The sequence below is a fragment of the Colossoma macropomum genome, unplaced genomic scaffold (genome assembly GCF_904425465.1).
Source record: "Colossoma macropomum unplaced genomic scaffold, Colossoma_macropomum, whole genome shotgun sequence".
NCBI lineage: Eukaryota > Metazoa > Chordata > Actinopteri > Characiformes > Serrasalmidae > Colossoma > Colossoma macropomum.
In genome coordinates, this window is record NW_023494801.1 from 4,917,335 (window position 1) to 4,989,055 (window position 71,721).

At 40.3% G+C, this 71,721-nt stretch overlaps 5 protein-coding genes across 5 annotated transcripts in view; 1 reads left to right on the top strand and 4 right to left on the bottom strand.

Moving 5' to 3' along the window:
- Positions 1–10,343, bottom strand: part of kcnc3a (potassium voltage-gated channel, Shaw-related subfamily, member 3a) — a 98,114-nt gene extending 87,771 nt beyond the window's left edge. The window contains exon 1 of the mRNA XM_036590039.1: positions 10,248–10,343. The gene's annotated coding sequence lies outside the window, so the exon portion shown is untranslated. The remainder of the gene's footprint in view (positions 1–10,247) is intronic.
- Positions 10,344–22,991: 12,648 nt separating this feature from the next.
- Positions 22,992–33,969, bottom strand: zgc:193811 (uncharacterized protein LOC559801 homolog). Its single transcript, XM_036589977.1, has 7 exons — positions 33,959–33,969; positions 33,595–33,674; positions 33,321–33,496; positions 31,578–31,757; positions 30,775–30,891; positions 27,447–27,538; positions 22,992–23,825 (listed from the first exon to the last, which is right to left on the bottom strand). The coding sequence occupies exons 3-7, from the start codon at positions 33,420–33,422 to the stop codon at positions 23,471–23,473; spliced, it is 846 nt and encodes a 281-aa protein (XP_036445870.1). The 5' UTR covers positions 33,423–33,496; positions 33,595–33,674; positions 33,959–33,969; the 3' UTR covers positions 22,992–23,470.
- A 1,822-nt stretch (positions 33,970–35,791) lies between these two features.
- On the bottom strand, positions 35,792–44,898 carry lin7b (lin-7 homolog B (C. elegans)). Its single transcript, XM_036590538.1, has 6 exons — positions 44,657–44,898; positions 42,928–43,046; positions 40,435–40,506; positions 39,193–39,402; positions 38,584–38,747; positions 35,792–37,708 (listed from the first exon to the last, which is right to left on the bottom strand). The coding sequence occupies exons 1-6, from the start codon at positions 44,733–44,735 to the stop codon at positions 37,687–37,689; spliced, it is 666 nt and encodes a 221-aa protein (XP_036446431.1). The 5' UTR covers positions 44,736–44,898; the 3' UTR covers positions 35,792–37,686.
- A 2,196-nt stretch (positions 44,899–47,094) lies between these two features.
- On the bottom strand, positions 47,095–59,618 carry snrnp70 (small nuclear ribonucleoprotein 70 (U1)). Its single transcript, XM_036590433.1, has 10 exons — positions 59,416–59,618; positions 57,436–57,589; positions 56,791–56,853; positions 56,603–56,657; positions 56,444–56,508; positions 55,132–55,194; positions 54,960–55,041; positions 49,493–49,594; positions 48,747–48,846; positions 47,095–48,396 (listed from the first exon to the last, which is right to left on the bottom strand). The coding sequence occupies exons 2-10, from the start codon at positions 57,580–57,582 to the stop codon at positions 47,586–47,588; spliced, it is 1,488 nt and encodes a 495-aa protein (XP_036446326.1). The 5' UTR covers positions 57,583–57,589; positions 59,416–59,618; the 3' UTR covers positions 47,095–47,585.
- Positions 59,619–62,072: 2,454 nt separating this feature from the next.
- Positions 62,073–68,460, top strand: rnf113a (ring finger protein 113A). The gene is made up of 10 exons (XM_036590519.1): positions 62,073–62,216; positions 62,852–62,931; positions 63,563–63,661; positions 63,780–63,887; positions 64,869–64,978; positions 65,068–65,174; positions 65,278–65,367; positions 65,475–65,568; positions 67,271–67,377; positions 68,295–68,460. The coding sequence occupies exons 1-10, from the start codon at positions 62,114–62,116 to the stop codon at positions 68,363–68,365; spliced, it is 969 nt and encodes a 322-aa protein (XP_036446412.1). The 5' UTR covers positions 62,073–62,113; the 3' UTR covers positions 68,366–68,460.
- The last annotated feature ends 3,261 nt before the right edge of the window (positions 68,461–71,721 follow it).

Sequence of the window (71,721 nt, forward strand, 5' to 3'; positions counted from 1 at the left end):
ATTTAAAAAAAAATAATAATAAAAAAATAAGACGGACCAAAGGACCAAAACAGGTTGGCTCGGTGTGGATCAAACTGAACCATCGGTTCATCTCCAGTGTGAAAACACTTATCTGGATGGTTTGGATTTTCGGACCAACAGAAAGTTGAGGCAGGCTATCGTCAGCCATTAAACAACAGAAGAAAAAAAAACTGGGAGATAAGTAAAAATGAGCCACAGTAGCACACGGGGAGAGGAGAAGACGAAATATTTATATAAGTATTTATTTTGCAATTTGGTCCAGCAAAAAAGTCAACAGCCAACTTGAAAAAGGAATAAAAATTCCAAAACATACACCTTATTTTATATTCATTATTCTCCATTTAAACAGAAAAGACTACCCACCAAACTGATAACACACCGACATGAGACACACGCTTCTCTACCACCAATCAAAGCGTGGGGAGGCGCAGCCCATGTAGGATATGTCGACAGGACGTGCTTTGCCATTAAATGAAACAAAAAAATATGTATTTGTGCTTGTGTGCCTAAATAACAAATCAAATATAGATTTTTTGGTTTTGTAGCCTTTATGGAAAAAGCCGTTGAGGTAATACTAAATGTTTCTCAGCCCTTCAGTGCACAAAAATGTGCAGTTCTGATGTGAGTAGATTTCAATATTTCATTTCTTTCATTTTGCAGAATAGTAGATGGAGCTTTTGTAATTTTGTATTTTTCTATTTGTTTAAAGAGCGGTTTTAAAAGAGGTTAGTTAGTCTATTTATACTTTCTAAAAATAATGTCTGCACTTTCATTACATCTAGCCAGAGACACAGTACTTTAATAGTAATTTATCGCTTCTCATTTCATCATTGTGACATCCGATAGCTTTATCGGACATACTTGAAGCTGAAGCCAACTACAGATTAGCAAATCCTTTACTCATCCAGGTGAATATAAAGTCACCAAACATTACAACATAACCGACATGTACACCAGAATGTATACTAGAACAGTTCTTCAGAATAATCACTTCATTACTATTATTATCACCGGTCTATCATCAAAATGGTGAAGAAGTCCGTGCCTCTACAATGCACCATTCCACATTAAACCACTCCGAATTACTTCTCTAACACGGAATTTTTTTGGAAATTTTGAAAAACTGGTGGAATTCCCCTTTGACGCTAGTTTCTAATTCCGTCGTGTTGGTTCTGCTCCTGTGCTGCTCTGCTGTTGCCGGCTTACTTAGCAGCACTTTAAGACCAAAACAATCCCAAAGGAAAGGAACAATATTTGGCAAAGTATAACCGCTTTGCTGGTGTCTTCCATATTAGATGTACTGAGAAGTAAAAACACCAGAAACGGATCTTATTTCTTTAACTCAAACTTGTAGCTAGCTAGCTAACTAACTAGCTTATCTGGCTGATACTTTTACATTTTATGTTACTTCTGTGATAATATCACTGAAATTACAAGATCCCTTGTTACTCTACCCACCTTTAAAGCTTCACGGTGTTGTTACACGATAGCCAAGGTAATAAAAGAGAAGTTTTATCAAAAAATATCGAGTTTAGCATCGCTTTAACGACTTTTTTCACCTCGGTGACGTTACTTTCCCACCCGTATTCCGGCAACCCACGCCTCCCGTGTTGGGATTGGCTAGTAGTTCAAACTCACAAGGGGTCCACCAATCTCAGAACAGGATTTAGATTACTGTTAGCCAATCCTGGCGCAAGAGGAGGCGGGGCTTGTCGGAATACAGGCGGGAAAATAAAATGCATCTGGTTTAGTAAGATTTGACACTTGCGACCGTTACTAGAACGAGACGCTAGGATTTCACAGGCTAGCACTGCTAGCTAAACTGACCAACTATCAGTGATTTGGTCACAACTAACCACACATTTAAGATGCTACTGTGGAGTAAAAGCTATTAAGCGTTTGTGGTTGTGTTTTTGTGCTTTACAATGGCAAAAATATCAATATTTCGATCAGGAAAATGCAGTTTCAAAATTTGAGCATTGGTCACTGATGCCTGTATTATACTCACTGTTACTGTGAGATATTTAGTATGAGGAATAAAATGATCCATAGCTAACGCTAAATTGCTCTTCTTTTTCTAGATGAACATAGATCCCAAACTCAGCCCCTCCCGTAAATTAACCAAACCGTTTCCCACTGTAGAGCCAAATGGTTCTCAGGGCCGCACTGCGCCGCTCGACGCTGGCGCGGACTCCTGAGACCGGTTACGCTTACTTTTTCCATCCGTTCTACTGCTAAATGAGTGTTTGAATCTCATTAGCTAATGAGATGTCATTATCAGAGAACTTGTAGAGAGGAGAATTACCACTCTGCAATGTCTTCCGGTTTTCTCAAACACTAGAGGGCGCTCCCGAGTGAGTCCAAAATGAATGGGTTGATAGGGAGCATTTGAGCAAAATCATAGTTTATAAATGCTGAAACATTTTAATGTAAAATACTATCATTTCCTGAACACGGAACAGCATAAAACATTTAAACACTGCTGTTATATTTTTAAGAGCTTTTAAACTCGAGTTATAGGAGTTTAAAACAGCGCCTCATGTATGTTCATGACGTCAAAGAGTGCCAACGGCCAATGAGCTGCTCCGCTCGCCAATCAATCATCACGCTCTAGCAGTATTGGCCGCCTTCTGCTGCCCAAAACCTGTTCGCTGTAGAAAAAAGGAAATATGTAGGTAAGATTTTTGTTTTTTTAGTCAAATACATACAAATACATTCTTCTATTTTCTAACATTAAAGAAACGTTCTGGGCGAGTGGTTAGAAACTATTTAAACTTTTCATTTTTAGCCGTTGAGCGCCTTTTACTTCCATTCATTGAGGACTCGTGGGCGCCCTCTGCTGTTTAGCAGTCCTGTTTTTGATATAACGGGGGAATAGGAAGTGGTCAGGCTCCTCATAAACCGGCTCTGTCATGATCTAATTTCATTAGCTAAGCTAAGTTAGCTAGAAGAGAGGGGCTGGGTAGCAGCTCCAAACACCATAGAACAGGTTTACCTTTGGCTTTCTGTCCATCTAACACCAGCTGTTTGACTTTTCTTCCTCAGATTTGAGCTATTATTGTGTAAACTTGCATGTGTAAAACTTTTGTTAGTCAGAATCAAACCTGTTCTGTAGGAGGCAGAGCTGGCAGCATGCAAGCTAAGCTACTGCTAACAGCTACTCTCTCATGGTTAGCAGCACTGTGCAGCATTTAAGAATTAGTGTTAGATTGAAGCTTTGACGTTTATTAACTGGTGGATTTAAAATCGTGCACTGTTTTCATTTATTTGGCGTCCGTGTGAGGGAACCGAACTTATTTGTTTGCTTTTGGGTTTGAAATAAGGCAGCAGTCCTGACAGCAAGAGGACAGTGGGCCATTGTTCTCCCACTGCTGGCAAAACTAGTGGTCCACTGGCATTTTGCTCAGCGTTTTCCGGGTGGCCTGGAAAAGTATTAGACAAACTTCAACTTATCATTTGTCTTAGCCTTTTACTTTAGAAAACGAACAATGTGGATTTAAAATCTGTTAATGAAGACTACAACCTAGTTAGATCTTACATGCAGGACAATAATCTGGGTGGGCCAGCAGTGGCAAACAGTCAGTGGGGTGCCAACCACATCAAGCCAGCGGCCCGATATATGCTCGCCCTCAAGGAGGATGTGGTGGCACAATACTGACATGAATGCAGAACCAATCAGTGAATAGCTATGTTGTTATGTCATCCCACCGAACGGTTCCATGGCCCCGAACACATGTCGAAAAAACTGCAACAGTTCAGCCCTGCAGTGGAACAGAAGCCAAAGTGATGCGCAACTTTGGGTTTTCTAGAGTCGACTCTGATTCTCGTCTCCTGCAGCTGGAATTGATGGAGTCGACTCCACTTAATTATAACCAAAACGGTGGCAGAGCTTTTGGAAAAAAAGCAGAGCTGAAACCATCCTAAACAGGTTATCCAATGTTTCGAGCAGCTACAGATTATAGTGACATAATGAAAAAAAAATACACATAGCATACCCATACTGAAAATCAGCTAGCTTAAACAATTACAGCTGACTAATGTTTGAACACATCTTCCCATCAGATAGTCTTTTTCACATAATGAGGCTGTTGAAGGGAGCTCGAGCTTAAGCAGGCTACTGGAAGAAGGAAAATGACGTAATAGGAAAAAAACATTACAGTAGTAGTAGTTCAGTTGGATGTTATGTTCTGTTCTTTTCATTAGGGCTGAAGTTGGCTTCTCATCCAAATTTCCGTTCCACCTTAAACAGCAGTTGCCAGAATGTAACTGCAGCAGCATTTAAGGTGGAACAGAAAACAATAAGAATCCAACTTCAGTGTTGTCTTTTTTCAGTGCTCTGTGAAAATTGTTATTTCCTGCATCTTTTCTAATTGTCATTTATCGCAAAATGATGAATAAAATGAAGAGTTTGGTCTCCTGTAAGCAGAGTGGTGCACTTTAGAGGTAGATGTATCAAAAACATTTTTCTGACCAAATTTTACACTTACAACAGCTGGTGAGTAGCCGCTGTATACTCACACCCAATTACACTGAAAACAGAATCGAATAGTCGACTCCAAGCATTTTGACTTTCAGTCATTGACCAAGACTCCCGACTCCCAGACGTACTGCAGGTGAAGAATAGACTCCTTTGGAGCTGACTTCCTATCACTACCGAAACAGCTCTCTCAGGTGGTCTATAGCGAATGGGCTAGGGTTTCCACTATGCAAACATTTAAAGAAAAAAATGCATTTATTACATAAAATAATAAGGAATTTTGAAGAATTAAAGGCTTTTCGGTTATTCGGTAACAACTGCACATACTGCACATTTAGACTCAAAAGTGGCTGTATGTCATACTGTTTGGCATTTATTCGAATCCAAGTCCAGGCAGTAGATCCATTCCTTCACCTCCATTTACTGGGATTCATTTACCGAGGAGGGAACTGGATGATACACTGGGAAAAGCATTGAATATTAGGATTTAAATGTGAAAAAACAGGGAAATAAACAATGGCTAATTAAGACTTAACCACAATACTCAGAACAGCATTTATGAAGCCTACAGTCTTGTGGTCATGTAAATTAGCCTAGCCTAGCCTAGCACAAAGCTAGTTTCCCTTTTGCAATGAAACACAATGTATGTGATGCTAAATCATCCTGATCAGTCAACTATGAATATGTGGAAACGGAGGGGAATGAAATGTAGGCTACTGTGCTAAAAACACAGAGAGGTACAGATTACGCTCAGAGTCCCAACAGCAAAGAGCGTCATGAGGAACACTGCTCTGAGACGGGTCAATAACAAAAGAGAAGGGAAGCCAAGAGAAGACGAAAAGGGGAGCAGGAGTCAGCAGGATGTGTAAATGTGATAGGATTATTGCAGAAAATGTGGTAAACAGAAAGGGAGGGGGGAGGGAGGAAAGCAGAAGCAGAGAGAAGATGCAAAAGCAGAGAGCGAGGGAGCAGTTGGAGGAGAGACAGTGATAGATTATTAGGTGTGCTGAGTGAGCGAAAACAGCTCCCACTGAAAAAAGGAAATCATTGTTAAGTGTGTGCGTGTAAGCGGGAGTACTCCAAGTGCGTTGGGGTGGGGGGTTGCTTGGAAAAATGAACGTGGCGGTGGAGGACTGGAACACCAGCTGAGAAACAATGCATAGAAAGACGGTGAGTATAAGTCCAAAGATTTCCAGCATTTCCTCTGAAATGAAGGATATCAATATGGGGATATATCATATCATATACTGAGTTTGTCCCCCTTTGCTGCAGTAACAGCCTCTACACTTCTGAGAAGGCTTTACACCAGATGTTGGAACATTGGTGTGAGGATTTGATTGCATTCAGCCCCAAGAGCATTGTACAGATATTGTATGACTAGTTCTTGGTCACAAACGCCACTCCAAATCATCCTAAAGCCAATGGGAGCTCCAACACTAGCCCTGGTGTTGAAATTCAATATCGACTGAAGTGCCTCAGTAGTACTACAGTACTATAGCCAATCAATACCGAATTTTAATACCTAAGCTGTCGGTCTTGGCGTCGGTGAGCCAGTAGACATGCTTACAAAATTCCAGCCTGCTGACTAGCTGTGTAAAATGCATTCCGCAAGTGAGTCATTAACATCTGCGCTTCTGAATAGCCTGTAATCTGTTCACTGATGTGGTGGTGGTGTGTTGGTGTGTGATAGCTCATCTGCTGCTGCACAGTTTGTGTTGGTCATCCTCTAGTCCTTCATCAGTGGTCACAGGATGCTGCCAACAGGACGCTGTTGGCTGGATGTTTCTGGTTGGTGGACTATTCTCAGTCCAGCAGCGACACTGAGGTGTTTAAAAACTCCAGCAGCACTGCTGTGTCTGATCCACTCAGACCAGCGCAACACACACTAACACACCACCACCACATCAGTGTTACTGCATCGCCGAGAATGATCCACCACCCAAATAGTACCTGCTCTGTGAGGGTCCATGGGGGTCCTGACCACTGAAGAACAGGGTAAAGGGGGGCTAACAAAGTATGCAGAGAAACAGATGGACTACAGTCTGTAACTGTAGAACTACAAAGTGCACCTATATAGTAAGTGGAGCTGATAAAATGGACAATGAGCGTAGAAACGAGGAGGTGATCATAATGTTATGCCTGATCGGTGTAAATATAAACTAAGCTGCAAAAATAGTCTGTTCTGAATTCATTGTTTTTGTGATGTCACAAAGACCAAGAAACACACACACACACACACACACACACACACACACACCAGCCTACAGCAGTTTAGCTCCACCTACTCAAACTCAAGTTAAAAGGACTGTTTTAGCCTGAAAATGAGGCACAATACAGAACAGCCAATTGGAACAAAGCTCATTTAAATATGCCAGTCTTAAAGGCACAGTAAAAAGCAGCCTCTTTAATTTTAAGTGATAAAGAGTGGAAAATGGACAAATAAAACTGAATTACAACTTTTCAGTATCAATATCTATTTTTAACCATAACCAGCCCTATCCATCTCACCAGAGAACGCAGTCCCACTGCTCCACAGCCCAATGCTGGGGGGTTTTATACCCCTCTAACTTATGCTTGCCATTGAACACGGTGACCTTACACATGTACTGCTGCTTCAGGGTGTCCCATTCTATTGGTCAATGCTTTTTTTCTGGAGATGATACAAGCAGCATGAGCACAACTGAACCTGTGTCAGCTCTGGGTGCACCTTAAAATATCAGAACTCACTGATAACTGATCACTGAAAATATCTGCATACTTATATGCCTGAATTACTGGGCAAAAAGCAAAGGACGGTAAGAAGATGCAGGAAAATACAGCATTTCTTCCCCTTTTCCTATCTGCTTTCACACTCTCTGGCTAGCCGGTGTGCTGAGGCATGGCTGCATCAAGCCATATCCCCCTCCTCCCTCCCCCTGTCCGTCCCTCTGTGGTGCAGTGTTGGTTCTCCTGCTTTTTTCTCCTGTGTACCCCACTGCAGTTTACGCTCAGTGGTGCTCAAGGGCCACCTAGAGGGCAAATAAGGCAACTACAACCCCCAAAATGCTGCAGTCCCCCCCCTTTCTTTCCTTTCTCCCTCAGTGTGGATGGCTTATGATGCTTCTGTTGATTTTAAGCTCTACATTTAGCTTCAGTATGTGCATATACGTAAGTTTATATTGCTCTTTCAACAGTCGTTTAAATATCCTACTAAGACGGCCTGAATGGGATCATGCTCGGCACGCTCGCTGTGCTCTCTATCCCTCTTCTTTTGCATGAACCCCAACACTCATGTAAGCTGCTCTAATTAAACCCTCCTCCAAAATAACAGAGAAGGGAACAAGCATACGAGGGAGGAAAAGTAAACAAATACCATTATAACCAATTCGTATTAAGAAAACGACATACAGCCTGAAGGTCATCTGTAGGACTTTGACCTCAAGGCCAAAAAAAATGAAGCCTGTCCACCAATCCCAAACCCTTAAGCACAAATAAGAGACATGAAAGAGAAAAGAGGGGGGGAGGTTAAAAACTAAGGGTCCTAATAAGAAGAGAAATAGACTTATTGGCTAGATTTTTTCCAAGGACGTGTGAAAGCTTTGAGACCTGTGTTGCTGCGCGTATCTAGAACTAACAATATTCTTAAGATAGTTTTAACCCCCCCCCCTCCTCACAAGCTCCATCTCTCGTTAAAACCTAATTAATAAAAGTGCCCTCTCCGGTTAATTACCATCCCTTTATAGTTTCCCATTAGGCACTCAGGGAATGAAGCCGGGGAGAGAAGGTAGAGAGATGGGATATAATTGTGTTAAGCCAAATCACATCTGAACTTGATGGAAACTATTCTTAGCAGGGGAATAGAGACAGGAAGAAGTGAAGGGGGGGGCACAGAAGAGAAGAGGGAAAGGACAAGGTGGAGGGAGACGACGTGGGGTTAAAGGTGAAAACCTAGTGCGGTGGAGGTTTTGATGAATCAAGCAAAGCGCAGTTAAGAGAAAGAGTGAACAGGTAAGTGTGGAGGGAGGGAGGAAGTCTTAGTTAGCCAGGTAATTCAAGCCCAACGTTTAGCCCAATCCTCACTTTGCGATAAGTTATGCAGCTTATTGAGAGCTTTAAGGAATGCTAAAGGAATTCTCCTGCATCGCCGTCTGCTGTATCGATGGACAGTTATTTTGACGTACTTAGAAAACCTGAAACACATTTAAAATAGAAGCCAGTGGGCACACGCTGAACTTCGCATGTTGTCCAAGTACAGGCTGCTTTATAATTCCTTTAAACTGGTCTAGAGTGGACATACATAGTAAATGGACTAGCAGGGAAGGGGTGAGTAATCTTTAAAGGATTTGACACAAATCTGGTCACTCAGAAAGCAAGGAAAGTGTAACATATCCCACCTTTACCTTGTCAAATCACAGCAAACAAAGACAGGAGGATGATTTTTAAGTTATACCATCACTAGAAGGCAAAGCTAAAGGGAGCAGAGCAGGTGCAGAAGAGGGGGGGGACGGAAAAGGGAGGGGGGACGGGGTTATAGGGTGCACAAGGGAAACAAACAGAAAGGCTAGCTATATGCTACTGCAGCTTTCAATGCATTTGTGTTTGCCAAAAGTCTAGTATCTGCTGTGTGAGCACAGTTAAGAACAGAGAGACTGCCCTGCTGTGTCTAGCTTTGCTTTATATGAGACTGAAATCAGCTTCTCAGTCGAATTTCCCGTTCCACCTTAAATGGTGCAGCAGTTACATTCCGGCACCTCAGGCTTCAGGACGTAACTGCTGCGGCATTTAAGGTGGAACGGAAAATTCGAATAAGAAGTCGATTTTAGCCTCGTTGGCTTTGCTTTTCCGTCTGTTTTTTACTTCTATTTCTTAACCCATAGGCACAGTGGAAGGGAAAGGTGAAGTCACAGGTGTGCACCTACTTGTTGAGCCTGAATGCGCACTAATATCATCATTATTATTACTATTATCATCATTATTTTTATCAGACGTGTAGAGAAGGAAGGGGGTAGGGGGAGATGTGCACAAAAAGACCACGACACCAACACAAATCCACACGGCACGGCACACCACAACACCTATGAAGTACTTACTCACTCGCTCTGGGCTCTGGCTGGCTTTCGTTGTGTATGGAGTGTGTGTGCGTGCTAACGAACACACACACACATAGACATACACACACGCACAGTAAACATACAGAAACTACGTGTGAATTTGGCTAGTTTCGCACTGGAGGGCTGGAGTCCGCGCTGTGGAGGCCTGTCTGCCTGCCTGCTGGCTCGCTCGCCGGACGCTCTTAAGTCTCTTTAATAATAAAGCACCGCACTAAAAGCTTGCAGTGCTGCGACGCTACTCAGACCTGACTTCTCCTCCTCCATGCTCGAGTAGCCTGCCCTCATGCTCGTGCTCAGGCTCGCGCTCGCCCCTGACAGCTCACACATTCTCTGGGTTTCCTCCACAACGCGCTGCTCTCCTTGTTACTAAGTCACCTTTGCAACTGCTACAGAAAACTAAGGCTGTTTGATTCCCTGCTTTCAATCAGGTCCTGCTTTTTGTCTGAGTCGCACGAGACCCATCCATCCATCCACCCTCCCTCTCTATAGCTCTAGCTCTCTCTCTCTCCCTCTCTCTCTCTCTCTCTCGCTTGCTTCCTCTATGTCTCTCACTCACGCCTGAGACTCGCGTGCTCCTGGACTTCCAGACAGACAATAAGCTTTACAATAATAACAGTTAATAATAATAATAATAATAGCAATAATAATAAATCTGCCACCTGCTTATGTGTGTCGACCACACAAAGTTAACGACACGGAGTATGTGCGGCTTAATTAGTCCCTGAAAGCTGAAGCTGAAGCTAACCAGTGTCGTCCTCTTCCCTCGTGTTTAAGTTATTTTTTTTTTCGCGCAGTGTCGCCCTGCTCATCTACTGCGCTCTCTCTCTCTCTCGCTCTCTCTCTCTCCCGCGTTATTTTTCCCCCCACCTGTATTCCGGCAAGCCCCGCCCCCTTCCCCGCACCAGGATTGGCTGGAGGAATTCACCTCTCAGATTGGCTAATTCATGTCCCTCTTCTTGCGCTGATTGGCTAGTGGGCTGTTTTCAAAAGCTTCCTGATTGGTCGAGAGGCGTTAAAGAAAATATGGATTAATAATAATTTAAAAAATGTCTCGTTAACAGAAAAAAATACACTATACACTCACTGAGCACTTTATTAGGTACTCCTACATTGTGTCTAGACTGTCCACTTCATCAGCTCCTCTTACCATATAGGTGCACTCAATGGTCAGGACACCCACAGGACCCTCACAGAGCAGGTATTATTTGGGTGGTGGGTCATTCTCAGCACTGGAGTAACACTGACGTGGTGGTGGTGTGTTAGTGTGTGTTGTGCTGGTACGAGTAGATGAGACACAGCAGTGCTGCTGGAGTTTTTAAACACTGTGTCCACTCACTGTCCACTCTATTAGACACTCCTACCTTGTCAGTCCACCTTGTAGATGTAAAGTCAGAGACGATAGCTCATCTTCTGCTGCACAGTTTGTGTTGGTCATCCTCTAGTCAGTGGTCACAGGACGCTGCCCGCAGGACGCTGTTGGCTGGATATTTTTGGTTGGTGGACTATTCTCAGTCCAGCAGCGACACTGCTGTGTCTGATCCACTCAGACCAGCACAAAAAATTAACATTGGTACAAGAAGCCGATTAAACGGCTGTTAGGCTGATTTTACATGGTAAACTTGCACACAATTTTAGTTGCTTGAAATCTACATGAAACTATATTGCACTTGAGTTGCATACTGTAAACTGTCTTGCAACTAATTTGAAACTCAGCTGCAACAGCTGCAAGCATCTCAACTTCATGGAAGAAGTTTCATGCAACAGCCTATCGAAAACGGCAGTAATGCGTCCTGTGATGAAGTCAAACAACTTTTGGCAAGGTTAATGTTTTTTGTCAATTAACCGAAGGATGACAAGAAGAAAATGAGCTTTTCTCAAAACTAGAGTTTCTGTAACTAGCTGTGTTAACTAGCCAGCTAACAATAACAGATGTTTAAACTAATTTCTCTCGTTTTTTGTAGCATGTGAGTTGCAGGATGTTTTACAGTATGCAACTCAAGTACATTTTAGTTTCATGTGGGTTTCAAGCAACTGAAATTGCACTAAAGTTTCACAGTGTAAAGCTCACAGTCTCTCTCGGGGCATCCCCCCCCCCCCCCCCCCCACCCCACCCCACACACACACACACACACACACACACACACACACCAGCTGTGCACACCAGTGGCGAAAACATGTAGGCCTACTCCCAAAGACTGCTTCATGAATCCTCTCTTATACTCATAAAGCCCACCTGTGCATAAACACTGACTGATGACTGCAGTTAGCTGGCCAGAAAAGCTTTGGCCAAACTTTAGTCTTCGATAAATCTAGACTCTCACATGTCGTTTTGATATTATTATCAAACTACATTGCTTCTACAATGTGGAGGTTTCTTTTTGACATAACAAATAAAAAAAACGTACCTTACAGTCTCTGTCGCTGTGAAATTTAAGTTAGCGTTACTGAGTGTTTTGAACAGCTGAGGCTGTATGACCTAAACTGAAAGCTAGCAGTGGAGTCCTCAGAAAAAAAGAGGGGGGTGTAGTGTAAATCTGTGCCAGCAGGTTATATATAGAGGGAAATAAAAAGAGAAGTGACTGTGTGCAGAGCTATGTTTTAGTGTTTTTAGATACTGAAATTGAAATGCTGAAACATTTATTATGCAAATGTGACTTTACATGGTGAAACAATTTCAGTTGCTTGAAACCTACATAAAACTAAATTGCAGATGCATAATGTAAACTGTCCTGCCACTAATTTAACGCTCAGATGCAACAGTCATGGAAGAAGTTTCATGCCTATCGAAAAGCCGGTAATGCATCACAAGATCAATTCGACTCACACCATTGTAAAGAACTGATTATGTATGCTGTCTGCTTGACGGATGAGAAAATGAAAGAGAAGACCTGAAAAGTAGATTCTCTTTAATGACTTTTGGCAAGATTAGTGGTTTTTCATTTTGTGGGATGACAAGAAACAACTGAGAATTTTTGAAGCTAGCGTTTCTGTAACTAGCTGCATTAACTAGCCAGGTAGCTGTTTAGGCTCTTTTCCCTCTTTTCCATAGCTGGACACATTTAGCCCTCCTTTAGCTGTTTCATGAAGTTGAGCCCCTTGCAACTGTTGCGGCTGAGTTTCAGGTGAGTTGCCTAACACCTTACATTAGGCAACTAGAGTAAAATTTTGTTTCATGTAGATTTCAAGCAACAGCCAGCTGTCTATCTATTTTTTTATACAACCTGAGCAAATCTGAGGTTAGTTAACATGTCGTGCTACTAGAAGGCTAAACTAGCACGTCATGCTAATATATGGATAATTCTAAAGAATTTGTTCAAGGTCAGAGTTAAAAACTCATTTCAGATTTTTAATTGACTTGGAATAAAATCCTTTTGCTTTGAGTGACACTGTACCATATGAAATATGTTTATTGTATTAAAATTATTGAACATTCAACTTTGTCACTGACAAAAACAATCATAACATTACTTTATAAACATACACTCTACAGGTTACAGGGTCACTCATAGGGTTCTATGTAATACAAAAAAGGGTTCTTCAGTCCCTTTTTGGTGCTATATAGAACCCTTTTTAAACAACACATTCTCCATCAATCTGAAGAACCCATTAATCATGCAGAGGGTTCTCTGAGTGTTCATGGTTCTATATGGATTTTTTTTTTTACTAAAGAACCCTGGTAGAACCATCATTTTTAAGAGTGTAAGTTCAAAAAAAATTACCAAATGTTTCAGTACTGACTGTTTCGGTAGTGACAATTTTAGCTAATTTTGAGCAGAACTCAAAAACACTAGCCAGTACATGACTCTGAACAGTTGTACACATATAATATTCATCACAATATTTCTCATTAAAACACAAAAAGCTGTGTCAGTACTGACAATTTTGGCTCATTCAAAATCGCTAGCCAGTACATGACTAACAAACACAGCTTTTAACACTTGTACACATTCAAAATCATTATACTTTTAAGTAAAACACAAAAATTCACAAAAGTTCACTGAACGGCAGTAAATATGTGTTTCGCTAGTGACAATTCATAATGATCCACACTGATCTTCAGACTTTGGGACAAATTTACTCGAGGGACAGGGATGCAGCCTCACTTTCTGGTCTAAAATGCAGGGGTGTGGCTAAAATAACAGTTAACAGTTGTGTACAGTTAAATCTGATAGTAAAATAGAACAAAAAATCACCAACATTTGTGTTATCCATCACTTTCATCTTTGATTTTTCTGTTTGATGAAACTCATGTCTGTTAGGAGGGCATGTAAATTTGAGCCTAATATTTTAACAGGCTGATAAACGCCAGATTTATGGTTAAGTAATCAAAATTATTGTCAATAACATCATATTAGCAATAACCGTAAAAACTGAATGTTTTGTTGTTTTTCTCCCCAGTATGTTAAAGTCAGTAGATAAACAGTAATCGTGCATTAAACTGTGCAGAAAGGTTCTCTGTAGAGAATGTGTTTCCACTTATTTGACTGGGGCGCCCAAACTTTTGCATACAACTGCACTTATTACATCAAATTCTTTGAAATTTCAGAAAAGCAAGGAACACTGTTATTTTTTCATGATTTGGGCCCCTAAAACAATCAGAACTATGTTAGCCTGTGTTTTACTGTTGCAGTAGTGAGACTGTGTCTGCGTGTATGAATCTGTGGGAAATTGCTGAGAGGTTTCATTGCAATATTTCTGAGCATGTGCACTGAATCAGCTCAGCTGACGCCTGCGCTGCTTGTACGAGCTACTAACCAACCAGTACCAAGAGGAGGGGCTCTCCTGAATACGGGTGGGGGAAATCACCCTCCCTCCCTCCTTCGCTCTGCACAAGAAAAGGTGGCAGCTGGTCCCCCCTCCCCAAACCCCACCCTGTGTCCTTTAACCATCTCAGCGCCGGGAGCTGGATGCTGCAGCAGCAGCGTAACCCAAATACCGAATTTAGCCTGACATGGATCTTCCTCAGAGCCATCCGGTGCACTGTGAGAGCACGCACAGCCAGACACACGTTACATTCAGTGACTATGGATATAAATCTGTATATGACGCTAATGCAGAGCCACATTGCTGAGACCGATTCTCATTCATTCATGCTGTGAATTCATTCATGTGTAAAGGGAGCATTTCCCATCTCCTCCTCCACAAGGGTGGTTTTCTTTCCGAGTATCCTGGGTGAGTTTCAGCAGACATTAGAAGACATGGCAACCTAAATTACGACAGTATATGCTACTAAATATAAATTATGATGCGCCTCATTGCAATTTACATGAAGCACCTCATTTTAAGGTTGAAGCTTCTGATAAATTAAAGGGCCTGTTTCTTGTATTTTTCTTGAATTTTATTTTTTGCTAATGAGGTCCAGTTATGCGTGGTTTTAGACAGCAAAAGGTTTCCCAACATCTCTTTATCTCTTAGAATTAAACAGTTATTGTGCCTTTAGGGCTGATATACGTAACTGGGCTATGATCTGCCCCCAATCAAAAAGCAGTCAACGCTCAAACACTCCTTATAACGTCAATGTGAATGGGTGGAGCTAAACTTCTGCAGCCTGATTAGGTAAACATATGTAAATGTGTTGTGCTTTGTGACATCACAACAAACAACAGATCCAAAATGGGCTGTTTTTGCAACTAAGATTCCATGTATAGACTAGTTCAGGAGTTCCCAGTCCCAGTCTTTGTATATAGTAAGTAAGTAAAATGTATTTATAAGGCACTTGTAAAATAACTTATGTTGAAAAAAAGTGCTGTACATAGAATCAACACAATGAATACACATGAGACAATTCAAAAGAAAAAACGACACATTAAAATAAATGATGAGTCAAAGACAGTAAAACACAGACACAGTCAATACCTGCTCACTTGATGCGTCTTAAGTATCAGTATTACCCCTCTCAGTACAACCAAAATTCCTCCCAGTACAATCAAAACCTCTCTGAGTACAACCGAAACTCCTCCCAGTACAACTGAAACTCCTCCCAGTACAACTGAAGCCCCCAGTACAACCGAAACTCTTCCCAGTGCAACTGAAACCCCTCCCAGTACAACTGACACCGCTCCAAGCACAACCGAAACCTCTCCCAGTACAACCGAAACTCCTCCCAGTACAAGCGAAATCCCTCTCAGTACAACTGAAGCTCCTCCCTATGCTCTACATCACTGGGCATGTGATCTGCGTCTGCGAGGAAGATAATCACACCAGACGAAACAAAATGCTTAACAGCAATATGGACAGACGCTACTGTGCAAAACAAGCTGCAGGCAAAGAGGTTAAATGGATAAACAGTTGGTAACTGGTTGCAGCGTAACAAACAAATGTGCATATTCCATCTTACACAGCAATTGGATCTCAGTCTGACTATCTGGAGACACATTTGACTACCAAGTGTAAATGCATGTGGTTAAAATCTTATCAGGATACAATCCAGATTCTCGTCACATGAAGTGACCAGGTGTAAACGGGGTCTATAACACCTAATATGACCAACAACTTCTGTGAGGACAACCTCAGAGATCACTGTGGTTGAGGGTGTGAACGAGTTGCCAGTATAAAAGGGGGCTAAACCATTTAGTGCTTTAAAAACAAATAAAAGCACTTTAAGCTTTATCCTGTGGTAGCCAATGAAGCAAAGAGGACTGGGGGTCTCTTTTCTTGACTTTCTAGATTAACTGTAAATTGCAATGTTGACTGGTTAATCCCAATGTTTAGAGTTGGAATAGAGTTCCAGAAGAAATAAATGCATGAATGACTTTCTCCAGGTCACAAAAAGAAAAGGATTAAGCTGGAGGAAACAACCTCTTACCGCAGAGTTGACTCGTCTGTCAAATCTGAAGTCTGAGTCAACAACAAGATTTCTCACTGAAGATTTGACATATGAGGACAAGTGACCAAGGTTGTTGGAGATGCTGTTACTGAGATGAGGAGCGCAAAAAAGAACGACCTTTGACTGAACAGCGTGCCAACAATGACGGATAGATTCAGTGTAGTAGGCTACAAAATAAAAATGTTGAATTAAAAAGAAAGTCCAAAATACTGTTATGCTTTGGTGTATTTTTTGCAATGTATGCTTCTAATGTGATCTAAGATACGGTGACAAAAATAGCCTCCAACAGACTTCAACTGGGAAAGGCAGCAATATTGCTTTAAGGAGCCTTTATGCAGCAAGATCCTGATGATTCCAGTCACACAGTCAGCACACCACAACAATGTGACGTCGTTAATTTTTTTTAAGCTTTTCATTTTGAACTCCATGCCCCATGATTTGATCTGGAAATATTCCAGAAAACGTCTATAAAAATGTGGAAAACTGTCAAAAAATGCCATATGGTCATCATGCTGACAATAATTTAAGACTTTTCATGTTCCAAAACAAAAGAATCCACAACAAACAAAGTTGATGGATCATGTTGCATTGTATTTCATGTAGTTACTGAGCGATGCAGTTTAGGACGTGGCCGTCCGTGAATGTTAAGGGGTTTTTAACCCCTTTTCAAAGCAGCCATAACATGCAATATCTCTGATGAATAATATTCTGATGTATTTTTTGAAATTTATCAGTTGTAGTCTGATTGTTTAATGTAAAAACGCTACAGTTGTGTCTCTTTTATTTCAGCACAGCCTCTTCGTAAAGTGATGTGAACTGTTTTCACAGTAGAGGGTCTCACTCCTCCCCTTTCACTCCTCATTGCTCACTAGCAGCTCAACACAGAGTCACATTTCACTCACAGAGAGTCAACAGTGTCCTACTCAATCTGTTAACATGAATGAGTTACACTGAAAATATTTTAATCGGTTATATTAATGAAAAATATCCAATTAGTTTCCATTCCGTTGGCAGAGTGGCTAATAGGGTCCTGCAAAAATAGGCGACTGTCTGATCTGGATGAAAACAGTATTTTGTGGAAATGACCTCACTGCAGAATTCAGGACTGCTGCATGAAGAGATTAGCGTGATTTATCACTTTAGTGGAAAGAAGCTCCACCCAGTTCAGCCTGCTGAGTCCCCACCCCTGTGTGTGTGTGTGTGCACGCACTTTGGTTAGTGGGTGTTTCCATCGGTCATAATTCACAGGGTGAGGACGTGACCCTGGCCTCAAAACGCAATCAGCCTGTGTCCATCTCAGTGTCTCACAAACCTGCACTCCAACATATACATAATTCACATACATACATCACAGACAAAACGCAGGTGCTCATATAATTTCTACAGTCATATGCAAAGGTTTGGGCACCCTGGTTCTAAGTGAACATATCCTCTACAGAGAACACACTTCTGTACAATTTAATGCACAATTACTTTTTATTTGATGAATATTAACATATTAGGGAAAAAACAAACATAATACATGGCCTGTGCAAAATAGGGGTGGGATAAAATATCGATATAGCGATAAATCGTATCGCTTTCTTTTGCGATATGTTATCGATACACTGACACCAAATATCAGTTTATTTATTGAAATATGCATCTGCTGTTAACTCTAAACTGACTCCCGCTCCGATTTGATTTACCAGAAATCAAGAACAGCCTCAAAGTCGGCCTTGGTTAAAATAGATTTTAGTGAGGCACAGTTGTTCTACCTTCAGACATTTTAACCCCAGAACTGTTCTGCTTTCTGGCAGTTTATGGCTATTTTACATTGGAATTATGACACACGTAGTCAGTGTGTGTGTGCGTGTGTGTGTGTGTGTGGGTGTGGGTGTGTGTGTGGGTGTGTGTGTGTGTGTGTGTGTGTGCTAAAGAGGCATGAAGCTAAGCTATGTGCTTTGTTGTACATTGTTTCACATTGGTTGCCAAATTCTGTGAAACCGACACTAATAAATACATAATTCATGCTATTTGCCTACTTAGGAGTATTTCATTACTTCGGTTACACAGATATCGTGATGTATCGTAGAGAACTGTCTTGCAAAATATCGAGTATCACAGAATCACAGTATCATGATATCATTATCATGGGCAATGTACTGTGATAATATCATATCAAGAGATGCCCTGCGACCCCCCCCACCAAATAATAAAAAAATTATGGCACATTTTATACTTTATGTTTTATTTCTTCCAATACATTAAATTAGAAATTGTGCCATAAATTTGCAGAAAATGCCATAGTTAAGTGTGTTCTCTGTAGAGTATGTGTTAACTTATCTTCACTAAGAAAATCAACAAAACATGTCATGTGATCAGGGGTACAGCTGGTGTGCATACGACTAAACGTGCATAGCACTGGTATACTGGTCTAAAGATGTCTAAGCAATCTTTAATAATAATTTACTTGAATACGAGGCTGATATACATTAGTAAGTGTTAAATATCTCTTTATACACGTTCTTCTGTTCTCATTTGTTGTTATACATCCTTCACAGCCCATTACAAGAATACTCCAGTGTTTTTCAACCTAATCTCTAATTGCTGCATCTGTAGTGTATAGTCGATTACGGTGTGTTTCCCTATACAGAAAACCTCTTGTCTCAGTCAACATATATAATAGAAGCCAATGGGTTGTGTCTGTTCTGTTTCATTAGGGAGTGTTATGATACATACACTTTCTGGTTGAATTCTGAGGGCAATTTAGTGTTATAAATTGTATAAATTAATTATAGTTTTAATTTAACCTCTGCAAGCTTTACAGCACTACACACTCATTTAATTGTTAAATTCTGGTTGGAAACAAAAGGGTTAAAACTTTGCTCAAAGGAAAATGTCCAGTGGTATCCAGATAGATACAACCAAGTAAGCTCTGCCATTGGTTAGGACTTCAGGAACTGAACTAAGATCCCAGAGGGGCGCTAGCGGAAATGACCTTATCGTTCAGGTGTTTTTCTCTCATCGTTTTGACCAAATTTTGACGTTATGGCCCAAACTGAATGCCTAGTTAGACATGTTTCAGCACTGCATGCTACACAGATTGGTTTGGCTCAAATAAATACAAATATTTCACAACAAAAGACAATGTAGCATGTCCTTGTGGAAAAAAGTCTTATAAAACAGTATAAAAACAGTGATCTTATAAAACATCCGGCTAGTGTTAGGCATTTGGTAACTTACTTTGTCAACTCTTACAGTATAAGACAAGACTGAGACTATCGTAAGGTTAAGAAAACATTTAAGAATATAAAAGTTTCAAGAATACCACTTGTTCTTAGAATTATTCTTAAGAAAAAGGTAAGAAAAGAAAATAAGATAATTCCTAAGACGTTATTTGAAGAATAACATTTTTCGCTAAGAAAAAAACAAATATTTTCTTTCCTAAGAAAAAAAGGACGGCAGACATTGAGAAAACTGAACTTGTGACGGAAGCTTGCACTGCAGTGGCAGGAGTTTTCATACCTGCTCCATTAAAAACAATGGCATATCCAGTTTACCATCGCCTATATTTGCCTGCACACGAGCAGACAAGCCATTATCACCATGGTATTGTTTACACTGCTGCATGCTGCCATATACCACTGTCAATTCTGCTATGAGAGTTTTTCAACATGTAAACACAGCATGAGGGACGATGCAATTTCAAATTTACACACATTTCGAATGTTCCTTTTTTTTATTTTACGATACTGTATTAAAATTGTAACACCCTTACTAAGTTTGTCTGGTATCTATCGTACACTACAGATGCAGCGGACTGAGAACAGGCTGAAAAAGCCGGACTATTCCTTTAAATTTCTGTATATGGCTCTAAATGTTTGCTGTGCCCTCGCTCCCCCTCCGTCTGTCTGGCAGGTTGCGGTGGGAGACGGAAGGGGAGGAGAGGCTCGGATCCAGAGAGCAGGTGGGCGGAAGAGAGTGAAGAACAGGGGCGGGAAAAACTCACATGGATTCAGAAGCTAATTTGCGAGATGCTGCCAAATCCCTGCTATTTTTCTCCCACTCTCAGCCTCCCAGCCTCGCTGCGTTGATCAGCGCTGATGTCTTGCGTATGTGAGTCGGCCCTGTTCTCTTCAGCTGTCTCTGTGTGAAGTCAACTGCCTGTTCAGCAAGATCACTCACAACACACAAGCCCACACTCCTCCCTGTTTTCCCTCGCTCCCTGTTTACACACATTACAGTTACAGAGCTAATATCTCTCTCTCACATATAAATATTTACAACCAGCACTTTAATAATTGCTCAAGTGAAAGTGTACAAAACAATAAATAAAAAGTAGCTTTAAAGGGCCCATATCATCATTTTTCTGTAATTTCTCTTTTCTCTGATGTCCACTTATGACATATGTGTGGTTTATTTAAGTCAGAATGCATGTTTACGTGACCATCTTCAACCTCTTTTTATTCCATGGAATTAAAGGCTCTGTTACTGCACCTTTAAGACCGATATATATGTAAATGAGCTCTATTTTGATTGGCTGCTCTGTATTGTGCCTCAGTCAAAAAGCAGTCCAGGCTGAAATACTCCTTATAACTTCAGTGGGAGTGGGAGTGGCTAAACTGCTGTAGACTGAATGGGCTGATATATGTAAATCAACACTTTACTTGGAGGGTGTCTACATAACACGTTCATAACATCTTACATAACCACTTCATAACATGTTAATGAATGTTTAAATCAACATTTATGTACATTTATATATCTATAAGTATAGATGTGTTACATAATATTAATATACACCGCTATGTCATTTTAATGAGATTTCTTTTTCAAAATAAAAGTCTTTAATTTAATTTCTGGACAGCCAAAATAAAAATGACCTCGCTTTATCTTTATCTTCGGTCGTTAAATGCTTTGGCACCCAGCATTTGTTGCTTTGCATGTCACTTTACTACATGGACAGTAAATTACTCTTAAACATGCTTAGAAACAATCACTTGACTGAATCTTAGCATGATGGTGTGCCTAAGTGACAAAGCATTTCATGACCAAAGGGGTAAAGCAAAGTCATTTTTATTTTGGCGGTGCAGAAATGAGGCACTTTACTGAAAATAATTTAGTTTTTTTAATTAAAAATAATGCAGAACTTTTATTTTGAAAAATGTCTCTCAGTAAAGTGGCATAGTAGTCCATATTAAAATCATATAAAAATATGTATGCTTTATGAATGCTGTTTCAAATGTAAACATAACATGTTATGAAGTGTTTATGTAAGAAGTTATGAATGTGTTACGTAGACACCCTTCAAGTAAGTGTTTTCTAAATCTGTTGGTTTATTTATGACATCACAAAAAAACAAACCAGTTTCCATATACGGATTGTATGGACTGTCGAGTGAACATTACATTTTGAAACTTTAACTGTGTTTACACTCTACATCACATTCTTTTATTAAAAAAAGCAAGAACAAATTGTTTTTCCACAATATGAGCCCTTTAATATTGAAAATATATTAATGTATGACATTTAAAATGTATACTCCAGCATTTTTCAACCTAATTTACTTATTTGCTGTATCTGCAGCATACAGTCGATTATCACAGACAATAGTGTTCCTATTAAAAAAACAGAGAAATGTCTACTCAAAACTCACTTATAGAAACCAATGGATGCACTTGCCCTTTGACTTCCATTAAAAGTGTGTTTCGAGTTAACAGGCTTTCTGTTAGTTTCTCATCACAATGAAATGTGTCAAAAGTGTTGTCCATGGTAACTGACCACATACTACAGATATGGCACATAAAGATTAGGTTTAATAACACTGCAGTATACCTTTACATCAAATCCAAGAAGTTATCTCATAGACCTCTGGAATCATGTCATCATCCAGCAGTTGGCGTCATGCACATATTAGGAACTCTGGATCTAATCGGAATTCTTTACAGGGAAAATGCAAAGTGTTTCCCAAAATCACAGCTGTAGTGCCCTGCAGTAAGCAAACATATACACACACACATATATATATGTTTACTGCATATATATATATATATATATATGTGTGTGTGTGTGTGTGTGTGTGTGTATATATTCTATATTGTTTGTTAAATGTGGGAGTGTTGACGTTTGATAGTAGTCTTACTTTCACACAGTGTCATTTCAGTGCGCAGGAGCGTTATTCATATTTCAAATACTTACAGAGGAATCCCATCTTAAACCTCTGCATTATTAAATGGTTAATATGTCAATAAAGTCATTCAAAGTGTTTTGATGTTGTTTACAGTGGTGGTGATGGGAACCAAATGTCTGAAGAGTTTGATTTACATTGTTTTACAACAGTTTTACTATAAAGTTTTGACCATATTTCTTTTTAAATCTACTCTTGGCAGAGAGGTACATGCAGGGTGTTCTAAGGCAAAATAGTGCCCAAAAACACTTTTCTTCCAGATATTTTTACTATTTTACCTCTTAGTAACTGAATTATGCAGAAATATTGAAAAATCTGTGGAATTCCTTTTTAGTGACCTTGTACACTTAAAAAAGATACAAATAACTCTGTTTGCAAGATTAAAGGGTTCTTTGCGTCATAAAAGTGTTCTTCAGGTTGACAGGGAATGTGTTGTATATGGTTTTATATAGAACCTTTTTGAAAAGGGTTCTATTTAGCACCAAAAAAGATTCTTCTACAATGTCAAGCATGTAACAATAATAGAACAATTTTTAGTGCTATATAGAACTCTTTTCAAAAAGGACCATATACAACACATTCTCCATCACTCTAAAGAACCCTTTCACGATGCAAAAAACCCTTTAATCATGCGAACGGTTCTTTGAGGATTCATGGGTCTATGTAGAACTATTTTCTTTACTAAAGGACTCTTGAAGAACCATTGTTTTTAAGACTGTAGTTCAGAGAATCTAGTGACATTCAGGGGAAAACGCACCTTTTTGCAGTTTTTCTGCGTTTTTCAAGAATGTCATTAATTTTTTCCACTTTAGACCCAGAGTTCTTATAATGTCATGCCGCATGACACCAACTACATCCTCATCTATGAACCTATTTCCTCTTCCTTCTCACACTAGCACCATCTTTCCTTTCCCATAGGTCTGGTTCTCTGTGCCATACATTTTGGGCACTTCCATGACGTGCTGCCTTAAACCCCTGCTCCCCTCATTTCTGCTTTTTGCTGTATCGTGATCAGCAGCACTAGTGGATAATTTGGGTAGATAGGCAGGTACAGTAAAACTATCTGTATACAGACTGGTTCTACCACCGTGAGGCAAGGCAACGCATGGGCGGGGCAGCTGCAGCTGAGAGGACATGTTGGGCAGAGCCTTGTGAGGGGGGAGGCGGCTGAGAGCCGCACTCTTGGTCAGGGTTCCCTGAATGGCCGGAGCATTCAGGGCAGATGGATGAGCCAACTCAGATCTGAAACAGACAGTAAATGAAAAATGTTTTCAAATAAAAGAGACAGAGTACAAATAAGAAATGAACAAAGGAGGACAGGGTTATTACAGCAATAAGCAACATGAGGCTTTGCGTTAGAGTGATTTTAGCAGGTTAAGGGGTGTTGTCAGGCACAACATAGCCGCACAAGTGACTAACGCTGCTTTCAAGAGATCTCAGTTCGATCAGAAAAACAAGTTTACCAGGAGGCACCACATGAACACCTTGTGAAGTATAATGAAATCCGGGTTTGTTTGAGGTCCAACTTCAAATCCAACCTCAGCGCCATTTTTATAACGGCCGCGGAAAGAAGAGAACAGCCCATCAATGCCATGTAATCAAATAATACTTTATAAATGGTAAATGAATGGTAGAGTAATTTTAGATCCGTACAATTAACCCACATTCTATTTCTACATAATACCAAAATTGTGATATCACTTAATGTCACATTATATTTGTTTTTTTTTAATATTTATTTGATCTAATAGTATAACACTTTCATGTTTTGACATTTTAATATGTAGCTGTTTTATGTTTTTTAACATGTTTTGTGTATTTTTTCTTATACAACATAGATTTCGTTATTAAACTAGACACCAAATGTTTTTAGATGTTGTATTAAATATTTATAGAGTATTTTGAGGTTAACACAAGTTTGAATTATTTGAATTAGTTTTTATCATCACTATTTGAAACCTGTGAAGTTGTACCAAACGAGCATATTAGAAACATTTATTATATTTATCTGCAATGAACTTGGTTGTATTTTCTTGAATTAAAAACAGTTTTATTTTACTGATTCTACACTTTTGAACAGTAGTGTACAATAGACCACCCTGCGCTAAATTAATTAAAAGCTGCAGAGAAAATGGGACTTCTTACAACCATGCAAGACCTGGTAGACACCAACACTGATCAACAGCTTTCATCTCTGAGAGAGAGGAGAAAATCAAGCTGCTTCAGATCTGAAAACATCCACAGGTGTTTCTGTCCATCCCTCCACTGTGAGAAGACAACTCAGCGCTATGGGTCTGAAAGGATGTGTAGCTGACAAGAAGCTCTTACTAAGAAAAGGAGACACACCAAACAAAGAAGCGGCTGGTGTTCAATGTTTGTGATTATTTGGATCATAAGAAACAGAAAATACAAAAACAACTTCTAAGACTGAACTTTCAAGGTGTGAAAAATGTCCCTGCAGATTTCTTTGAAAAGCTGAAATTGAGTCTCCTGAAAAGAATGAAAGCTGCAATAAAGGTAAAGAGTGGACTCACTAAATACTGATATAATAAAAATTAATATTATATGTAGTTGTTGCAGCTTCTGTGTAATCAGTTAAATATTCATTTTCTGCTTTTGCTGAAAATCAAACAACATTAATACTTAACAGCTGTTTTGACTGTAAACTAAATGAAAGATGGTCTCTGACTTTCGCACAGCACGGTCAGTAATTATTCCAATGATGGTTTTCAATAATTTACCACATTAATATAGAGCTCATTTGATGCATGTCTTCACATTTGTATATATTGAATACTTCACAATGCCTTCAAAGTGTCATGTGTTTTATAAAGTAACTCCAAGTCACATATTTGAAACTTTAAGAGCTTCTGGTTGTTGTGTTTCAAATCCATTAGCTTCCAGTTTCAGCACCTGCTGGCCGTTTGCTTAGTGCCAATGGCTCTGTGAATGCAGAAGCATTTGGGAGTTTGTGGGCCCTCTGAGACCTGAGTTCTTTCCTCTAGCATAGGTAGAGAATGCCTCCACGAATGCTGTATCACTGACTTCCAATCAGAGTGCTTCCTCTAAAACCCCTTTAAACCCAGGAAGGGGCTTTAAGTGCCCTTTAAACAAAGTGTTTCCTGATGATTCAGTGACCCTCTCAGTTCTGAGGTCAGCTAAACCAAATGTACTTTTTCAAAGGAGTGCTGGAGGGAATATGGGTCCATGGCCAACTTATCACTTACATGCTGTCATGCATCACTCAGTGACAGTGAAGGTACATTGTGTTTGTGTTGTTGATGCAGCTGCTTTTGTTAGTCAGGAATCGAAATGGAGATTCCAATTACATTAGCCAGTCTGTTGCACATAAACACAGGCATCTAAAAGCTGGTGGTGGATGGTCAGCGACTAATCCAAGAACAGTGTGTTAAAGGGGAACTCCACTGATTTTTCAAAATTTCTGCTTAATTAAGTGGTTGAGATGTTTAAAAAATGTCATTTTGAGTGAGTCAGGTCCACTTACGAGGTCTCTGAGGTCCACACATGACCGCTGGTGATGTGTGTGTGGGTCATAATTCATCGTTCCAGCCTCTCTGTATCCCTCAGAATAAAACTGTGCCTTTAATACGGTACCTGATAAATGGAAATGCTCTCTGCTCTAAATGGCTACACTACACTGATGTAGGCTTAAAGCGAAAATTATACCATTTTAAAAAGTGCTGCATAATTAAAAACTTCAGACTGTCAAAGCCAAAGTGGTTTGAAGTGAAATGGTTCATTGTTGAGAAACATACCAACTCAGATTTCTTTACAGTGGTGGTGATAGGAACCAGGGGTCTCAATATCTACAACCCAAATATAGCCATTTTATCCAAAACAAAACATTAATAAAAACAATGTCTGACACATTTTTAACTATTTCATTTAATAACTTTCTGTGATGTAGCTTTTACAGGTAATGAACTTTTCAGACTTCTGGTTCCTATCAGCACCACTGATTTACATCTCAATCATTGAATTATGTTGAGATGTGAAGAAAAGGGTGAAATTCCACTCTAATAGGAGGATATATGTCTACATATTTGGTTTTGTGACATCTATACATATTTCATATTGCACTGTCACTCTGTTTACGCGGCCAACTGTTAACATTGGTTACTGTTTACAGTACAGTCACTAGTTCAGTCCCTGGAGGGGACATGCACCACTGCACTGTCAACTGCACACACACACACACACACACACACACACACATATGTATGTATATATTTGTACTGCACATTTTGTTTTTATTGTTGTTTTAGTATATTTTATTATTTATCTTTACTGTACTTTGTACTGCTGCAATAGAAGAATTAATAAAGTGATCTATCTATCTATCTATCACAAAAACAATACATTTAAATGATTTTTCATTTTTCAGCTTCGTTTCTATATATGGACCGTACAGACTGGGAAGTGAATGGAATGTTTTGACACTTTAAGAACTTTTACATACTGCAAAAACTCTTAATTTGAATCTGCATGGGATGGGCACTTTGAATCATGGTGGAACTGTCCAGTCATGGCCCATCCTGTATATAAAAAGCCAAAAAGACAAACAGCAGGTAGCTGAGGGCAAATGTTATCTCCTTGTTTTTTATCAGTCTGATTTGCAGTAGGGCAGTTAGGGTATTTTAGGTCCAACACTTTTTAATTCTCCTCTCGGTGTAGCAAAATGATCCATGGCTGTTTTCACTCAGCTACAGATTTATGATTGAATCTCCAACCCACTTCTGCCAGTATAACCGATTACACCTCATAATACCAAGTTCCAGCGCCACAGGGCTCATTCACGGTCCATCTACGCTGCTACACTGCCCTCTGGTGGTCAGTCATTACCTGCTGAAGCGCCTGTGGACCGCCTGCGCTGTGCTGAGCAGCGGCTCTTTGGTCAGAGGGACTGGAGCCCGATCAAGCTGTCCATACAGCGCCTGATTAAAGAAAGAAGAAGCAGTGTAAGTCCCTCCATCAGCCCTACAGCTCCATTAGAGAAAACTTCCCGGCCTGCTGAGAGCTACATAATCCTCGGGCTAGGAAGAGCCTATCCATTAAGACACTTTGCATGAATTACCATTATTTACCATTAATGTATTCACTTCCCCTCTCTCTGACATGCTAATGTTGTCTTCCCTCTCCTTCCTCCTCTCCCTCTCTCACCTCATAATCTCCTCTTCCTCTCGTTCACCCATTTAGCACATAAATCCCTGCTTTGAGCTTTCTGCTGCGCACCTTTCTGTCAGTTCCCTCGCCTGCATCTGTCATGCTGCTGCCTGGCTCTAGAACTTTCTTCTGCATCCATCAGCTTTACCGCTGTACTTACCAGTTAAAAGTTAAAATCGTCACGTTCATAATGGCTATCTATTCTACCTGAACCTGTACAGAACTGCACATGTTTATATCCTACAGCTATATAAAGAGCAGCTATTACTGTTTTTTATATATACTCAAAGGCAAAAAATGCCGCATGTAATAAAAATCAATGTATATATTCACCGAATCAGGCACCTCAGTGTCGCTGCTGGACTGAGAATAGTCCACCAACTAAAAATATGCAGCCAACAGCGTCCTGTGGGCAGCGTCCTGTGACCACTGATGAAGGACTAGAGGATGACCAACACAAACTGTGCAGCAGCAGATGAGCTATCGTCTCTGACTTTACATCTACAAGGTGGACTGACAAGGTAGGAGTGTCTAATAGAGTGGACAGTGAGTGGACACAGTGTTTAAAAACTCCAGCAGCACTGCTGTGTCTGATCCACTCGTACCAGCGCAACACACACTAACACACCACCAGTGTTACTCCAGTGCTGAGAATGATCCACCACTCAAATAGTATCTGCTCTGTGGGGGTCCTGACCACTGAAGAACAGGGTAAAAGGGGGCTAACAAAGTATGCAGAGAAACAGATGGACTACAGTCTGTAATTGTAGAACTACAAAGTGCACCTATATAGTAAGTGGAGCTGATAAAGTGGACAATGAGCGTAGAAACAAGGAGGTGGTCATAATGTTATGCCCGGATCGGTGTATATATATATATATATATATAAATCTTGATTTTTATTACATGCGGCGTGTTCATTATATTTTTTGTCTTTGACTAAGCCTTATCTAGAAATTCCATGTAAAAATACATTTGACATACATAGTGATTCTGAACATTACATCTTTTCTGTGAGGTCTAAACAGCTTTTAAAGTGACAGTAACAGAGACTTTAAAGTAGCAGCTATTACTGATCTTAGTAAATTACAGTAAAAAAACTGGTAAGAATAACAAATAATATAGATAAAGTATGCCAACTTGGGTTAAACATTAAGGAAAAAAAGATTTTGAACTTTATTTCAATGGAGAGATGTGGACATACGAGTTGAAATTATGCATAAATGAACTAGAATTATCAATATTTTATCATATACTTGATGTAATTACAGTTAATGTATTAAAAGCTTTACGGTAATGCTGCTGCTATGCCAGGCTGCAGCCAAAGAGATGGAAAAAAAACAAGCCTAAGGAAAACAGCACAGTTTTTGTGGTTGCTGTTGCGTCCCTGCGTGTTTAAAATCAATACTGTCTTAACCTGTTAAATGCAATTTTACTAGATTGTTCTATGCAGTTTGGCTTTCAAGTACTTTGTGTGCGGATTGGCAGGGCACGGCACCCCCGACTTAAGTCTCTGGGGTTGCCACTGGCCCAGATCCCTAAAAAAATATAGCTTTTTTTTGACTGTAGCAACATTGTCAAAGTCAGGCTTTACCTCACCCTGCATGATGCTAAGAGGCTGACTCACACATCCGTTTTTTCTCCCATTTGGATTATTGTAATCTACTGTTCACTGGCTCACCCAGAAAGAGTGCAGACAAACTACTACTTGAACAGAATGGGCCAACAAGATTTCTAACCCGGACACGGAAGAACTAACACATTACTCCTGTACTGACAGCAGTTCACTTGATTCCTGCTCAATAAAAAGTTATTTTATTAGTTTTTAAGGCTGTTAATAGACGACCACCTTCTTATATGTCAGACTGTCTGACTGAATTTGCTCCACAAGCTTGTCTAATAAAATAACCCTCCTTTGCAGTAAAATAAAGCTCTGCTGATCGTTCAAACACAGTTTTAATAATAAATGGTCTTAAACTCTGGATTTAATGTATATCTGCTAATTCACCATTTAACCCTGAAGTTTGGTGCGAGGACTGCAGGTCACCATAGCAACGCAATCTCATCTGGCTAGTAGCTAACAAAACAGAAAAAAAGAGAGATCTAAGACGAACAACGATAATTGGGAGATGAATGGACTTTTTTGTGTTTATATTCACTTCAGCTGGTTCCCTGATACGTTTAATCTGCAACGAGAAACTGTCAAACACTAAAACATCGCAAAGCTGAAGTCAGCTTTGTGCTCGAATTTTCCTGTTTCACCTTAAATGGTGCAGGAATTACACTCTGGCGCCTCCGGCACCATTTAAGGTGGAATGGGAAAATTCAAACAACTAGCTGGGGAAAGAGAGGCTAAAAAATCGGACATTTCAACAATCGTTAAAAGACGTTTTATGAGAAATTGTTCTACTTTTGCGGAAAGGTTTCGCGCTGGAGATGCAAGAAAAGCAGCTATAGCTGAGCTAAAGCTTAAAGCAGAGCAAAGTAAGTCTGTGTTTTTGTTTATATTTTTAGCCTGTACTAGCACATCAGCACATACTGAGACATATTTACAACCAGGATGGTAAAATGGACATAAAATGTTGTGGCTCCCAAAGTGGTTTTATTTTTGTTGAAAGGACAAAATGTCTCTTCTTAACATTTGGGTTGCCGACCTCTGCACAGGACGTACAGCCAGCATCTTCAGTTAGCAGTTTTAAAACCAGCTTAAAACAAATATTTTTACTTTAGCCTTTTTATATGCTTTTTATGTGGTTGTTTTGCACATTTCTTTGTTATTTCATCTTTTGTAATTATTCTTCACGTTACCTTTTTTCAATTTTTGCCTTTTCTGTAATGTTTTTTTCATTTATGCTTTTTGCCTTTGTGTTTAAAGCACTTTGAGCTGTATTTTGACGTATGAAAAGTGCTACATAAATAAAGTTATTATTATTATAACCTAATCCCAGCACAACACCCCCCTCCAGACACAAAAGTGTTGAATCCCCCACCTCCTTGACTCTCTTACCACCAGGGTCCTGTAGTGGTCCACTAGAGGCTCATCTGGTGCTAAATGACCCCTGTAGCGGTCCTGCATCTCACTGACAGGCTTAGAAACAAGCCTGATAGATTGGCAATCTCGGAGCTGCATCAGGGCACCAGTATGGACACACACACACACACACATATAATGGCATATAAAAACACTCATACAGTATTTGCAAACAAAAAAAATATGTTTTGTTTATTTTATAAGGAAAAATGAGTTAACACATCCACTACAGGAAACATTTTAGTGTGCAATTTCTGTTCATTTGTTGTCAAGTTTAATGTATTGGAAAAAAACATAAAATATTAAATTTGCTGTAACTATTGCACCAGCTAAATTTTATGTTTTTTTTAATACTTTAAATTCAGCACATAAACAGTAACTGTGCATCATAATGTGCAGAAGTGTGTTCTCTTTGGAGGATGTGTTCACTTATTTTCACTTAGAAAATCAACAAAACATGTCCAGAGGTGCTCAAACTTTTGCACACAACTCTAAACTGCTCATCTCTCATGCTCTCCCCCTTAAACAGACCCTATCTTATACATAACTTGCTTTAATTTCATTACTACACCATTTTCACACATTAAATCTGCTGCCTCACCTCTTTAAGAGAGATGACACAACATCTCATCTCATTTGTTGTCTCTTTTTGTTGTGATTGATGTTCTCACACTTGTTAGTTCATGCTTATGTTCTCTGCCACTGTAAGCATCTTTACTGAAAAGTGCTGTACAAATATAAGTTTTTCATTATAATAAACACCCACAGACACATCCTACCCTCTGAGCCAGTTCGTTCAGGAAGTGCGTGTTCCAGTGAGGAGAGGCTTTACAGTAGATGAGGTTTTCCAGTGGCCCCTTGATGGGTTTGTGGTCATGTTCTGTGTGGGAGGTGAGATTATAATGTATGTGTCCAGGTGTCCGGCTCTGCCGCTGGAGAAGAGGGGGGAAAGGGGCATCCTATAGGAAAAACAATAGGACAATAGGAATGACTGGGAAACATTCACATCATTCCGGGCCCAGCTGATGGATTATAATCATGCAAACTGCTAAATGATTTTCAAGAAGGTAATTTTTAATCCAATTTAATCAAGTAATTCTGACAGCCCTAAAAGCTAAACCACCTAAAATACTATCACAAGGTTTAGAAAGTCAAATCACAGATCTGAGCTCTTCAGGGAATCAGATTCTTTTAAACTAGGCTCTTCTGAAAAACATCAGTAGGTACAAGACCCTAAAACAAGCTTGGTGATATGTAACTAAATGCCACTTCAATATGTGAGTAATTTTAACCCTTTTTTTACACCAGCCTTTAAAGTTCCATACATTCTGTAAGTCCCTCAGTTAAAATAGGAATTCTTTGTCTTCAATAATGTTGTTGGAATATGTTTAGATGTAACTGTGTACTAGTTACAAGACCGGATGCCAACTGACTTGTCTTTGTATCATTTAGGATAGATTTTAAGGTTCTGCTACTAGTTTTTAAAGCTCAAAATGACCTTAAAGCACCGCTTACAGCACAGAGTGTTTGCCTGTTTATGTTCCAGCACATAATCTAAGATCTGCAGAGAGTGGCCTTCTACAGATACCCTCTGTAAAATACAGAAAACATGGAGAGACTCTTTCAGTTATTCTGCTTCTAAACTGTGGAACTCAATTCCACCTTTTATTAGACAGTCAAACTCAGAGCTCACCTTTAAGAAGCACCTAAAAACGTATCTCTTTAAATTAGCATTTAACTAAAACTCTACGTCTCGTGGTGTTTATCTTCTAATTTAATCTTTTTAATTTTCTTCTGATTCTAAATAAATACTAATGATTTCTTGTATAACTATGTTTTATCACCTGTCTGTAAAACACTTTGAGCTGCCACCGGCATGAAAAGTGATATATAAATAAAAATTATTATTATTATTATTGTAAGTGCCCTGCGATGGACTGGTGACCTGTCCAGGGTGTATCCTGCCTTCTGCCCAATGACAGCTGGGATAGGCTCCAGCACCCCACCGCGACCCAGAAGGATAAGCGGTTTAGATGATGTATGTATGTATTATTGTAAGTGAGCAAGCAACTGTTCCAAGACAGTTTTCAGGTAAACCTTTGGGCACCAATGTGCTTTTTAAAATCCATTAATAGTGGACAGATACATGTTGGGTGTCATAAGGCAAAGCAGTCCCCAGTAACACTTTTTGTTTCTAGATTTACCACTATTTTACCATCTTCAACATCACACAAACACTCATGAGACACTGGGTTACTGGTGGTTTTGGATAAAAAATTAAATGGCTGTGTTGTAGATGTTGCGACCCCTGGTTCCTATCACCACCACTGTAAAGACATCAGAGTCTGTAAGTTTCTCTGCAATGAATCATTTCACACCAAACCGCTCTGAATGAGTTTGTCTACATCTCAATGATTGAATTATGCATATATAAATAAATTAATGTGAGGAAGTATAGAGCCAAAGCCTATGAACTATTAAATATAACACAAAGAATGTCATGTTAAGGAAAAATAACCCACCTTACAGCTCTCGGCGAGGAAGGGCGCCGGCTGTACATAAGCGTGACCGATGGCCGCTGAGGTCTGAGCGAGGCCCGGCCTTTCTGTACACCAACGGTCCATTCGCCTCACAGCACCGATTAAAGGCACAAATACAAACAGGAACTTCTTGATGTGGAGCTAAAGAAACACAGAGTCTGAGAAAGAGTACATTACATCGCAAATAAAATACACAGTATGTGAAAAATCAATATGTGTAGCTCGGCCGCAGCCGGCGGAGTGGAAAACTTCTCACCTTTTACCACAGAGCCTAGACGGTTTACAGTTGCCATAGCAACACACCGACGTCCAATTGGAGAGCTAGCCAGTCAGAATCTGTCCAATGAGAGCGCCGAGTTTAAAAGCGTCTCAAAATGTTTAATTTGTAGTTTTATTATATGTATGTATATATATATATATATATATATATATATATATATATATATATACATACACACGTGTGTGTGTGTGTGTGTGTGTGTGAGAGAGAGAGAGAGCAATAAATATTTAATATGTATTGAACGTAAAAAATACAAAATACATATTTTCTAAAAGATAGAACCTTAACATTTATATTTTGTTGTTGTTTTTAGAATAACATTACAAAGCGTATTGCTTACCTTACCTTTATCCAGTCTAGAAAGTTTACAGTTGCCATAGCAACACACCGACATGCAATTGGAGAGCCAGCCAGTCAGAATCTATCCAATTAGAGCGCCGAGTAGCGTCTCAAAATGTTTAGCATGTATATATATATATATGTGTGTGTGTGTGTGTGTGTGTACGTATAAAATAAAAAAAGTATATTATCTAATATTGCATATTGAGAGAGAGAGAGAGAGAGAGAGAAAGGCAGAAGTGCAGCACTTTTGAAGCAGACACACTGTCAAGGCTTATCGAGTTAGATAAAGCATATTATTTTGGATATTATGCTATTATTCTCTATTATTAGGGCCTGAAGGGTGGGACTGGCAGCTGACTATATTGTTGCAATAGGGTGATTATCTTTCCCTCAAGTGCCTTCAAGTGCACAAATGTAATCAAAGCAATTTGGGTTTTAATTGCTGTAGTTTTATGGTCAAATGCAACACAAAATCACCTCTTATTGTACTAATATTACTGGTGTTCATTCAATATCACTGTTTTTCCTAAACAAATACTCTTACAGCCCAGATAAACAGCTTTCTCGGGTGCCTAAAACTTTTGCACAGCGTCCCAAGGCAGACAAAAAGCAAACGAATGCACTGTAAGATAACGTTGTCGATTTTATTGTAGGAATGAATGAATAAATAAATAAATAAAAGCTCATGAATATCTAAACAGGCATGACCAGCAGCTCAAAGCCACATGTAACAGCTCCATAACACAGGGTTAGACAACCTGCTGACACAGGGACATTCATAATCCTAGCACTGAACACGTTTACAGTATTAACGCACCACTTTTCTCTCTCACGCTCTCACTCACCCACTCGCTCACTCAGTGACTCACACACGCACGCACACAGAGTTCCTTCTTCTGAGGATCGGTACGGTATCTTTGGGCATACAGTGCTGAGGAAAAGCTATATGTTCAACCAGCGTGAGGTCAGGACGAGTTCTTTAACTCCAGAACGGTCTTCTACCCCTACTGTAGTCTTACATGAAGTGATATGACTTCATCTACAGCAGCCTTTCCTAAACCAGTTTTCAGGAACCTGATCAGATTGTCCACGTTTGCTCCATCCCAGCTCCCAACACGCCTGAACGAGGCCTACTGCTCCTCAAAGGAATGTTTCACTGAAAAATCTAATTTAGACAGTTTCCTCCTGACCTCAAATACAGCTAATCAGCCAAAACATGTTTGGTATCTGCAGTTTCCTCAGTTTGGCACTGGAGCCACGAAGCTAATGTTGCTAACAAGCAATGGAAGTCTATGCCACCCAAAATCGTCTGCTATGTTAGCCTCACAGCTCCAGTGCAAAACCACAGAATCAAATCTTGGCTGATCTTCATGATGCTTGGGGTTAATCAGATTTTTCTGGTGAACTTTTAACCGTTTGTGCAACATCATCCTTCACTATACTGACACCGCAGAACTGATGCAATATGCAAGTTCATTTGTTTAAGGCCAAAATACATAATCATAATCAGTGCAGGCTAATTCTTAATTAATCTTATCAGAAGCTACAATTTTTTTATATATTGGCAGATATATTGCAAACACAATATACAGCAATATAACTGCAATATTGTATTCTCCCCACTTCTATGCAGAATATATCCTCTATTCTCTACAGCCTTAAACAGGAATCCCATGGATAATTCGATGATTGAGATGTAAACAAAGTCATTCAGAGTGTTTTGTGAAATGGGTTATTTTAGGGAAACTTACCAAGTCAGATTTCTTTACAGTGGTGGTGATGGGAACCAGGGGTTGCCATGTCTACGACACAAATATAGCCATTTTATTTATTTTCCAAACCTACCAGTGAACCTACACGTTTTATATGTGATGTTGATGATGGTAATATTTTCTTTGGGTACCATTTTGCAATAAAACGTCCTGCAAGTGTTTTAAAATTATGTTGTAGGCCACAATCTCTCTATAACAAAACATCTACCAAAAACTCTAAGCGGTAGACTTTGGCATGAAGCCACGCAACCTTTGGCATGGTGATCCTGGTGCTGGCAAAAATGGATGATTATCAGAGGTGAGATTTATGAGTGTAGACCATTTTTAAGATGGAAAAAGGCAGGAGAGTCCTGTACTCTTAACTTTGTTATACAGTACTGAGTTAGTCTGGAATTAAACACATCCATGGCTCCCAGGAAATCAACAGTCAACAGCAAAAGTTGGGAAAAGTGAACTCTTGATGGAGTGTTCTGTTTACCGCTGCAGTCCACGGACTGTTGTTACTGGCAGTGGCAGAACTTTCCAGTTTGCTGTCATCCATCCACTGAAAACATGTGAACGGAGCATCAGTCATCAGGCAGCGTATTTATAACCATTTCACATACTAACTTTGTGAGATGTATCTTTAAGAGACATCAGAGCGGATTCACGAAGCAGGAGTCGCCATATTAAAATATTTCCAGGAATGTGGTCACGCGAGCCAGAGGGTGGGGGGCTTACTCCCCCATTATAAAGACAACAAAGACCCAAGCTCCATTTACACCACTAACCAACTTCAGCAACTATTTTGCCACATTTTATTACATTTCATTTTTGTGACTGCTATTGTTCATGACTATTTGGAGCCTTAACACTCATTTTCCATGTAGCTGATTTTAACAGAAAGTTTAAGTCTTGCCAGGTTTTTCTGCACAATCTGCTGCCGTTGCCCCGGGAGACATGGGTGGGGTGAGGTGGAAGACGCAAGACTTAAGCAGACAGGAACTGTACCCCTTTCTGCCCATCGTTGAAGACATTAAAAGCTTCAGACGTCTGGTTCCTATCACCATCACTGTGAACAATAGTGACAGGGTAAGTTTCTCTAGAACGGAGCATTTCACACCAAACCACTCTGACCGACTATTTACATCTTAACCATTTAAATTATGCAGAGATATTGAAAATTTGGCAGATGCCCTTTTAATCCCCACCCCAAACACACTGTTTCTTATAGCTCAAGTGATAATTAGTTCCATTGTTTTTCCTTTTTCTCCAGTTTTTCCCCCAATATCATTCAGCACTAACGTGAACCAGGTAGTCACAAACACTTCAAAATACCCGGTTCGGGTCTTTTGGGAGCTGCCATACAGGAAAAATGTGCACTTTCTGGAGGTCCCTGAAAAATAGATTGGTAAATACTGACTTCAATCATTCAGAAACACAGCCACAACTGCAGAGATTGCTATAGTCTATGGATCTTGTCTGAAAACTCATGTAAATGAACTGGGAGCAGGATTTCAGCAATAACTGACAACTCCCTCAAGGCAGTCGTTCCTTTGCTAAAATCCTTTAGCCGCAGAGCAGCTTAAGTCACACACAGAGCCCTTGGAGGAGTGGAACTGCATGCTTCTGATCCGTGAATAAGCTGCATTCACATCAGCTCGTTGCTATAGTTTGTCTATGTACTTTGCTAACATTACTGAACAATAAATAACAGGGTGTTTTCACATACACAGATTTTTTTTGTTTAAAAATCACTCTGACAGACTGATACACTATGTAGTCTCTCCCTACAGATGGACGGGGGAAAGAGTATATTTGAGGTCTACTGTTTTGGGAATGTTCCACTAACATACAAATAACGTATCTAAGTCGAGTCTACGCTCTTCTCCACGTCGGCGCTAGTCTTCTGTCTTCCCATTGGAGGTTTGAGGGATGATGGTGGTCCACAGGCTAACCAGGGGGTTTGGACTGGTTAACCTCGAGACTCTAAAGACCTGTGAATGAGGAAAAAAAGACTTTAAGTATTATATTAGAATCTTATTTTTGAAAGCACATTTACAGTTGACAGGGGCAGATCCAGCAGGGCAGAAATTTCATAAACTGACTTGTGGCAGACGTGATATCCTATGACAGTACCATGTTTAACGTCACTGAGCTCCTCTGTACAACTCAGTCTACTGCCAGTGTTTGTCTATCAAGACTGCATGGCTATGTGCTTGACTATATACACCTGTTAGCAATGGGTGTGGATGAACTCAACAATTAGGATGTCCACATACTTTTGGCCACACTGAGTACTTCAGACTTGATATGCTTCTGAGATAAACAAATTCACAGTAGCTAGAAATAACTTGTTTATATGGACCTGGCCATTTAAAAGCTGTATTTGAACGAGATCTGGACAACTGTGGTGTCAACAACATACAGTGTGCGAGCAGCTGGGCTTAAGTCTAGATTCGAAAAGGTCAATCTAGAAAAATGCATATTAGTAAGTAGGGAGTGCTGAAGGTTGAACAGCATGTACATGACGAACTTTTAAAATCTTATGTTTGTAAAACAATTTTTTAAACAATATTATGGCCAAAAGCTGGCGAGGGAAGTGGTTCAACCTCACCCTACAAAACGTGCAGATGGGTCTTTTGCTCAACATTTTAAAATTCTGTTACTTTCCATTATTGTTTTTAGTCGTTGAAATTTGGGGATGCTGCAGCCCCTTCCCCTCTACCTCCCATGTCCCTGATTACAACAGTGTAAAATGAAGGTACCAGTAGTTTGCTGCAGTCACTGAGGTGTAGACAGGAGTTCAGCTCTCTGTAGGCGTTTGCTGTGTGTGCTCAGTTAACCAAACTGGACAGAAAGAAACACTCACGCGTAGCTGGTGTGTTGCTGGCGCCGCCTGGCGCTGCGCAGCTTCTCAAACCTGGCCTCCATCTCCTCCAGGACTTTGGGGGTGTAGCGGACCACCAGCTTCACCGAACCCTGCGCAGCCTTCAGCAGCTCCACTGCCTTCTCATGGTGCTCCCCCTCCACACTCTACACACAGGAGAACGTGGGAAATACTGAGTGAACAGAGAACAGTGGAACGCTCTGTGAACCGCAGACGTGAAGGCAAAAATCAAATCATCACAGCCACCACGGGTGACATTTCAGACTAAGGTTGGGGGGGGTCAAGCCATCTCAGTCAACTATATCGCACGTATAAATTTATTATATTTATTTTATTTATTTAGAAAAATTACCTAAATTGGTCAAAGTATAAACAATTAAACATTAACAAACATTGCATTGCATGAAAACTCGTCGCATCAGAATGCAGGCTGCCCCCTAGCGTCATGGAGATCAGTCTCTATATATGGTAGATAGTGTTGACAAATGTCAATATTCTATAATTAAAGTGAGTTGACGAACACTTAAGCGAGGGCAAATGCTCCACCTTGCCCCATCACAAATGTCGCCCCATGACTGCCACTCTACATACCACTCCGTTGACAGACAGCAGCTGGTCGCCCCTCTTCAGTCCGCCCTGCCTATCAGCCACGCCTCCAGGGATCACCCTAGAGATGTAGATGGGAGAGTTCTGCTCCTTTCCTCCCATAATGTTGAAGCCCAGACCCTCGTCCGTTTTGGGCAGCTCCACCACACGTGGGTGGGCGTGGCCTTCACTGGCCGCGAAAGCTGCAACTGTTGCCTGACGAGGGAGAGGCAAAAACGACGTCATAGATTAAAGAAGGGAATGAGAAATGCTAAATGGTGACTGCAGAAGACTGTTCAGCAATGTGCAGAAAGAGAGATGTAGAGTGCTGAAAATACAGTTGTACCAAAAAGTATTTGGACATCTGTGCCATACTTTAGATTAAGTTCACTGTGTTTGGAAACAAAATGTGAAAACAAGTGGCGTTTTTCTTTAACAGGTCATTCCAACACTGTCATTTTCTTTTTCTTTCAAAAGGTGGCTGTTGTGTTTTACTGGTTTCTGTTCAGTAGTTTCGTCTGCAGGTTAGCATCCAAAATGCCTTCTGAGATCAGGATCTCAACAATAAACACACATTGAATGGTTCTCTGAAACCATTGTAAGAAAAACAACCCCAGACTTTGATGTTTCCACCTCTGTACTTAATAAAAATCTTAGTGCAGTCTGGTTGGAGTTTTTCTCCAGGCTTTCTACTCACAAAGACCATCAGTTTGATGTTGTGCTGAAAGTGCTTCTCTCTATAACAAACTAGGACACTGTTGTCTCTCTGTGTGTGAAATGTTGTGACTGTGTGTTGAGCTGCCAGTGAGCAATGAGGAGCAAAAGGGGAGGAGTGAGAACCCCCTGCTGTGAAAACAATTCACACTTCTCTACAAAGATGGCCATGCTGAGATAAAACAGAGAGCTTAACCAAAGCTTTCCTCACATCAAACAGTCTTGTACAACTGAGACAATTAAAATTAGCATTTACACAATAAAAACCCTTGTATAAATTATAAAATCTAGTTCTCTGTCAATTGTGCAAATCAAAAACCTGAAAAATAGTCAGAAATTGCTTTCTATGACTACTGTGAAAGCAAATTCAATTAAAATGGCTGTCCAAATACTTTTGAAGATATAATAGCACTGACCAGTATTTATGATCACAAGTACAAATCTGCCCATGGTATAACTAACTATAAATATATAATTTGTTAATCGTTAGTGCGATACTGACCTTTGCAAAAAGAACTGTGGCAAAGTATTTACCTTAGCAGTGGCCTGAGCACGGACCTCAGGTCCACCCACAATGTCCAGGGTGTCGTACAGCTGTTCATATACCTATAAGACAGAGCATGAAAACGCATATTATACGCAGAAAGACAGATTATTCAAACAGCTGAGCTGTGGGACTGAGTGTGGGTGGGGTGGTTGGCAGTCGTCTAAACTGGTAACAAAAGTGCAAGAACAATTCGCATACTTGTGCATCAGCCAATCATCTGTAAACAGTGTGAAAACAAAACAGTTCTGTGAAACTGGAAGTAGAGGCAGGCAATATGACAAAATATTATTGTGATAAATTACATCACGTTACGATTTTAAGTATATGATAAGTATTTGTTGTAAGTATTTATTGTACTATGGAAAGTGCTGAATGTTGAGGCGATGTTGGGCTACTGTGCTGAAATACCTTTATTCATTTGATTTTACTGCATTTGTAATCCTAAAACAATAAATGTAATATTTCTGTGTAATGCTAAGCCAGGTATATGTAGCAACAATTTCTATGTTTTATAAATATTTATGTATCTGCATAAATAAAGTAACTCCCTAAAGGTAACTGTGCAGTAACAAGTTGCTGATATCATCCATTATTTTATTATTATTAGGTGAGCTCACTTATTTCTTTTGTACCGTTTTCTTGGGTCGCAGTCACAACCATCTGGGATACCATAGTGATTGCCTAGCAACACCTTATCAACCACCTGGGATCCCATTGCAATGACCTACTAACACCCTGACAACCAGCTGGGATCCCATAGCGATGGCCTAGCAACACCTTTACAACCACCTGGGACACCACAGTGATGGCCTAGCAACACCTTACCAACTACTTGGGATCCCATAGCAATGATCTACTAACACTTTAGCAACCACCTGGGATGTGATGACAATGTCTCTGTCAGGCCAAAACAATGTAAAGTAAAAAAAAATGTAAAACAAAAAAACAAAAAAAAAAAACAAAAATAGTTTTACTATTTGACTTTTTTCTCCTGTTCCTTCCTAAATCGATTATTTTTGCAAACAGTGAATTAATTAACTGTACTGCTGGTTCTGCCGTTACTGGTGCATTTTCACCACCTCAAATTGTTCTCAAACCTCAGCTAAAGTAAATCACGTGACACATATCACACATCGTGATAATGTCCTCCAAGTATCACAGTGTTATATTTTGTCATATGGCCCACGCTTAGCTGGACAGTGCCATTAGGTAGAATGTGGGAGAGTTGTGGAGAGGAGAATAACAGAGCTGGGAGGAGAAACGTGCACGTGCTCCAGTCAGAGAGGGAGGAGTGCAGAGGAGGTCTGTAGAAGCAGCAGTCACTGTGAAAGTGTGGGAGGAAGAAAGAATAGTGCAGTCAAATCAGTGACTCTATTCAAAAACCGCTCCCGCCCACACGCCGCTTACTGTCCACTGGGATCTGACGGGCAACGTCCAGCAACTTGAAGAGGAAAATGAAGCGGTAATTAATCACAGACGGACAGCAGCTTCAGTGCCTCAGGTCACATGGTAAAAAGTTATCTGATCAAATACAACCATCAAATCCAGTCATGAAAATTTTAATCATTTTCTAAAGAATCATAATCAAATCAGGGTGAAATTTGGTATGTCATGGGGAACTGATTCACTTCTAAGAGAATTATATGCTAATCTAATCATGGTTAAATTTGATATCTCATGATCCACTGAACCATTTTCTAAAGAATCCTAATCAAATCAAATCATTCAGTAATCGGATATTTCATGACTCACTGAATTGATTCCATAATCACATCGAATCAAACCAGGGTGAAATTTGAGATTTCATAAGGCACTGATTCATTTCAAAGAGAATAATAATCAAACTAATTCATGGACAAAATATGACTTTTAATGATGCATTGATTCATTTCCAGAAGAATCTTAAGCGAATTGAATCATGGTAATATTTGATACTTTAAGAGTCACTCAGTTGTTTTCAAAACATTTGTAAGCAAAGTGAAACGAATCATTGTGAAATCTGATATTTCATGACACTGATTCATTCTTAAAGAATCATGATCTAATCGAATCATTGTGAAATTCGAGACGCACTGAATCATTTCCCAACAAATCACACGATTAAATCAAAGAAGGATAAAATTTGATGAGGCATTCATTAATTTCCAATCACAACCTAATCAAAGAGAATCAAATCACAGTAAAATTTTAAAGATTTAAAGTTTTAAATTGATAAAGATTCACTGTTTCTTTTTCAAAAGAACCATAATAATAATCAAGTCATATCAAATCATGGTGATATGTGAGATTTGTAAAGGAATCAAACCATGGTGAGGTCAGAGATCCACACTACTAGTTTTTAAACACGTGACAAACATTTCCAGACCACTAATAAGAGTCTGGAGCCAAGCTCACTCAGTGTGTCGTGCTCTGTCGGAGAAAGAGGAGCAGTTCAGCAGCAGGTGTGTGTGTGTGTGTGTGTGTGTGTGGAGGAATCCCACCTCTCTGATAGCAGCGCAGAACTTGCTCTGAAGAACTCTCTGCAGCGCCTGCAGTTTAGGAGGCGGCAGCTCACCACTCCTCTGCAGCCTGTCCAACAACTCAATCACCCTGCACACATCTACAGAGAGAGAGTGAGAGTGTGAGTGAGTGAGTGAGTGAGTGAGTGAGAGAGAGAGAGAGAGAGAGAGTCAGAGAGAGAGAGTCAGAGAGAGTCAGAGGCAGAGAGTGAAAAAGGAAGGAGAGAGAACAGCGAAAGAGGAGAGACAGAAAGAGAGAGAGAGAGAGAGAGAGAGAGAGAGAGAGAGAGAGAGAAAGAGATGAGACCGAGCGAGTGTGTGTGTGTAAGAGAGAGAAAGAGAGAGAAAAAGAGATGGAGACAGAGAGAGTGTGAGAGACAGAGAGTCAGAGAGTGAGGCAGCGAGAGAGAGTCAGAGGCACAGAGTGAGAGAGAAAAAGAAAGGAGAGAGAGAACAGCAAAAGAGGAGAGACAAAAAAGAGAGAGAGAGAGAAAGAGAGAGAGAGAGAGAAAGAGATGGACAGAGCGAGTGTGTGTGTGTAAGAGAGAGAAAGAGAGAGAAAAAGAGAGATGGAGACAGGGAGAGTGTGAGAGACAGAGTCAGAGAGTGAGACACACAGAGAGAGAGAGAGAGAGAGAGAGAGAGAGAAAGAGAAAGTGAAAGAGAAGAGCGAGAGACAGAAAAAGAGACAGACAAACAGAGAAGAGAAGAGCAAGACAGAGGCAGTGAAACAGAAGACAGAGAGAAAAAAAAGACAGAAAAGAGACAAACGGAAGAGAAGAGAAAGCCACAGAGAGGAAAAGAGAGAAGTAGAGAGAAGATGAAGGATAAAAGAAAGGGGAAGAGAAAAGAAAGAGATGAAAAGAGAGAAGTAGAGAAAACGGGAAGACGAATGAGATTAAGACAAGTGGTACGGAAAAGAGATGACAGAAAAGAAAAGAGGAGCAAAAGAAAGAAAATGAGAAGAGAGGGGATTAGAGGAGATGATGGGAGAGAAAGAAAGAACAGAGAAGAGAGTGGTAGACAAAAGCAAAGATGGAGAAGAGAAGAGAAGAGAAGAGAAGAGAAGAGAAGAGAAGGCTGAATATTAACCAATAAAGCAAACGCAAAATACGGCACTGAATAAAAAGACGCGTATTAATATAATGAGTGTAATAAAACAGTCAAACCATCACAGCTGTACAACCGCATAACCGAATGTGGGCAAAGACAGACTAATATCCACCCCACATGACCAGACAGTGGCCGAACTGAATGACCAAATTCTCGACCATCTCCTGGTCCTTAATCCCACAGTTGTAATCCGAGTGGACTGAGATTATCACCCGACCAACCCACAGAAGAGAGAGCGCAACGCTACACTGGGAATGAGCACAAGGTGCTCGCGGGCGGGCGGTGTCCATTCACACACAGTGACTACTATGAACACACAGTGACCACTAGTGACCACTACTGACCGCGCCTCCACGGCCGAGACCCCCAGTTGGCTGGGAGACCCCCACACACCGAGCCAAAAGCAATGAATACGTGACGAACTCCCTCCCAGTCGCGGACGGAGCCTAAATCAGCTTCTTATTCGAATTCGCCCGTTCCACCTTAAATGGTGCAGCATGTAACTGCTGCACCATTTAAGGTGGAACGGGCAAATTCGAACGAGAAGCCGACGCAGGACTCGCACGGTTTATCTGATGCTCGCCCCCCACCTCCTCACCTCTCTCCAGGCACAGCGGCTCGCTCATCGCCGCCATGTCCGCCGCCTCCTTCCCCGGGTGGTAGTAGGATGACATCATGAGGGCACGGAGCCGCGCTGCAGCGCTTCCTCTCGGCTATCGACTCTCAGCTCTCGGCGTCTCTCCGGAGCTAGAAGTGCAGCAACTAATTCACGGAAAACCCTCTCGGCGTCTCTCACTTCTCGCGGGTTTTGCACGGCGGAGGTAGCGCCGAGCACGCAGAGTCGGTATCGGCGGATGACGCAGCACATTGCGTCAGAGGCGCGGAGCGACGTGATTGGCTCCCGGGAGGCTCGCCTTTTTCGCTCGGATCTTGGGACGCTGCACTTTAGGATGAAGTTAAAGGGGAACTCCACCGACTTTTTCCAAATTTTCTGCATGATTCAGTGGCTGAGATGTTACCAGATGCATTCAGAGTGACTTGACGTGAAACGGTGCGTTGTAGAGAAACTCACAGACGTCTTCCCAGTGGTGGTGATGGGAACTGGGGGTCACAACGTCTACAACACAACTATACACATTTTATTTACTACCCAGACCCACCAGTGAACCCACACGTGTTTTCCGAGCTTTGTAATGTTGATGATGGTAAAATAGTCACAAATCTGAAAGAAAGAAGTTTCCTTTGGGGACTATTTTGCCATGCATGTAACCCTCCGCCATAAATGAATTTGAAAAAAATATATATTTTAGGTCAAACCTTCTCAAAACTATGGAAAAGAAAATAATGAGGCACAGTGCAGTGCATCCGTTAACATTAATATGGAATAGCTTTATGTAAAGGAGCTTATAGAAGAATTAAACTCTTCAGACGTCTGGTTCCCATCACCGCCACTGTGAACAAAGCGGACCCAAGTTACTCGAGAATTAAGCGTTTATCAAAATACTCTGAATAACTTCATATGTAGGTGATTTAATTACATTGATTTTGTAAATAATCAATAGAATCTCCCTTTAAAGAAAATTTAATTCTTATGTATTTATTGATTTCTTCAGCTTTGACTATTCGCATATTGTGGTATTGTGTCGCTAAGGTTGCGATTGTACTTCTTATTCTCCAGGGTATATTTTGGTTTTTCCATCTGAATTCACATAACCAAATCATAAGGCAAATTATTCAGTAACTGCATGAAATTAATGTACATTTTTATTTTGGTAAAAGCTCCTGTCAAATTACCAGAAAATGTTTTATGATCATACATATTGCTATATGCTTACAATTTACTGCTGAAAGCCAAAAATCTTAAATGCTCTTTGTATTTTTTTTTTATAAAAATAACTTTTACAGAGCAGATCACTGAAGAGACGCCGTCTGTTTATGGTTTATAGCCCAGATTTGTGGAAAAATGGGTCGACTTTCAGTAGACAAAAACATTCAGCTTCTTTTGTTATTAGGGTTTAAAATTACATCACCCATCTATTTGACTGGAAAGAAGACAGTTACAGCTCTCATACGACCCCCACCTTTTGAATGTAGCTTATGAAATATTAAAGTTATGAAGAAAATGACGAAGCGCGTTTTGGAACCACCAGTGGTCTCAAGGAGTTGAAGAGGTTAATCATGCATTTATTTATACCATCTCTTCATATTTCTGATTAAATTACCAAAAGGGTTCTGCTGCTGTTATGAGCATAGCACCATAACAAAAGCAGAACCTTTTTTGGTGCTATATGGAACCCTTTTCAAAAAGGTGCTATATAGTACCACATAGAATGTATTCACCATCAATCTGTAGAACCACTTAAGCATGCAAATGGTTCTTTAAGAGTGTATTTGCTTTCATTTATTATTGGTAAAAAAAATCCATGCTGGTCTAAGTGCTAGTCTAGCTGGTCACCCAGTAGGACCTTGCTGGTTCATCCTCATACCAGCAACCTGAGGATAACATATGCTGGTTTTGCTGGTGACCATGCTGGTCTAAGCCACTTATTATAGCAAGGCTGGCCAAACCATTTCTTTCAGCTAATGCCCTGATGCTGGAGGTCCGCTGCCCAGAAGTAATCCCACCTGTTCCAACATACCTGATCCAACAAATCAGCAAGTTAACAAGCTCTGGCTGAGTTAAAGTCTGTTTTAGAGCATGGACAACACAGGACTAGAAACCATATCAGCTTTGGGCCATTTCTATCTCTCTTAACAAACTACCCAGCATGCATGCATGCATGCATGAATGCATGAATGAATGAATATACACCGCACACCTGTCCTAAGGCTTGTGTACATTAAACCTGTACAGCATCCCTACCAGTAAAATGAGAACTTTATGAACTCAATTTTCAGGAAGCCCACCCCCTGCAAGACTTACCAGTATGTAGTAGTGCCTTTTACTTATATTATGCATACTATATTGGAATAACAAGCCGTGAACATTTTCATTAGCGTATTTATTAAAGAGAACCAAGATGCAAAACATAACCCAAAAAAATGCCACAAGAGGGACAGGTTCACAGAGCATTCATACTCTTCTGAAACAATTAAAGCTAATTACAAAAAAAAAGGAAAGAGAGCAATTTGTGAACCTATGGCAACATATTCTTGATTAAAAACACATCTTTGTCCCTGGTTGGAGGAGGGGCCGGCGCAAAGTGATCCACATAGTAAGAAAGGCAAAACAAACTGTACACGATGAAGCAGCTGGGGGAGACATTAGTAGTGAGGTCTTCAGATCAACAGCCAACATATTCTTAAATACATCCTACCTTGAAATGACTCTTGCGATAGACTACTACAAAAAAAATATTCATAGACGCCGCACTCTCAAAGCTGATGTGTGAATTGTGACAGCAATGGTGATTCACCACTGAAAATCTTTCAGTCCAGGCGGAGCCCTGACCAGGCTCTGGGAAACTAGCTCTGCACGTTTTTAAACACATCTACTTTTAGAGTGTGGACTGCGACCCCCAACGTACTTAGTATTCATCACCCTGGGCCTCCATCCTGTAACCATTTTCATTAGATGCATAACCTTCTCCAGACTGCATGGAGTCTTGGTCCATCATCATGCCCATCCCGTCCTGAAAGCCTTCTTCGGACTGCGGCGGGTTGGATTCTTCCCCTTCTTCACCTCCGTTACCCAATCCTTCGTGATCTCCAGAAGGTGGCAGCAGAGAGGCATGTCTATCCTCCCGTCGCTCTCCTCGTTCACGGTCACCCCGGTCTCGTTTATGCTCGCGGTCTCTGTCCCGGTCCCTCCTCCTCTCTCTATCCCTGTCCCTGTCTTTATCCCTGTGACTTCTCTTCCTGTCCCTGTCCCGATCCCTCTCTCTATCCCTGTCCCTCCCTCTTTCCTCTCCCTCAATACCTCCTTCCTCACCTCGTCCCAGCTCTCCTCCGCTGGGGTCCTCCATGCCCCTCTCTCCTCCCTCTCCCATGCCGTCCGCCATGCCCACCATACCCTCCTCTCCTCCTTCGGCTCCTTTCCCCCTCTCTCTGTCCCTCCTCCTCTCCCTGCTCCTGCTCCTCCTCTTGCGGTCCCTCTCTCTGTCGCGGTCTCTGCTCCTCTCTCGGCTCTTGCCCTCTCCCTCCGGTCTCTCCCGTTCTCTCTCCCTGCGCCGGTTGCTGGCGCCCTCCTCCCCGCCTGCCCCGATCCCCCTCTCGCGCTCGCGGGACCGGGTGCGCCGGCGGCGCTCCCTGGAGCGAGATCGACGACGCTCCCCACGTTCCTTTTCTCTGTCACGGTCCCGGCTGCGCTCGCGGCGGTCACGCTCACGGTCTCGGTCACTGCAATGAGAAAAGAACCACAGCAGTGTGATTCTGAGTTCTACATTCATTCATAATGCTAATGTAGATTTTTATATTCTAAAATATTTCAGTTTTCTATTTCAATAATACAAGTATTTTGTGAAGAAGATTAAATGATTAATATGCTGTAATTATCTTTCAATAATTGTCAAGTTATCTGCCATGAGATTTGATCAATAGGTAAATACAAGACGTTCTTGATATGTAAAAGGGCCCATTTTTTTTGAAAAAGTGAATTAAACTCATTTTTTCCTATTCAGCTTACAGCACTTCAGCTCCACCCACTTATGATGAAAGATTGTCCCATCTCACCACCCTTCCATACTCACCCCCCAATAGGTCGATCATCATATCGTGAAGTGTCATCTCTGCCCGAGTGCTTGATGTTGACATCTGCACCGCCCCTTCTGGTACCACCCAGACCTCCACCTACAAATCAAAGCCACAGATTAACTACATGACCTACACACAGAAGGAATATGTAGACAAAAGCCATGTTTAAAAGGTCTTAAAGCATTTGTGAGGCTTGATTTACCACAACCATGTTTTTACATGACTAAAAGATAAAGAAAGTTAAAAATAAACACGTTACTGTGCCTTTAAAAGTGATATGTAAATGTGTTCTGTTCTGATTGGCTACCCTATATTGCCTCATTTAAAGCAAAAGCAGTCCAAGCAGAAAACTCCCACATAAACTTCAGCATGAACGGGTAGAGGTAGAATACCGCACACTGAATAGGACCGTGTGGGTAAATAGATGTTATATCACAAAAACACAAAGTAAAAACTGTTTCTGCAGCTTAGTTTCATTGTGTGGACTGCATGGACTGGAGAGCGTGTGGTACATTTGGAAACTAAACGTTTACACACAAACTGCTCAACACATGACATGGGACCTTTAAATCTGACCGCTTCAGAAATAATTACCAACATACTTCTTCAAAAACAAAAAGCTAAGGAAGTTATTTAAAACCATATTGAGGGAAAAAAAATAAAAATAAATAAAAATAAAAAAAAAAATAAAAAAAGGTTGATCAGCAAATAAACTAATCCACAGAGATCAGCAGTGCCTTACCAAGCCTACGGGGGCGCCACCCTTTCACAGTGCGACCTCTCTCCACATCCACGAGAACTCTCCGCCCGTCAATCTTTTTACCGTCTGCGTGCTTGTAGGCAGCTAACGAGCAGGAAAATGTAAAAGAAAGAGAGAGCAAAAAGGTAGAGAGGGAGAGAAAGAGGATGAAGGGGGGAAAAAAAGAAGTGAAAGTGAGAGAGAAAAAGAAGACAGTGAGGAGGAGGAATGCATGGTTCAGTATTGTTTTATTGGTCTCTTACCTGGAGGTACCTTTTGACGCACACGCAAGTTCATACAGCCATTAGAAAGCGCATGCTTACCTCAGTTAAGTGACAGTTGTGAGGTAGCAAAAATCACTTGTGCTGCAAGTCACTAACCAGGAACCTTGTCCTGTTTATGTATTTTTATTACTAAAAAGTAGTCAAACATAGATTGACAAGGCAACTAATTCAATTTACAGTGGCTATGATGTATTCAAAACACAGCCTTGTGTGTAACTAGCAAAAAATGTTTGCTAATTACAGAGTTATAACCACAGGCTTGCATCATTACTGTCCTCCAGCGCCACATCCACATGGAGCAACAACTGTTATCCTATGATCATTACATGAACTCAAGCTGTGGGCACAGTCGGAGATGAAAAAGGAACTCCGGAGCATTTTTATCCTTAACCGCTCTCACACCTGGGTACAACCAGGAGCAAACTGCATCTTCAAGCAGTAACATAAGAAATGCACTTAGCCATTATTAGATGCTGGTACTGACAAAGGCTGAGGAAGACCAGAACTGAATGGCCTATTCTAAGGTGAAAGAACTCTAGAATACGTCCACCTTCATTAAAGAAAGTGTACAGGAACCCGTTCAGTATTAAGTATACTTACACTGCTGTATAATTACAATAGACGATTAAAATGATTTAAATGACTCAGTACTATAACAAATTATTAGTATTGGTGTGTGTTGCAATCTCAGTGTATGAATTCTCCTCTTGGCCTTAAACCACAACAGATTTGTTTGGATCTCATGCCAGCTGATGACCATCGGGCCTTCAGGAAAACATGTACATTTCAACAGCTTGGCACAACCTGCACTGATGAATATTTATTGAGCCTAAAATGAAAACGTATGCATTTAAATGCCAAGCAGAAGTCTTAAAAAAGGCAAACAACCTGCATTTCGTTCAAGCCGTATGCATGAGCTCATGCATGCTGTTTAATGAGAAATGACAAACCTAGAAGGGAAAAAAACCCTTTATTGTTGAATTATACATCAATGCATATCTAAAAACTTGTGCAAATGAAAAGGGTTTAACAAAGTAGGGCCTGACCGATATCAATCTTGCAGAGTTCAAGAATCTGAAAGAATCAGAAGATAATTTAATAAATAAAATAATAATAATAATAATAATAATAATAATAATAATAATAATAATAATAGACTCCAATAGTTTGAGTTAAACATGGCTTTCCTGGCACATTTAGTTCAAAACTAGCACATAATAACAGCAGAAACTCACAAAGTGTAAAATAATTATTGTAACAGTGGGCAGGGATTCCCAGCATTCCTAGCTGTTTCATTAGTTTTTGTTAATGAATTTTCATACATTTCTTTTCTTTTTTAATAAGAGTTCAAGTCAGGTTTGGGCGCTTTTTGAATATTTACTTTTATCCATAACGGTGTCATGTTCAAATGAATTAACCGTTAGCTTAGTCTCTTTAACAATGCCTGGTCATTTCAACAAAAACAAGTCGTGAATTATTAGTGCGACTCGCAGGACACTAATGCCAGCCTGTCAACCAATGTAATCGGCCAGGCCCTGCCACAAAGTATCCAGCTATTTTCAAACCCATTTGGGGACGTCGCATGTTCTCTCACACACACACTCACGCTCTCTCTCACACATTCTAGAAGGGAATTACCGGTTAAGCTACTGACAACCATCCACACCCTCACATTAAGACACATGGGCACAAAAGACAAAAGGAGCACCCATTAAGATACAACTGAACGTTTCTCACTCCCCACCCCCCCAAAACCAATCTACATTTTCACCAATTTAGAGGATGTACTTAAGACGCCAACACTGCCAGACATTAACGGTGCCATATTTATCCCCCACCCCAATTTTCAGTCTAATAATAGTTCTTTCCAAAACGCTAGAGTCAGTTTTGAGCCAATGGGTAACTCATTATCTCCCTCTTTACCATTACCTGCAAACGCTACCTTACCATTATACCTGGCAAAGGCTGGAACCCATCGGTGGCATAGCCCCTCGCAATGTAGCCTGGTGATTCCAGTTTGATACTCGAAGGTAAGCAGCGAAAAGTGGGATACAGGTGGATCGAAAAGAAAAAAATAAAAATAAAAATAGAGATCCATTCCAGACAGATGCATGGATGGGGTCCACACAGCTACTCTGGTCTGCACTGTTGAGGATGGCCATCTCAGCGGAATGAGATACAAAATCAAGCTCTTATCTATTCAGAGGGCCTTACCATCAACCCTCAAACCTCTAGCCTAGAGGGCCTTACCATCAACCCTCAAACCTCTAGCCTAGAGGGCCTTACCATCAACCCTCAAACCCCTAGCCTAGAAGGCCTTACCGTCAACCCTCAAATCTCTAGACTAGAAGGCCTTACCGTCAACCCTCAACTAAACTATCAACTCTCCAAGAAACGAGGGCCTTACCAAAAACCCTCTCTACTCCATAAACCTAGAGGGCCTTACCCTAAACCCTCAATTTTCTAGTCATCTACTTATAAACCAGAGGGCCTTACCAACAACCCTCATGCCAAAAATCCTGACCTTTTCTCATAAAACAAGGGGCCTTACCAAAAACCCCCTTCCTCTTGCAGATTCCTATTCAGGAGGGCTTACCAAGAGGTAAACTAACAAAGCTCTGCCTTTTGATGCCTGTGAAGTAACAATTATAAATTCAGTCTCACTAATCAGGGAAAAAATCTAAACTCAAAAGGCACGGAAGAGTAAGGAGAAATAGGTTTCCAGGTGAGGGGCATTTTTTGAACGTAGAGATCTTAAAAGTTGTTCTTAGGTGTTCAAGCTTTTCTAGAACTGGACAGAAAAAGGAAACTGTTCTTGGAGATAATTTAAAAATCAGAAAGTCGGCCCAGATGCAAAATATCTGTGTGTGCATGTACGGTGAAATCCTTTCCTAAACCTGAAGTTAAAATTTGTTAAGGAATCCTGTACGTTTCCATTAGACATGTAAAATTTCTCCTAACTCCCTCGATCTGTCTGAGAGTTGCTGTGCGTAGTATTATTCAAGTTAGATTGCCTTTGGTTAACCTATGCTATTAAAGCCATCAGAGACTATGATAAAAATGGCCATACTCCATAAGATTAAAATAACGAGCTTATGGTGGTGTCTGAGTCAGTAAGGGCAGAAATCCAATATTTTGCTCTACAATCTGTTGAGACATAGCTTTTAAAGATCTACAGCAAAATACCTGGCACGGTACAAACCTTTTCACACACGAGGAAAACATTACAAGCTTTTTCGCAAATCACTACGCTTCCCTTAATGCTGGAAAAATAATCTCAAGCCCCTTAAGTTCCTCTGTATGCCCCCTGCAAAGGCTGATTTATACTTCTGCAAAAAAAGCATTGACGTTCCCACGTTAAGACAAACAGAAGGGGTTCAAGAATCGGCCTGTCAATCATGAAACTTTAGCTGACAATTAATTGCCATATAAATAAATGCAATACACACCATATTTTGCTCATTGTGTTCAAAGCATAGTTTAAGCCTAAAGTGTCCAACTTAGCTAATTAGCTTCATAGCATTCAATACTTAGTTACTGTGACAACAAAAAACAGGTCAAGTGGCTCTTTGATTTACATTTTTTTGCCTCAACCCAACAAATAACACCCAGTTCTCACTGTTTCACTGTAAACATATGGATGTAAATGTTAACAGTGGAAAATACTTGCAATCACCTCAAATAATTGCCATCAGGCAATATGCAGTAATTGTGACCTCCAACTGCGCATATCTAAGGAACTGTATCAACCAACCACTGAGTGATGCACAATATTTTGAAAGACACTGCCATAAAAACTTGAGGACCTTTTTTCCCCCCCTTAGTGTTTCACGCATTGCACCAAATCCAGTTAATCAAGACTAACACTCTTTGTAAAATAGGCAGTTCTTTATGTACAGACAACATGCTCAGAGAAGTGTGCCGTTTATCTCAGGGACGAAATTTATTACAATAAAATATCGTCATGTTGCCTACCTCTACTTACAAACGGAAGTATTTGGGCAGTCCATTTGAATATCTATGCACTACGCCTGCATGTTGTTGCAGACTCGCAAATGCAGAAGTATAATTCAGCCTTTAGAAAATCGCCCGAGCTAGCCAGCAACTGGCACGACAAACTGATTTTATTTAAATCTTGCAGAGTACAACCTGGGCTTTGACATCTATATGCAGTGGCTTTAACAGTACAGGTTGACTTCAGGCACCCACTCCCTAAGCCTAACCCAAGGAACGTTCAAAAGACCAAAAACAGCAGCTTTAGACCTCAAAACGAGGTGGACAGGAACCTCATTTGGTCCAATGAACGTGTGCCTTGTTTCAGCCTAGTAGTAGATGAGGGTGTAAAGAAATCTTACCCATCATACAAACCCATCATACCAACCATATACTGAGCTGTGGTAGTAGGGTGTAGATGTATCAAAACCATCATCATGATCTGCAAGCCAGCTCTGGCCAATAGCCATCAGAGATAGGCGGCTGCAGTAGCAATGAGAACAACACACAATTAATACACTGCATAGACTTGCTCTGCAACACTAATTACAGTCTCACCTCACTTTTAAAACTGCCACTTTTTTGGTGCAGACAGACAGGTATACAGGTTTAGAGTCACCTTTGACGCTACAGAAAGGCTTGGCCTTTAGCTTACCGTCACCGCTCCAGCCGGAAACACAGTCCTATGTGTCACACTGCCTAAACATTACAGAGATGCCATAGAGTGGCAACATTCATCAGAACGTGTGCGCAGTGGACTAATGCACAGCGTTAGCCCCACCCCCCCAGTGATCCACCCCCTCTACTGGACCCTCCCTTCCCTGTAGCCATGTGTGATGCACCTCCACATTCACACCTGATGCAACACAACACAAAGGAGAACAATATTCCGCACAGATGTGAGAGCAGACACTGACAGTCATACGCACAGACACACAAACACAGATGAAGGGTCGTTAATTTGACCTTTCCGAGGCTTTTTTGTTTTGTTTACATTTCAGTGCTGTTTATTTCCATTAACTGAGCAGTTTCAATAGGTGGGCATTTAGGTTTACAGCAGAGAGGATGTAGGGCTGAACGTCAGAAAAGTTTGACCTTTGAATGCCCTTAAGTATTTCCAAAGGACAACAATAAACTCAGTGTTTAAAATATACTGAAAAATATCTAACCAAGAATGTGGTCAGTCTACTCACAGTGCATGTCCCGCTCATGTTCATACTCAATGAAGGCGTAACCGCGTGGTTTTCCGGTCCTCTTGTTGTACACGATGTAGATCTGGGAGGAAAGATTAAGGATTTTGTCAGAAAGATTAAGAAGGTGTGTGGAAATAGTAGGGAAACCGTGCATTTGATTAGCATTACTTACTCGTTTGATGGGGCCATAGACCTCAAACTCACGACGCAGCTTGGACTCCGTTGTATCATAATTCTGCGCAAAAACAGTAAAATACAGGGATGAGAGAAGCTGAGAAACGTTAGGACTAGAAAATTCACACTACGTTTTCTTTTCTGATACTGAAAGCTTATGTATCGACCAAAAGAGAACTTTAAAACGAGCAATTTTTAATTGAAGCACTTCACTTAAGACGAGCATCTGAAAGAAAAAACTAACTGGATACGACTTCCATTTGCTTTCATACGCAATGTATAATAATCCAAGTGCTTGAGTTAAATCAAGCCAACTGTGTTTATGGGCAGTGAGGGTTCAAATAAACAGATGTGTGACAAAACAAGTGAGAAACTTTATTCCCTTTTGAAAAAGGAAATCTATTTCCTTGGCTCTATTCTTACCCTGACAAAGCAGGCAAATTGTTCTTTGCATTGTTTATTGACAAGGTAAGCAATGGATAATTTTAAAAACAATATCTTCACTTGTCAAGAGCACTGGACTTTTGTATACAGCAACCGCACACAGGTGCTGTTCTTATTTAGTACCTGGAAACAGTTTTACTGTTAAAAATAGATGATTAATAAAAATGCAAAACAAATGTACAAGTAAATTCTGCTTGGTTATGACATTGAACTAAAGTAGAGAATACTACTACTACTACTACTACTACTACTACTACTACTACTAATAATAATAATAATAATAATAATAATAATAATAAGAAGAAGAAGAAGAAGAAGAAGAAGAAGGTTGTCTTGTCTTAAAACAAAGCAAGTACATGCTCATACAAAAAAAAATTCTATTTTATATATTTTTCTCCTCCACTTAAACTTAGCAAATTATGCATTAAAAGCTGCAGAAAAAAATGGCATAAATATTGATGTCATTTGACCCAAGGTATTCAAACTAGCATACAAATGTGTATGCAAATAAATTTTTTGCATACAAGGTGAGCTTATTTGTGTGACAAACGTTTTTAAACAATAAGAATTTGTTTACAACAGTAGACACACACTATTCGGGACTGAACTTTCTGTTCACATTGCTGACCGGACAAGTTGGGGGAAAAAAAAAAAAGCTAGCGTTAAACCCTAAATGTCACAATGTGAGCGAGTGCTGCTTTAGGATAAATTTACAAAAATCATTCTAGGAGTCCCCTTTGTCCCCCCACCCTCAGATATCTGAGTCAACATATTCTGCTGATACCAGTACGACACCAACTCAAATTACACCTAAACCAGAAACTGCAGAGTTAAAAAAAAATACTATTACAACACAAAGCACTTACAATTCGAGCCACAAACAAGGTCTTAAATGCATCTCCTTGAGCATTTGGGTCATTGTGAGGATCCCCTGCAAAATGGAAAGGGAAAATTGAGGTCAGAGCGAGTGTGCTGAGGCTGGATTGTGTAACAGTTATGCTTTTTAAAATGCTTAGCATACTTACACAACTTCAGCTCCGCTTCCATTACTGTTTGCCGCCTCTCCATTTTCTCACGCCTCTGTGATGATTCAAAAACAGCCATCAAAAACAAAGCCCACAAAGCAAACAGGCTTCACCACACGACTTTTTATTCCAGGTTATTTTTAAATCATCTTTAAATCCAATTATAACCAACTGTTGAAATGTCCCACCTTTCTTTCCAACCTCTCCTCTCGTGTTTCGGCTCTTGTAGGTGGCGGGGCATCTCTAGGGTCCTGATCCATAACAAACCAAGACATCAATTAATGAGAACATCAAACTAGATTTAATAGGCCACACTAATATTAATCATAAATTCGTACAAGCACACAACATAAGCTCTATAACTTATCACAGACGAGTTTTCCCAGTGGCTGATGAGGAACGATCTTAAGAAAGTAGAAACAGTATTATGTTAAGACCTTAAAAGCCAAGATTATGGCTACATAACCCCCGCCCCCCCCCAAGAGGTCCACTTATGTTTGCAACTGTGCCTTTAAAACATATGTAAATAAGCTTTGTTCTGATTGGTTGCTCTGTATTGCGTCTCATTCAAAAAGTGGTATGGGCTGAAACACTCCTTATAACTTCAGTGTGAACAGGCAGAGCTAGACTGCTGCAGGCTGATTAGGTCGATTTGTTTAAGTGTGTTTGTTTTTGTGATGTTACAAAAACAAACAAAACAGGCTGCTTTTGCAGCTTATTTTCCATATAAAAGCGGACGGACTGGGGAGCGAATGGTGAAAACTAACGTTTAGATACTACGCTGAACGCTTTCTTAAAAGATTTTAATCTCCGTCAGTCCCACTCGGCCATACCTCAAAGTGCTTGATGAAAGGGGCGATCCCAGAGTACGGCTGATTGTGGTGCTTTTCATGGGGCAGCTTCCCCAGCTGCGGTAGAAAAGGAATGGGGTCCCGCGGGGCAAACAAGGCCAGCAGGTTCGGGGGCAGAAACTGAGTCATGGTTCACCTAAAAAGAACAAGGACGCAGCACTTCAACACCAAATCACACTTCATACAAGACCTATAGGCAGTTTATTACTGAGAATCACAAGATTACTCAACTTAATTTCACAACCATTATAAGTACTCGCACATCACTTACAAAGTTGAATCAGTAAGGCAGCCTCAAACGTCATGTTTGAGGCTGCCTTACTGATTCAACTTTGTAAGTAATGTGCGAGTGCTTATAATGCTTAAAGAGTAATGTTGCAATCGGTTATTCTAAGGGTTTCACGTTGGGCGATTCCTCCAACTTCATCTAACATTATCTTACACTCGCCAAACTGCCAAGTAGGGGGAAACAACAAAGCAGCAACAAAGACCAACCTTAAATTATATAACAATAGTACAGAGATTTAAGCGTTCACAAAGTAACGGCTTAAAAGGAGACTCCTAATTTTTCTAAATTTCTGTATAATAAGTCACTGAGTGGTTTGACTAAGTTTCACTTGGTTCCAGAGAAACTTAGAGGCAGAATTGTTCACAGTGGTGGTGATAGGAACCGGACGTCTGAAGGACTTAATGCCTCTAGAAGCTCCTTCACAGCTATTACATGAAACTGTTATGTACACACTGTCTGATGACTGAGACATTGGTTTTACGGTAGTTGTGAGAAAGTTGTGTCAGTGTATTTTAATTCAGTCATAGTGGAGGGATACATGAAGGACGCTATTATGTAAAATAGTCCTGAAAGAAATCAGTTAGACCATTATTTTACCATCAACATTACATCTAAACACTCAGGAGAAACGTGTCCACAAACGAATTATTTTACGCCAATTCCCTCTTAACGACTTTGTTTACACTGCAGACAATGATTTAAGGAGAAACTCTGAAAAACCGGTGGGATTCCCCTTTAGGTTAACGTTATATTCATCAACCCAAACGAGCTTTATAATGAATTAGCTTCCTACACTCTCGGGATCATACTCAAAAAAAGGTTCTTTGCATGGTGAAATGGTTCTTCAGATTAATGAAGAACGCGGTGTAACTTTAGTTTTAAATATAACCTTTTCGGAACGCATCCTACACAGAACCAAAAAGGGTTCCTCTATTGTTATTAGCTTTACATCGTAGGTTAGTTAACAGCAGCAGAACTCTTTTGGTGCTGTTCAAAACCGCGTTCAAGAAGAACCACAAAACACACAACCATGTAGAACCACAAACACGTTCTCCATTAATCTGAAGAACCACTTCACCATGCAGAAAAAAAAGCATGCATAATTCTATAGAGAACTCACGGTTCTGAACACAATCATTCGCCTTACTGAAGAACCATCGTTTTTCAAGAATGTAGCATTAGTTAGTTAACCTAGCGCACTAGCGGCGGTCAGCTGACTTAGCCTCGTTTGTTTAAGAGGTACTCATTCCCGAATTAGTGAAGCTAAACCGAACCATCAGTGCAAACCCAACTAATAAAGCCGTGTTTATAATAATTTAGACCGAGAATGAAAAACTTGGACAGCCTGGCTGCTTTAGCTAACGCTATAAGCTAGCAAACGCTGCGGCCGCGTTCCAATCCGTATACTTGAACTAGAACCCTTCACTGACTAGTGCGCATACTGACTAAACGCTTATCTACTGACTAGGATTTTAAACAACAAACCTGCATCAAACAAATCTAAACACACGCTAAGCCTCACCGCTAAACTAAACCTACGCAAGGGCTAAGAGTCCGACCTAATCAGAACATAAGCGCTCACTCACTAAGACCACTAGGTAGAACACAAGCGAGCTTATTGGAACGCGGCCTGCCTTCTCCGAGGCCTCGTGTCGGACATTAAGCTCACATACCTCAGCTCCGCATCCAATCTCCAAACTATTCTCCCGTTCTCCGGGGTAAAACGATCTCCCGCAGTTACTAAAGGTGCTCCCAGCGCGGGTTATAATCTAAAGGCGGCGCCGCGGATTCGTGAGTCCGATTCGCTGCTGATTTCTTTTTCTTCCTCTCCGCGCTGCGCTCGCTCTTAAAATGGCGCCACGCCGTAAACCGCAACAATCGTCGAGGGCTTTTTTACGACACTGTAACGCAGTTTGCGGTAGGGGTGTGGCTACCTTGGCAACGTTTGGACGTTGGTCGCAGCACGTTGTGTTAGTGGAGCTCAGCGCAGCCGCGGCCCATTAACGCGTTCATCAGTCCTACAGACACATTTCAGCCTGCGCGCCGTTTATTATGCAGTATTCCGCAGTGCAGCCCTGCATACAAGCCCGTTTCCGCCACTGGAGAAATCCATCGCGATAGAGTGAATCATAGTACTGAGGAAGTTTCCCAAAATTATGACCAAAAATTGGACCAGTAAACAAAATGGGCTGCACTGTGGAAAACGCATAGTTTCTCCTAAAAGCAGTTTTTAAATGCAATGTGTGTGAGGAAAAATGAGGAAAAAGTAGCTCACCTTCAGTATATTATTGTATTAAATATTATATTATAGTAATAGATTATAGAACACGATCAATAGATGCATGCCTTTCACCAGTGCACCTTATCATCCGAACAGATTGATTAAAAGCAGTTGACTAATACTTCCTGGGTCTAAAGAATAGTATATTATATTTATTTATATATATATATATATATATATATATATATATATATATATATATAAATATATATATACTATTTAGACCCAGGAAATATTAGTCAACTGCTTTTAATCAATCTGTTCAGATGATAATATTAAAGTATAAAACACACACACACACACACACACACACACACAGTCTAAGCTGCTTATCCTTCTGGGTCATGGGGGGAGCTGGAGCCTATCCCTGCAGTCACTGGATGGAAGGCAGGATACACCCTGGACAGTTCACCGGTCCATCACAGGGCAGACAGACAGACACACTCACAATCACACACACACACACACTCACACCTAAGGGCAATTTAGCATGTTTGGACTGTGGAAAGAAACCAGAGTACCCAGAGGAAACCCATGCAGACACAGGGAGAACATGCAAACTCCACACAGTAAGGATCCTGGTCGCCCAGACAGGGGAATCAAACCCAGGCCCTCCTTGCTATGAGGCGACAGCGCTACCCACTGCGCCGTAAAGTGTAACATTGTGTGTGTGTGAGTGATTGTGAGCGTAAGCGTGAATATGTGTCTGTCTGTCTGCCCTGCGATGGACTGGTGACCTGTTCAGGGTGTATCCTGCCTTCCATCCAATGACTGCTGGGATAGTCTCCAGCTCCCCCACGACCCAGAAGGATAAGCGACTTAGAATATGTGTGTGTGTGTGTTTGTGTGTATGTGTGTATATGACTTACTCATGATTATGACTTAGCATCTCATTATTATGACTCTCTTATTCAAAGTTATCACTTAGCATCTCATAATGAAGACTTACTTTATCATGATTATGACACAGCATCTCACAATTACAACTTAGCATAACAAAATTAAGACTATTATGATTATGATAGTGAGTGATTGTTATGAGATATCAAGTCATAATTATTAGAAACTCATCAGTATGATATAGCCAGTCGTAATCATAGGACGCTTAGTCATAACTGCAGAAACCTTTCTCAGTATTATGACTCACTCAGCATGTTTTTCTCCAGTGGCAGAAATGGGCTTCCATAGCATTGCACTCTTCAGCTTTATCAGTTTGACAGAACTGATGACTTTGTATCTTTTTTATTCATCTGTGTTCTCTCACTACATTACCCAGCATGCATTACACACATCCATCACTCATTGGGGATCCCTGCAGTGCTAAGCAATTCTAGAGGCTACATAAATACAGACATGGAGCTCAGCTACAACTGTTAAACAGCAATAATCTCAGCTGCTCATCAATGTTTTTTCTGTATAAAAAGAATAATCCCGCCCCAAATATCCTCTCCGAAGCATTTGTAGTCTTTCAAAATGAACTTTCCAATTTCAAGTCACACTGATTACATAAGATTACAATGATATCTAAAATGATACAATGAAAGAATATTATATAATAATATTATAAAATGTATGGAATCCCAATTCTTCCACTCTCCCTCTCCTTTTTGACTTAATATGATGAAAGTTTGACTTTTTTCTGAAAATAATTATTATAGTTTTAGCTGAAATTGAGATTTAGTTCCTTATTTTTATACAATATTTATTCATTTAAAATTGTTTAAATTATTTAATTGAGTTATTAGGTCGAAATTCATTATTATTTCACAATTTTGACTTATGATCTTTGCTGTTATTGTCTCAAAACTCCATGCTATGTTTAAATAGTAAGTCAATTTCGAGAAAGATAATCATTGTTTCAAGATAATAAGTCAATGTTTTGAGAAAAAAAAGAAAAAAACAGGGGATTTTTGCTCCATCGGTGGAAAAAATGCACGTCACTCGATTTTGTACTTATTTATGTTTTTATTTTTATGAGAAAATGTTGTGCAGTCTAAATGAATTTCCGCTCCAGCCCGTTAGAGGGCGCTGAGCTAAAAGCGCTGCTCTCCTCAACCCCCACACACGAATGAAGTGTGTTTTCGTTGGAGATGGCGGAGTCCGAAGAGCCCAAAGCGACCTGTACGTTTCTTTTCAAGAAATCAAACAAGAAGTTTTGTGGTCGGAAGAGAAAAGCCAGCGACAGCGACAAAGGTAAACACTGTCATTTGTGTTTCCCGCTCCTGCGAGTGTAAAGTGCCTAAATCTGCTACAGCTGGCTTCGATTTTTCCGTTCCACCTTAAATAATGACGCCTAACAGTGCACTAAACTGATCACCCCACATCCCAACGCAGCGAAATGGCCTAAAAAGTAACGATGATCTTCGAATGTATTTCCGTTTGTTCAAACTCTTCCATTATTTCGAATTTTCCGTTCCACCTTAAATGGTGCCGCAGCTACATTAGCTTATGTCGCCTGAGGCACTAGAGTGTAACTGCTGCACCATTTAAGGTGGAACGGGCGATTCGAGCGAGAAGCTGGCGAATGCAGAGTTAAAATACTGCAGGCCAGCTGCATGAATCTGCGGAGCCCCGCTGGTGACATCCTGTATAAATAAAAATAGTGCGTGGCCACGACTTAGTAAGACGTGGGAACGAGATCCTAATGTGTGGCCATGACTTAGTAAGGCGTGGGAATGAGATCACAGCTTACTAAGTCGTGGCCACACATTAGGATCTCGTTCCCCCGTGTTAATAAGGCGTGGCCACACATTATTTTTATGTATACGGGATGTCATCATCAGGGCTCCGTATGAATCAGTCCCAGTAACTGCTGTTAAATTCATCAGACAGGAGCAGCGATGAGGAGAAAAACGCCGTGGTCAGAAAAGAGAAGAAACCCAGCGCTGCCAACCCCATGATACAAAGGGTTAGTGGTCTACATTGCAGTGTTACTGTCTGTTCTAGCATTCGTTTCTAACATACTGCTCTGTTCATGTCTGTTTTAATTGTTATGTTTTACATTTTGTTCTTTAATGTTATTTGCTTCAAGTGCCATTTGCTATTTAAAATTTCTGTATATTTATTTATCGTCTTCTTTTATATATCGGCCCATATCATAGAAAGCCAGTCCCCCAGGCCAAATATGGAAACCAAGCTGCAAAAAACAACCAATTTTCAATTCATAGTTTTTGTGAGGTCACAGAAACCTGCACATTTGCTTGTATTTGTAACATATTTGTTCGGCCTACTGAGGTTATGAGGAGCGTTTCAGCCCAGTGTGCTTTTTGAATGAGGTGCACAGCCTGTTGGATTCTAAGCGATAAAGATGGGCTGAAAAGTGGTCATGTAAAAATAAATTATTAGTTACATAGTTTTTGTTACACAGAACCATAAAACACGAGTAGACCTCAGGGGAAAACTATGAATATGGGCCCTTTGATATCTGCATTACATGTGCTGTAATGTCTGCTTTAACTTTAGTGTCTCCTTCAGTCATTTGCTCTGGCAAATCCTGTCTGTATTGTTAAGGTCATTAACATGCCGATCCCTGATTTCAGACAAGGAAGGTGGAGCGGGAAGCCGTTTCATCGAGTGAAAGTGAGGAAGACCGTGAAGCCAAAAAGGTCACAGTGGCCTATAAGTCCACGCGGTCAGCGGTGAGAAATCCCTACTTGAGTTCAGCTATATGACAGTTATGCAACAGTGGAAAATTGGTGAAATGACAAAGTCACTACATTTAGAATCTTTTCTGCCTACTTTATATCTGTGAGACAGAAACCGGAGGGGCCAGAGGACATGGGGGCCACTGCTGTGTACGAACTGGACACGGAGAGAGACAAAGACGCTCAGGCCATCTTTGAGCGCAGCCAGAAAATTCAGGAGGTGAGTGACAGAATCGTCAGTGGGCGCTGATGATTCTGTTTAATCTGTTATGGGTGTGCTGATTTCAGTACAGAACCACAGAACCACAGAATCAACAGAATGAACTTTCCGAATGTCTTTCTCGGAAGCCACTGTCGGTTGCAAGTTTTGAAACTGCACCTAAAAAAACCTGGAATGAAAAGCCAGAAAATTCCTAAATGTCCAAGAAAATGTTTAGGTTTTTATTCAGAAAGATTAAAAGTGAAATGATAAAAATGGTGATGGAAACATATTTTTCAGGGTTTCGGTGGGTGACGGTGAAGTGGGACAGTGACTTCACCATCATTAAGCGGGGAAACTGCTCCGCTCCACCTCTCATCTCTTAACTGTTAGGGCTGCAGTCTATATGTCTCTGAACTGTTAGGGCTACAGTCTATATGTCTCTGAACTGTTAGGGCTACAGACATGTACACCTGACAGAGGACTGTCATATACAGTGTGTATAAAGAACATAAAAGGGTTAATAAAATATCAAAAATTGAATTGAAATATTATATCTACCAATAATATCATGCTTTATGTCCTCCTCCCACCACCCCCACCTGTCATCGAGAGAACAGGCTCAGAGACCCTCCCTGACATTGTGTTTCACTTACAAATACGGCTCAGTAAGGAAGGAAAATGCACTGTAATTTCCCATCCCTGTTGTCTAATAGTGGCATGAAATAAACAGAAAAGGACAAATTGTTAATCGCAATTATTTGTATGGCAATAAATCATTTATAAATTATATAAATTGTATGGCAGATAAAATTTTATTATCGTGACAGGTCTAGTTCCAAACAAAGCAGTATCTATTATTTTATTCACCTGTTTTCCCACAGTTGTTTATAGTATTATGAGTTTAAATTAAAGCTTTTTGTTCCAACAAATCATAAATCTGTATAGTTGTCACATTATTTAAGGACTTGTTCATTTACACCAGCCTTTCTCATATTCTAGGAGCTGTCAGGTAAAGAGGATGATAAAATCTACCGTGGCATCAACAACTACCATAAATTCATTAAGCCTAAAGATTCCACCATGGGCAATGCATCGTCTGGCATGGTCAGGTACGCAGATTTGATCTGACCGTTTATTAAAGTGCATTTTCACCACAAACAACCTTTTAATGAATTGTGAATTCTGTCGTGTGTGATAGGAAAGGACCAATCAGGGCCCCTGAGCACTTGCGTGCTACGGTGAGGTGGGACTACCAGCCTGACATATGTAAAGACTATAAAGAGACCGGCTTCTGTGGATTTGGAGGTGTGTGAGCAGAGGACTGGATAGATACACATTGTCTTATTTTAATTTGCTGTTTAATGGTCAGCAGTCACAAAGTTTCTAAAGTTGTCTTTTTTCACTTCAGACAGCTGCAAGTTTTTGCACGACCGTTCAGACTACAAACATGGCTGGCAGATTGAAAGGGAGCTGGAAGAGGGACGATATGGAGCCAATGGTGAGCTGTTGTGAGATATTATGAAGTGAAAATTAATTTCAGATGTAAAGAATTATTTAAAAATAAATTCTTTACATTGTGGTGTAATTCTGTGTGTTTTTTAACAGATGAGGAAAACTACGAGGTGAGCAGTGATGAAGAGGATTTTCCCTTCAAGTGTTTCATCTGCAGGAATTCTTTCAAGAACCCGATCATTACAAAGTGAGTGCCTATATACATATGTGTGTGTGTGTGTGTGTGTATATATATATATATATATATATACACACACACACACACACACACACACATGCCACGCACACCTGTGTGTTCTCTGTAGTCCATGTTTACTTGGTTTCCCTTCAAAAATCAATTTTTGTTGGTTATTAAAAAACAAATGAATATTCAGAAAAGATTGTTATAATCTATTTAAATACAAGGCTTTCATTGGGAGAGTAATAAGCTAATTATACACTAAGCCCTGAATTTCAACTTTTTTGAAAACATCTTTTTTAAATTTATTTTTAAGTTGAAAGGTTTAGATTTGTCATGAAACAAAACTTTCACAAATTGCTGTCCCAAATTTTTATGTCACTACCCAAACAAAGTTTGTAGGCGGAGCCTTACTTTAGCCACGCTCCAATATTTTTGAGCAGGAAGTGAGACTGCATTCCTGTCCCTCTTTGAAACTTGAGGATCAGATAAATCACACTAAAGTAAATGTGTCCCAGTGTGTGAAAATCAGTGTGGAACAATAACAGCTGTCATTACATTTTCTGCAATTAAGTACACTTTTTTGTGTTGTAAAGAAAAAAGATGATGGTTTTTTTTGTGTGTGTACAACTGTCCAAAACTGTGTTTGATTGTCATGTACTGAGTAGAATTTTAGAATTCTGCTCAAAATTAGCTAAAATTGTCACTACTGAGTCACTGCCAAACATTTGGTAAAGCAGTGGTCACCAACCGAAGTCCTGGAGATTTACTTTCCTGCAAAAGTTAAAACCTGCGGAGTTTAATGCATCTGATCCAGCCAATCAAGGACTTCAGAAGAAGTTAATTGTCTGGAGCAGATTTTACAGACTGTGGTTTGAACTACACTTTGCAGGAAGGTAGATGTCCAGGACCAGGGTTGGTCACCACTGTGGTGAAGTTTTGGTAGTGTTACGATACGGAATGTTCACTCATTTAATAAAATACACATAATTAATGTATTGGAGTCAAAATGATTTCAGTAGAATCATCCAAATGTGGCATGTTGTTGTCTTATCACTTGCACAGCTGCACTGGTAATGTTGAAGGGGAATTCCACCAATTTTTCAAAATATCTGAATAATTTAGTCCTTGGGTAATTCAGAGTGGTTTGATGTGAAGTGGTTCATTGTAGAGAAACTTTCTTTATGGCGGTGGTGATGGGAACCAGGGCTCTCAATGTCTACAACACAAATATAGTTATTTTATTTACTGTCCAAAGCCACCAGTGAACCTACACGTGTCTTCTGAGCTTTTATGTGTAACGTTGATGATAAAATAGTGATAAACCTGAAAAAGTAAGTTTTCTTTGGGCCCTATTTTGCCTAACCACGCCCTGCGTGTACTCCTCCGCCAGGAATGGATTAAAATAAATGGATTAAAATACATTTTAAACCAATCTTCACCACAAAACTACCATAGAACATTACCAGTATATATCAACCCATTTCATGTAACACTTTCTAAGAGGGAGCTTTCAGAGGCATTAAACTCTTCAGAGGTCTGGTTCCCATCACCACCACTGTGAACAATTCTGACCCTGCAAGTTTATCTAAAACGGAGTGTTTCACACCAAACCACTCTGAATGATTTGTTTACATCTGAGCCATTTAATTATGTAGAATTTATTAAAAATCGTTCTCCTTTAACGTACTACATACTCTCTGTTCATCAGGTGCAGGCATTATTTCTGCGAGTCCTGTGCTCTCCAGCATTACCGCAAGTCCAAGCGTTGTTACGTGTGCAACCAGCAGACCAACGGCGTCTTCAATCCAGCAAAAGGTTAATAGCCACCTGCTCAATTCAGTGTGAGATGACCAGAATGTTCAGGGTTTACAAGCAACGATGATAGAATGTATTGTCTATCAGTATTGATGTTACACAACACATTGATTTATTAGTTTTAGCATTATTGACAAATAATGAGCCTTATAATATCCATGATAATATCCTGTTCCATAAATTAGTGCTGTCCCTGTTATCAAGCAGTTTGTTTTTAGGTTAGGTCAAGTTTGAAAGATTCTTTTAGCATAAAGTAGCAGCACTCAGGGAGCATGGGTTCATTAACTGTATTAAAGCAAATGTACACCGATCAGGCATAACATTATGTCCTTGTTTCTACGCTCATTGTCCATTTTATCAGCTCCACTTACTATATAGGTGCACTTTGTAGTTCTACAGTTACAGACTGTAGTCCATCTGTTTCTCTGCATACTTTGTTAGACCCCTTTTACCCTGTTTAAAAACACCAGCAGCACTGCTGTGTCTGATCCACTCGGACCAGCGCAGCACACACTAACACACCACCACCACGTCAGTGTTACTGCAGCGCCGAGAATGATCCACCACCCAAATAGTACCTGCTCTGTGAGGGTCCATGGGGGTCCTGACCACTGAAGAACAGGGTAACAAAGTATGCAGAGAAACAGATGGACTACAGTCTGTAACTGTAGAACTACAAAGTGCACCTATATAGTAAGTGGAGCTGATAAAATGGACAATGAGCGTAGAAACAAGGAGGTCGTAATGTTATGCCTGATCTGTCTATATTGTCTGATACTGTGATGTAATTGCAAATATATAGTGATGGTGAATTAACTTCTGTATGATGCTATAGATAAAGCACTGAATGAACACTCAGCTTGTACTGCACATGGTGTGGAGTTGTGGCTCATGCTTTTCTTTTGTCCTTTCTTTAGAGCTGATGGCTAAGATTCAGAAACACCAGGCTGCTGCAGACCAACCACCCTCAGATGAGGATGATGACTAGTGTTGTCAAAACATTTTCTTTTTTCTAATCATTTTCAACAGTTGTAAATTGTATTATCCAGCCTTCTTAAATAAATTTCTCTTTTTTAGCTACGAGCTTTAGCCATGTTTTTTTTCTTTTCCCCGTCACAAAAACAGGAGATGCTATTTTTAGCCTAACTTTGGTCTGTCTTTTATTGTATCTGTGTTACTACTGACATCCCATGTGGAGAGCTCCCCTGCTTCCTGTACCTTCTTTATATATATATATATATATATATATATATATATATATATATATATATATATATACACATACATTATAAAACTGTCCACCTGAAGAGAGCAAAACTGGTCCTGTTTAACAGGTTTTAATGCAAAATATTGAATAAAACTTGTGTTGTTTTTTTTTAAGTATTTTTTTAAAAAGCAGCACTAGGGGTTCTTTTTCTAGTCAGATGTCTAAAAAAATAAATATCGTGACTTTGTGTATCGCAACATTACATTTTTGCCACATCGCCCACCTCTACTGGGAAGTTCATGAAACCTCAGGTGATCCATGCAAGATGTCTCTCAGGCTAATGATACGGAAGGTAATCGGAACTGTTTTGGAACAATGTACTCTGGTCAGATGGAACAAAAATTGAACTCTGGCAATAATTCAGCTCATCATGTGTGGAGAATTATATGGGGCTGCGTCTTTGTAAACAGTACTGGGACATTTTATGTTAACAAAGGAAACATGAATGGAGTGATGTGCTGGGAGATATGAGAGAAGAACTTAATCCCATCGGCCAAGAAACAGACTGATGAGAAGATGGGATGTTTCAACAACACAATGACCCCAAAGGTACAGCCAAAATAATTCAGGTTTCTGAAAAAAAAGTGAATGTGCTTCTATGGCCTAGTTAATTTCCTGACTTAAACCCCACTGAAATTCCATCAGTAACTTTGGTGAATTGAAGACGGTTTGCTAAAAGGAACGAGCCAAAACTGAACCACAATGTTGCAAAGACCTAATTACTTATGGTAGAAGTCTTGAAGCTGTAATTGCCAACAATGGCTTTGCAGCAAATTATTAATCTTAATATTACCCCCCCCCCAATTAATTTCATTTGTAAACATATCTTTTTCATGTCCATGAATACAAACTTTTTAGTTTATAATTACAAATTCATCACACCTACAGGACCTTTTATGTCATCCCATTCTAAATCCATAGGCATTAATATGAAGTTGGTCCTCCTTTACAGCTGTAGCAGCTTCCACTGTTTTCCACTGTCTGTGAGGGCCAGTCAAGTTCTTCCACACCAAACTCACCCAGCCATGACTTTATGGACCTTGCTTTGTGCCCTGGGGCTCAGTCATGCTGGAACAGAAAAGGGTCTTCCCCAAACTGTTCCCACAAAGTTGGAAGCATAGAATTGTCCAGAATGTCTTGCTCTGCTGAAGCATTAAGATTTCCCTTCACTAGAACTAAGGGGCCTAGGGTGACCCCTGAAAAATGACCCTGTAGCATTATCCCTCCTCCACCAAACTTTACAGTTGGCACAATGTAGTCAGGCAGGTAACTTTTTATTTGCCAAACCCAGACTCGTCCATCAGACTGCCAGATAGAGAGGTGTGAATTGTCACTCCACAGAATGCATTTCCACTGCTGCAGAGTCCAGTGGTGGCGTGCTTTACACCACCTGCACTAGAAGTATTTTAAATGACAGAAGCAAGCAAAAAGAACCACTGTAATAATAATTTCCACAAACACATTGTATGGATATACCATGCCCTATATTTAAATCTTAATACACGTAATAGGAAGCACCCATCAGTAAACCAAACAGACATGTTTCTTAAAGCCTTTATTGTCCTTCTCCCAATATGTAACATTTGAGAAACTCCACATACAGACTACCGAAGTACTTTCCAATGTCACTGCTTTGTCAACACAAATGAGATTCAAAGAAAACACCAACAACATTCATTATGCAAAGGAACGGCTGGGACAGCGATGGGCACGAATCTTTAACAGCACCGTGCGAACGAAAAAGTTTCTGCTTACAGGTTCTAATGGCTCCTGCGCATGGGTCAACTTCTTGCTTTCAGCAAGGGGCTTAGTTTGTACCTCCTCCTGCACCCATCCATGCATTGGTTGACGTCCTGCTGGTAGTTTGAACAAACCGAATCGAACCTTGTTCACTCGGAGCTGACCGAATCGACTCGAATCTCTAAACCCACGCGCTGCGAGACGAAGGCATTGGCTCAGCAGGCCATGCAGTTTTGCTTTTTCTATGTAAACGTAGCTCAGCGAGCTCAGTGCAGAAGCAAGCAATACTAAGCTAGAACACATTCGTATTACAAAGTGTGTCGTCCATGTTCAGAATGATTACAAAACACGTAACACTTCTCAGTAACAGTGCACAAAACTGAGCACCCAACATGGCAAAACTGCCATAAAGAAAGAAAGGGGAAAAGATGGGTGTTGCCTGCGTCCACTCTTTCATCCTCATGCATCTTCCTGTAAGTGATCTGTGATCATTTTGGCCAGAAAAAGCTGACATTGGCTTCTTTCTCAAATTTTTCAGTTTGTTCAAATTTTTCTGTTACCTCGAATTTATTTCCGTTTATTCAAATTTTCCGTTATTTTGATTTTTTCTGTTCCACCTTAAATGGCACGGCTGCTACATTCTGGCTCCTCAGGCACCAAAATGTAACTGCTGCACTCTTTACGGTGGAACGGAAAAATTCGAACAAGAAGCCCATTTCAGCCTCGTTAGCTCAAGGCTGTGGCGGCTGCTGGCTTTGCACCTCTCTGTGAGAGACGAAGAAGTAGAAACTGTCCTCCCTCAAGCAGTTTCAGTTAAATACATAACTATGTACACAAACCCTAAAACGAAGAGGAAAAGAGTCCTGGGTCTCTTTGCTGCCTCTTAAAGGAACAGCTCAACCAGACATGCTAATGTTGCGCACAAGAACGTGAGCCAGTAGAAAACAATTAGCCTGATGAATTAGCCACATTCATTCGCTGTTAACAACGCACCATTCACTCACATGATAATTAGCATTACTATGCCATTTTCAGAACGCTAATCTGTGGCCTTTCTTAGCAGCGTTAGCATTATTTACTGACATTATAGTCACATGATGCTGGATTGTGGCTGTTTGGTTTCATTTGTCGTTAGCAACTTTAGCTTTACTGACTGACATCATTAGTATTATGGCGTCATTTTCATAATGCTAATTCGTGGCTGTTCGCTTTTATTTGTTTTTAGCAAATGTAGCTTTACTGACTGACCTCATGCATCATAAGGTCATTTTCATAACGATAAATGGTGACTATTTGCTTTAGTTGTTGGAAAGACTAGCATTACTGACTGACATCAT

Excerpts from the sequence above, each read along its gene's own strand:
- lin7b (XM_036590538.1), bottom strand. The coding sequence starts at position 44,735 with ATGATGTCATCCTACTACCACCCGGGGAAGGAGGCGGCGGACATGGCG. Across the intron at positions 39,403-40,434 it reads GTGCTCAGGCCACTGCTAAG|GCAACAGTTGCAGCTTTCGC; the intron begins GTAAATACTTTG and ends CTCCCTCGTCAG. Across the intron at positions 38,748-39,192 it reads TGCTGTCTGTCAACGGAGTG|AGTGTGGAGGGGGAGCACCA; the intron begins GTATGTAGAGTG and ends TCCTGTGTGTAG.
- rnf113a (XM_036590519.1), top strand. The coding sequence starts at position 62,114 with ATGGCGGAGTCCGAAGAGCCCAAAGCGACCTGTACGTTTCTTTTCAAG. Across the intron at positions 62,217-62,851 it reads AGCCAGCGACAGCGACAAAG|ACAGGAGCAGCGATGAGGAG; the intron begins GTAAACACTGTC and ends TAAATTCATCAG. Across the intron at positions 65,569-67,270 it reads AAGAACCCGATCATTACAAA|GTGCAGGCATTATTTCTGCG; the intron begins GTGAGTGCCTAT and ends TCTGTTCATCAG.
- snrnp70 (XM_036590433.1), bottom strand. The coding sequence starts at position 57,582 with ATGACTCAGTTTCTGCCCCCGAACCTGCTGGCCTTGTTTGCCCCGCGG. Across the intron at positions 55,042-55,131 it reads TCTATGGCCCCATCAAACGA|ATCTACATCGTGTACAACAA; the intron begins GTAAGTAATGCT and ends CTTTCCTCCCAG. Across the intron at positions 49,595-54,959 it reads ACATGAGCGGGACATGCACT|CTGCCTACAAGCACGCAGAC; the intron begins GTGAGTAGACTG and ends CCTGCTCGTTAG.
- zgc:193811 (XM_036589977.1), bottom strand. The coding sequence starts at position 33,422 with ATGGACCGTTGGTGTACAGAAAGGCCGGGCCTCGCTCAGACCTCAGCG. Across the intron at positions 30,892-31,577 it reads TGAACGAACTGGCTCAGAGG|CTCCGAGATTGCCAATCTAT; the intron begins GTAGGATGTGTC and ends GCCCTGATGCAG. Across the intron at positions 27,539-30,774 it reads ACCACTACAGGACCCTGGTG|GCGCTGTATGGACAGCTTGA; the intron begins GTAAGAGAGTCA and ends TTCTTTAATCAG.